The 72,089-nt window shown below is 42.1% G+C and overlaps 2 protein-coding genes, 1 long non-coding RNA gene and 1 other non-coding gene across 4 annotated transcripts; 2 read left to right on the forward strand and 2 right to left on the reverse strand.

Moving 5' to 3' along the window:
* The first annotated feature begins 4,186 nt into the window (after window positions 1-4,186).
* On the forward strand, window positions 4,187-7,391 carry LOC104612105 (transcription factor TCP4). The gene is made up of 2 exons (XM_010279422.3): window positions 4,187-6,822; window positions 6,937-7,391. The coding sequence occupies exon 1, from the start codon at window positions 5,588-5,590 to the stop codon at window positions 6,788-6,790; it is 1,203 nt and encodes a 400-aa protein (XP_010277724.1). The 5' UTR covers window positions 4,187-5,587; the 3' UTR covers window positions 6,791-6,822; window positions 6,937-7,391.
* Window positions 7,392-8,553: 1,162 nt separating this feature from the next.
* On the reverse strand, window positions 8,554-33,894 carry LOC148802980 (uncharacterized). The gene is made up of 2 exons (XR_016080586.1): window positions 33,326-33,894; window positions 8,554-12,664 (listed from the first exon to the last, which is right to left on the reverse strand). It is a non-coding gene; the product is annotated as an uncharacterized LOC148802980 (long non-coding RNA).
* On the reverse strand, window positions 33,876-33,949 carry TRNAI-UAU (transfer RNA isoleucine (anticodon UAU)). Its single transcript has one exon. It is a non-coding gene; the product is annotated as a tRNA-Ile (tRNA).
* Window positions 33,950-46,074: 12,125 nt separating this feature from the next.
* LOC104612104 (E3 ubiquitin-protein ligase ATL41-like) lies at window positions 46,075-47,135 on the forward strand. The gene has a single exon (XM_010279420.3). The coding sequence runs from the start codon at window positions 46,209-46,211 to the stop codon at window positions 46,950-46,952; it is 744 nt and encodes a 247-aa protein (XP_010277722.1). The 5' UTR covers window positions 46,075-46,208; the 3' UTR covers window positions 46,953-47,135.
* Window positions 47,136-72,089: the final 24,954 nt, after the last annotated feature.

Here is a 72,089-nt window from a genome sequence, read left to right on the forward strand (position 1 = left end):
ATGGGAGAATGCCATTCCAACAGGAATGAGAATAGAATTCTGATTCCACCCAATCAAACAGTTGGAATTGGGATAGTCCATTTCAATTCCAATTCTAGACCCCTATTCCTACAAACCAAACAGCACCTTAAATGAATCCCTCTTTAGAAATTCTAAAATCCCTCGTAATTTTAGAATTGAAGTTCTCAATTCCACAAACTACTAAATTCCTCTCTATCATGGAATTTTACATAAACAATGTAATCCTGAAACTTGCAGAAATGTGTCCAAGTTTCATTATGCCATGTACTTATCACATCCTCGAGGATTTATGAGTTGAATTTGCACATCGATTTGGTGAAACCATCAAAACAATGCATTTATGCATGTGGGCACCTATAGGTGTAACAATAGGCAAGAAGATAGGTTTATTGGGATTAATTATATTGTAATGTGCTTTCATAGAAAACCAACTTCTGCACCAAGAATAGTGACTTGGTGCAATTAATTAACTCTGAAGGATTGAGTGAAAGATTAAAAATAATTAATCAGTATAAATAATAAGAGAAGACTTAAAGTCAAATAACTTGATAGAAAAAATAAATCTAAGCTCCCCATAAAACCCAATGAACTACAAAATCAAATTTAATTTAATTTAACCATCACATCTTCACAAGAATTCCTAAGCAATTCTTTATCTAGCTACCTTCCTAAGGACTTCTTTTGACTACCAAAAGTAAATACAGTCAAAAAGGATAGAGGTTTAATGATTAATGATTTGAGAGTAAAACTATTAGACTAGGCTGGTTCAGTTTTAGGTTCAAAACATGGCAATTAATAAACACTAGCATCTACTTTAATCCCCCAAAAGTCACAATTAGTCATTTTGAAGAGGGATTTGCTTTCAAGTATGAGGACATGATAAAACCTTATAAAGCGAAATGTGTCTTCTGGGATTTTCTCATCTCAACCATGATTTGAGGTATGGAGGCGCCCAAGATTGCAGCACAAGTGGTTTCAACAGCATTTGGATTGAAGGTGACTCGAAGATTGTAATTGACTTTATCCACAACAGTAACCCCCCACCTTGGAGATGTTCCTGATCAGGATTGCAGAAGCATCAGAGAAAGCAGATCATTACACGTGGCTTATTCTCATACGTGGAGAGAAGGCAACCAAGCAGTGGATTAGCTAGAAAATCTGGGTCATTTAGTTTCTTTCTTTTTTTTTTGAATTTGTTTCTGGGATTCCTTGGGATTTAGGCTTCATCTGTGCTATAGGCTTCCGGGGTATAGAGCTTTGCTGCGCTAGGTTTCTCTTCCTTAAAATTGAACCATAGATAGCCTAAAGTATTAATGATTAATACCTCCTAGATCCTTGTATTTGACGTATCAATGGTTTAAAAATCGATTAATACCTCCATAATTTTATTTTTCTTCTTTTTTAATTTTGATTAGGACAATTTATATTAAAATTCCTTCACTCAATCTCTATAAGTTTTTTTATTTTCATCTCTTTCTCAATGGAGATTAAAAATGTCCATAAGGCAATTCTTTTGAGCAACTCATAACCAGTCACTACTCACTAGAATTCTAGCCACCCAAAACGTTTTTGAATCTATAGCTATGATATATCTCAAGCCATGTTTTGGGGGGCTAACAATTCTAGCACTACTCTTCGCCAACAATATCAAAATTAAGTAGTCAGAAAGCAACAGAAGAGATAATTCATTTATGTGTCAAATGCCCTTTCCAACAAATGTATTAGGGTTCTCATGCTCATGGGCTGGGCCAAGGTAAGCCAAAAGCCACCACTTTGAAGTTTGAATCGAGCTATAATAACCTTTACCTCTCTCTCTCTCTACTGTCTAGCTAGTAATCGAGTCAGCTATTCCCTTGAGTGTAGCCTTAAAAGATGGGAATATCAAACACAAGCTCGGCCCATTTATACATCAAATTTCAACCTTGTGCCCAAGCTTAAACCAAATGCAGTGGAGACAGCAAGCCAGTGTGCATCCCTAGATGCGCGTGACATCCTAAATCATTCACCAATAGATCCGAATCCAGAGGTGCGTGTGAGGCAGGTAAATAGTTAACTGCCAAAAGAAGAAGGAAAGATGAACAATCAATTTTTTTTTTCAACCATGAGCTCAAGGGACTGTGCGATTTAAAATGATTAATTTACCAAAAGAAGAAAGAAAAGATAAGTAATCAGTTTTTAAACTATGAGCTAAAGGGGGATTCTGTTACTTGATTTAAAAAAAAAAAGAACAAAAATCCTTGTAGTTTGGGTCCCAAACAATGAAAGAAAGCAATTAAAAGCAATTTGGATTCAACCAACATCAACAGCCATGGCCTCTCGTAGGCTGCCTAGTAGGCTAGAATCCAACTCCCAAACACCTGTGAATCAAGATTCATTTCATCAGAAAATAATGGAATGAGTCAATGGCGCCCATAAACAAATGGGTATAAATATTTAGATTTTGGAGCCACTGAAAACATTAGAATAAACTAATCAGAATTAGTCCAAACAAAAGCCACAGACATAGCAAGACATGATAATATTTAAAGAGGAACGTCCAAAAAACTAACCAGGAAATGTTCTAAAGCTAATGCCCACTGCCCAACAACACGGCAACGGCAAGGCAACATCCCCCAACAAAAGCTCTCCCACCTTTTCTTCTTTTTAATCTTTCTCCCCCCCCCCCCCCCCCGTTCAGAGCCCAGACAGTCCAGACTGACTGAGGGGGTGAGGCAGACCAGTCCAACAAACGTGATGCCAATCATATCCGGGTGGGCTTCACTCCCCACACCCACATGCCCCGACCCATCTTTTCCCTAGAATGGTGGGACCCATGTTGCCACGTGTAATAATTTCTTACGTGTCAATTATACTGCCGTATGTACCGGGCAATGTGATATCTATCTAGGGTCTTTGACTCTTTATAGGGGTTTTTTAGTCCGTCGAGGTAAATAAAAATGGTAGGAAGAGATTGAGGAGAGATGGGTATGTAAAAAATGTATGTAATTAACAAATCCGTAATAAACCAAACCAACTGTAAAAGAGGAGGGGGGTGAGACAATAGAATGGCGCAGTATCCAAATACTGAACTTGTGGTAGAGCCTCTCTGCAGCTGCTATTTCCTCTCTCTCTCTCTCTCTCTGAGGAGAAGAAAAAAGATGGATGGGCGGCGAATAATGGAAAGCGACGGTACGCACATTCACACAAAAGACTCTCCTTTTTGTCAGAAGCCCACAAGGGATAATCAAACAAAAGAAAAACAAGGGGAAAAAAAATCAGAAAAGCAAAATCTGTTCTTGTGAGATTGTTTATGTATTCATTACCAAGTCAAATTAATAAATGAAAAATCAGCAGATTATTAAGCGATGCAAAAAAGGCTAAAAGGTACTTAGATCAACTAGTAAAAGCTAATCAAATAAACCCACTCTTTTGTTCCAAACAACTAGAAGTTGTTTTCTACGACTAACAATAGTCAATAACTAATCAATCAACCAGCAAATGAATTAAACAAGGAAGAGGAAGCGGGGAAGACCATGAAGATAGGACGGCATGGAGGGTAGTCTGGTCATTTGGGTTGTACTCTAGAGAGGGCGTTGTGTCGCTTTCCTATACAATAACTAATCAACTAGTGGGATACCACATAGTGACACCTTTATCGCAGAACAGGGAAATGCCCTTGTGGGTGAAAAAAATTGAGAAATTTACGAAAATGACATAACAGACATGATCACAGGTGTTCACAACTCATCTGGTTTGATTAACCAGAATCTCTATTTCCCCCTCTCTCTCTCATCAAGAAACCACACCAGAGAAAAGAGACTGTAGAAGGGAGTAATAAAAAAGAAATTGTACAGTGTGCAGGTGCAGTAATCTAAGAAAAACAGGTTGGGTTGTGAAAGACTGTAGCGGTAGGAGGGTAAATGGGAAAGAGAGATGATGTCGTTGGCTACTTGGCTCGTTTGCTTTATAGCAAAGCAAATAAAAGAAAGGAGGGAAAACCCAAAAAGCTGAAATGAGGTCACTTTCAATTGGGGCTACTGGGTGGCTGGCGAATTGAGGTATCTAGCGGGCAGGCATAATGGTTAAGTCACAGCCAACGGTTCTAACTTCTAAGCTGTTGTAATAATTCATTAAAAAAATTATAAAGAGAGAGAGAGAAAAAAAGTTGGCTTATTAGCTACACCCACAGAGGGAGAGAGAGAGGTATTTATGGGGGAAGAAGCAGGCCGAGTTGGGATGAGTTGGGTTTGGAGTTTGGTGTTTGGAGAAGGGGTGGATCATGGTCAAGGTCATGGTCATGGAGGAGGGTGGGGCGAGAGGAGAGGCTGAGAGGGCTGAGGAGTGATTAGTGACTGTGTGTCTGTGTGTGTGGGCAGCAACAGCAGCAGCAGCAGCTGACATCAGTGCTATCACAAAGATCTTTAATCTACTTTCTGACCCAAGACTGCCACCCTCATCAGTGGAATCAACGGCTCCCATAGGCCCAGAAAAGAATTCCCCTTTATTTACGGTTCAGCGCTTCTCTTCAACCTCTTCTTACAACGTTCAACCCCTTTCCCCACTTCGCTCTTATCCCCTCTCTTCCCAGGATATGGAGGAGGAGAAGACGACCCATTGCAGGGGTCTTCCTGAATCCCCTTGGGAGTGTCGGATGATTTAGTGCTTCTGTTTTTAGCTTGTTCAAGTGACTAAGTACTAGAGGTTCTGCAGGTTTTTGCTTCTCTTCTTTTCTTTTTTCTCTCTGTCTCTCTTTTTTCTTTGTTTTTCCTTTTGCAGAGTTTGGTGGGTACACAAACCTTCTACAGAGTGGGAGGAGAGAGATAGACCCATCAAGGATTTGTCTGTTCTACCATTCTTTCCAGAGGAAGAAAGAAAGAGATGGGTTAGAGAGATAAATAGACAGACAGAGAGAGAGAGAGAGAGTGTGTGTGAGAGACAGAGAGGGACAGTGAGAAAAGGTAATAGTGTTGTTTACCTTTCTGGGTTTGTTTGGGTTTTGCGTTTGGTGGGGATTTTTGTGGTGTTGGGTTATGGAATTTGGAGGGTTGAATGGCAAGGCCTTTTGGGAGAGGCAGCGGTATCAAGTTTCAGAGTGGTGGCAGCTGCAGAAGAAGCAGAACAACAAGCAACACGAACAACAAGAGAGCTGGGAGAGGATGCAAAGCAAGTGCAAAACCCAGTAATAAAAAGTGCAAGAAATCAAAAGCTGGAAGACGAGAACAAAAAGAGTCTGAGTCTGGATCCTCAGAGGAATCAGCAGCTTCACATTCGGAGACATCTCCACCAAGCTCTAAAAACAAGGCTGGAAGAAGACGACGACGACGACGTCGAAGAGGAAGAGGAGGAAGACCAAGATCAGTCAGAAGAAGAGCACCAACGACCACAACCCCCGCCGCCACTACCGCCACAACAGCAAGGGTTTCATGGCTATCATCATCATCAACAGCTCTTCGGAATATTGGATGGGGAGGCAATAGATACCCAAATCGACCACCAATCACAACCTCCCAAGAAGCGATCTTTCTTCCCTTCCTCTTCTCCTCCTTCTTCTGCTAGGGGCATCGAATATGCCGGATTCGGAGAGAGAATGGGAGAGAATCACCACAATCAACAATCATCCAGATTGGGTCTGAGGAGTGCCGGAGGAGGGGAGATCGTAGAAGTCCAAGGAGGCCACATTGTCCGTTCCACTGGAAGGAAAGACCGCCACAGCAAGGTCTGTACTGCCAAGGGTCCTCGGGACCGCAGGGTTCGATTGTCTGCTCATACTGCAATCCAGTTTTACGATGTTCAGGACCGCCTGGGCTACGACCGACCCAGCAAAGCTGTCGATTGGCTCATCAAGAAGGCCAAAGCTGCCATCGACGAACTCGCCGAACTCCCGCCCTGGCACCCCACCGCTACTAATACCAATACTACTACCACCAAACCGGTTGAACAGACCAACGAAGACGATGAAAACAGACTTCGTCTCCGTCATCAGGCCGACAATCTCGGTCTTGGTTCGAGTAAAAGGCCAATGGCGAACGAGCAGGCACCTTCTGGATTTGCCTTTCAGCAGCAGCTTAGCAGCAATCCCAGTCAGAGCTCAAGCTTCCTTCCACCGTCTATGGACTCGGATGCCATTGCCGATACCATCAAGTCCTTCTTCCCCATGGCTGCTGCGGCCGCGGCTGCTCCATCGTCGTCTTCCATCCATTTCCAGAACTACCCACCCGACCTGCTGTCCCGAACCAGTAATCAGACCCAAGACCTTCGTCTCTCGCTTCAGTCCTTCCAAGATCCGATGCTTCTCCACCATCAACAGACACATCAACATCCTGCTCCTTCTCCTTCACCTGAGCAAGCCCTTTTCTCTGTATCGGCTCCCCTGGCGTTTGATGCCACCTCCACCAATTGGTCGGAGCAGCAGCCACCGCCAGAGATGGGCCGGTTTCAGAGAATGATAGCATGGAATGCCGATAATGAAACGAGCAGTGGAGGAGGAAGTGGTGTTGGAGGATTTGTCTTCCACTCGCCAGCGCCGCTGCAATCGTTGTTCGGCCAAAATCCATTATTTTCTCAGAGGGGACCCCTTCAGTCCAGTAACTCACCTTCAGTTCGTGCTTGGACAGATCCACAGGTTGCCGCCGCGGATCACCATAATACAGCTGCAATCCATTCATCATCCATCTCTGGTATCGGATTTGCCTCGGGAGGATTCTCTGGGTTCCGCATTCCAGCACGAATTCAAGGTGAAGAGGAGCAAGACGGCATTTCCAACAAGCCGTCCTCTGCTTCACGCCATTGAGTGAACAACACCCAAAACTCTCCCTCCACTAGGTAACACTCCCACTACTCATTTTTTTTTTTTAATTCTTGCTTATTTGTCTACTTGTCCATTATTCTCATTCCCCCATGAATTCTCTGCTCCTTCAATTGTTGTTTTTTTATCAGGACTTAATATCTTCTATAGAGGAGTGAAGAAGATGCAGAATGAATACGAAACAAGGAAGGAGTAGAATTTGGGTTCACTTAAACCAATGGCAATGCCGTGGGAAGAAGAATTCTGTTGTGCGGATTCAGGTTTTTCTGTCCCCGGTTCGCTTGCATGATGTTTATTTTATATTTCCGTTTTCCTGTTTGGGTGGGCTCTTCGAGCTCTACTTTGTTAGTCTTTTGTTGGTTCGCTTTGTCCTGCCACTGTTAAGACCTGTTATCTTTTCTTTGTCCTGCTACTGTTAAGACTTTGATGGTTACGAGCTTTATCTTTTTGGTTATCAGTAGACTCTGAGGAGAGGATACTAAGGAGAGAAATGGTTGTTCTGATAAGAGCTCCCATCTAATTCCCATTTGAGTAACAGTATCAGAGATTCCAATCTCAACTTGATTTTCTCCGGATACAGCAGAAACAGAGTGTCGTGATTTTTTGTTTCTCTTTTTTTCCTTGTTACTGTTTGATTTAAACTGGCTGTTGCTTTCACATCCGAAAGATAAGAAAACTTGGGTCATTTCCTCTCGCTAGAAATAGAAAAGAATGGTCTTTTTCTGGTGGGAATTGAGAGCTCTCGTAGTTGTACTTTGTTTCTGAAAATACTGTTCTTGCTTCAACAACTTGAACCTCTAAAAGAATTGAAAGATCTTTTACATATCTATCGCGTTCAAACTCCAAACTAACTTGTGAAAAGTAAGCGTGGATTTCTTTCTTTTTTATTTTTTGGGAGGTGGGGTGGGGCGCAGGCCGCAGAGGAGTCCTTGTCTATGAATAGTAGTACTGTAGCAGAAGCAACTGGGTGCATGTTTGTGGGTTACCGGGTAGAGAGGGTGGTGATAATTTCAAAACCCAGTTGCTCTCTTCTCTGCTCTCTAGGAAGCAGAAGAGGTAAGAAAAGTTCTGACTTCAGTACAGGACCATTTTGCTTTGTTGCGTCATTATACTCCTTTTGCTTCGTTTCTTCCCCTTACCTGAAAGAGTTGGGTGGATATGGTAATCCCAATTTCAAATAAGAGGCTGAGAAATCTAAAACCATGCAGGAGCCTCTCTATGCTTTTGCAAGGTTCGATTTTGATCTTGGGTTCCTCAGCGTTGCTTGAACTAGATAGCTGACATCGAAAAGTGAGGCATATTTCTTGAATCGGTGATTGAGCTCATTTGGGCAACGAAATGAAGTTGGCAAGGAATTTAAAGTGGACAGACCGAGTGGTGCTAAGAGGACAAATTCAGTTGCAGGACGATGGAAAAGACAGGGAGAAGCAAATTCAGACACGGATGATGATGATAATCGACAACGAAGGGAACGACCAAATATGGTCTGCAGCAGATGGTCCCACACAGTGATCCAGTGTTCTTTTGAGTTTACCCAACATTAACTACAGCAATTAATTGGCCTCCTCGAGCCAAGGCAAATGGAAGGGAATGAGAGCTTCTGTAAATGGGTGGTTGGTGACCGGACATTGTCTTGGATGGCAACCGATCACATTGTTATCGATGGGTCTGGAATAGAGTTGATCAATGAGCTTCTGCCGAGGAAGGACAAGGTAGAGAAATTGGTGGATCTGGGTCTGTTGGGGAGGGGGGGTGCTCACCATAATCCATGTAAAGGAGGTCTCCTTCCATTGGCATTTAGCAGAAGTTGCATGGTACCCTGTTGGAATTTGACAGTAGTTCTGTTCTGTGTCAGACGAAACAATCATGAAAATCCATTAATGTCGCACTATTGGCACTGGTTCAAAATCGGGCAATTCCTTTGATTCGCCTTTCAGCGGTAGCCATCCGCCAGCAGCCGACGGTCGGCTAACCTAGTAAAAGCATACCTGCCGCCTGCCGCTTCGAAATTCTCCTATTGGACTAATGCTTGAGCAATTTAGTATTCAATTGGACTAAGCTATTGTTCCTTGAACTCAAGGAGTAGCAAATCCATCTTTCAGACTCGGATTGGGTGTTGCTTTAAGGCTTTAACAAAAAGGGTAGATGTAGATCTAATTCAATGGAGGATATCATCAGCCACATCTAAGCTATTGAATTAAGAAGGAATTAGGATCCAAATGCACAGAAAATTGCCATGGCCTCTGCATTTTTTGTTACAGCCACAACTAACATTATACATTCATTGTACATTGCCTAAATTTAATTCAATCTTAACTATAGATTAAAGAAATAATACACTGAAATAATAAAATATTGTAAAGGATAGACCGATAGAGGGTGATTGTTTTGTTTTCTTGAGGTCAGAAAGGCGGATCCCAACATGCAAACCTAGCATTATAAATTTATGTAGGTTTACAAGTCATTTGCCTACCATCTACTTGTAGCATAATATGATGTGCCCACTTGGTAACAGGTGCCATTTCCTCCGGATGGAGCCCGAGACTGCTGCTTGTTTAGCTGTGTATCACTTGCCACTAACCAATTACAAATGAACACGCCAGTATTCTGTATGCTGGCATGTGAGCTCCATGGGTATAGACCACTGACGTGTTTATTCACGATTGGTTACATAGCAAGTGATACACAGCCAAGCGAGGATAAACGGATCCCGAGTGCTCCAGGTGACCCTAGACCAACCAAACAAAACAAAACGAATGTGCTCTCTAACTGGTTCCCAAGCCTAGTTTGTTTTAATTTGCCAAATTGCTCTTCTGTCTGAACTAAGCTCAAATTTGGGTTGATTTGTCCAGCTATAACAATTGTTCTCATTTTATAACAAGTTTAGGGTTGAGACCTAGGTAGCCTAATAGGTCCAATATTTAAAATAAACGAGAGGACATTTTAAAAGCTGGATGAAGCCAAACTCGAGCCTGGCAAAAGTTGGTAAAAACCCCAATCCAAACCGAGTTGGGAAAAGCTTGGAGCGCTCAATACCCATATTATTTATATGTTAGCCAATGGGGTTTTGAAGGAAAGAGTGTCGGGAGTTAAGCAGGAATGGCATGGGTTTTGGGAGCAGATGGGATTGAAATTTGAAACGATCAATGCTTGTTTATCCTATCTCGCTAATTTTAAATTGCTGTTAAGCATGCGATACATGTGGTTGACGGTTTGCCACATCTTTGGTGCTGTCAAAGAGAAAGAACAAGCCCAAGATGAACGAACCAATTGATGACTTGGGGGGGGTGGTAGTCCACTTGAGGGCTCACTTTTAACCGTCCGATTTGTATCACAAGGGGGAGCAACCATGTTATGTGAGATTCCTCCTCAATAATAAAGCCCATTTGTTCTCTCTCCCCCAACTTGGTCCTGACATCGTCTGCTTTATTTATATTATATATATTACTGTTGTTCTGTAAAGACTAAAAGATATGCTCCCTTTATCCATGGCGTGAGTAGTTTTATTTGATTGGAGCTGGGGAAGAGCCATGTGCCTCAAAGCCTAGCCTAGGCAGGCGTCTGGTCAACTGTCTTAATCAATGAAATGATCAACCTTCAACCATGGTTATACAACATTCGAGCAGCTCCAGCTCTAACGTACTATATGTCTCGCCCAGTCGTCTCCTGGTTGGTTGCGTCAGCCGAGGGAGTATTAAGGGGGGATTGACTGTTCTGCACGGCTGGGGCTCCAGCCTCCGACAAACGAGCCCCAGTCAGTCCACCTCCACCATCACCACCACCACCACCACCGGTGGCTGTGCGTTGTCGAATGTCAATTGGTGGCCCTTTCACATGCCCTTGCGCCTTCACTTCCAGACAGGTTGGCCGTTGGCGAGTCGGGTCGTCTATTGTTGTCACTCAAAATCCAAGCAACCAAGGACGCGCCTTGGCTCCCACCCACCAACAATCTACATCATCTCCACTGTAGTAGTCTCTGCTCTCTAGCTCTATTGTATTCATTGGCAACTGGAAACCGGCTGTTGCAATTCAGGCAGTTCATGAACTGGCTTGTACTGATCCAACGTATTGGGGCCGCCACTTACTCGAGATGAGAAAAGAAATCATCAATTCAAAATGTGTAGGTGTGAAAATACAGTCTGTAAATATTAGGCAATTCATGAACTGCTAATTTTGTTGCTCTCTTCTGCAAACCATGATAAAAAAAATGTTGGGGATATCTTCTAATCAGTTTTACATCTTAATTGAGAAAACCAAGCCTGACTTCATGATCATCATAATTGGAATTCAGAGTGCAGACCCAAAGCAGCCCCTATTAATAATGATGGCTCAAAATACAGAGTCAGACCTTGTGTGATAATACAAGTTCAGCTTGGGACCTTTGATACGGACCATTGATGGCAGCCCTAGGTCCAACATATCAGAAGGGTGACCAAGGAAACATGATGTGGCAGAGGGTCCGATTCGCTAATTGACCAGGACCAGGGCCAACTCAATTCCAGCAGTAACCTGGGTCATGGTCAACTCAGGCAACACGATATACGGTATACCACATTGCTAATGACACCCTTGTAACAGAACATAAGAAACCGTGAATGAAATTTTTGAAAGATTAGAGAGAAGAGATATTGCTCCCTCCAGGGCTCCACTTAGAGGAATCCTTGTTGATTCCTGTAAGCAGGAATCAATAGTATATTCTTTACTCCCAAACATCTTTTCCATGCTAAATGTATTTTTATCCAACATAATAAAATCTCCAAGGAAAAATGACGTTGGTAGAAATAATAACTGTTAACTCAATAACCACCCCAATAGCCTTGAATGTAATCAAGGTAATAACCCAAGGCAAATAACCACACTCTTTCTATATATAGTTGTGCAGATGCTACAAATAATCCAAAGAAAATTTTCCTTTGAAACCCTAAGGCTCAGTTTGGAAACAGTGCAAATACATACAAAATAATACAAAATATAAGGTTTTGCACTCTACAAATTTGTATTTGTACTCTTTTCAAACTGAGCCTAAAAATCAATCTTCCATAACTCAGTTTTAGGGAGAAAACCCAATCCTAGAGGAACTAACCACCATCCCTAAGCTGTCCAGCATATTGGAACCTAGAGACAGGAATCTTTTTTTTTTTTTTTTGATAAATAGACAGGAATCTTATTGATCAAGATTGAATGGTTGATGGTTCGGTGGGTGCGGGTTTTAAGGGCGTTTGAAGATATACACCTACAGAAGCTTTTCTCAACAGTTGGAGTTCTTTAACTTTTGATACAGCATCACAAAATGTTGAAGAGCCAATGAGAGATTTTTAAAAATCAATAGTAGGCTCATGCGGACAAATGATCAATTCTTGAAACCAAATAAGTCTAAGAGATCACACTAAGGTGGGCTACAAGGAACTATACTGTGTTTACTGAACATCCTTGAAACAGAAAATCCTTATTCTTGAACAAATTATTCTTAGGAGTTTATATTTAACTTTCTTTTCCTTCATTTTGTACTTCTCTCCACAAATATCTACTGAACAACAAAGGAAATATAATGGTTGACAAAATAAAATGAAATTTGACTTCAATCATCAAGCGATAACCTTCCAGCCATCACAAAGTCAATCATGGATGAGTGAAGACATATTAAGCTTTCTATTATAAAAAACAAATGAATATTGGTTGTCAGCATGATATTATTGATATTTTTAATCATGTCAGTGGTTGCATATGAGAGCAAGATTCACTCGTACCTCTAGCTCATGAAGCTTTGTGTCCAGTTTTAACTGATTCTCTAGTTTACTTTGTCTAATACGGCCTTCCATTACCATGAGGAGCTGACGGGCTCTAATATGGATCTGAATTCTGCTCCATGAATGAAGATAACTCCAAAGTGGTCAATGCTTGTTTTCTAACAGTATGGCCTTAGGTTAGGACTTGTAATCTTGTTAACCCTTGCAAAAATTGTAAAGCTTTCCTTGCATGCAACAAAGTCAAAAGAAGTGTTTGTACAAAAGATGTTTAACCAATACTATTTACAAGTTTAACATAATAATAATCAAACAGTAAGATGGTAACAAAGTGAGAACCAGATGTATACTAAGAATGTCTTCACTAAACACTCAATTTGATGATTGAAACAAAAATGAAAGGCACTGATCAAGATTGGAATTATTAAATTCATGCCCCAAACCAGGAGGTGAAAGAATATTGGATACAGTTAACTGAGGACGCAATTGTGTTTTCTTTGTTTTGCATTTTATATCATTTTTCACAGGGAAATATTAATATGGTGTATAAGACCATAGTATCAACTTCTAAATTCTTGAAACAAATGCCATTTCAAATTAAGAGTTAAGTGGGAAAGAGCTGGGGTTACCAACTAAGCATATTTTTACTTCTGCACTAATCACATAGTGACAAGCTAATTCTCCCCTTCCACTTTTTCATAGCTTCTCTTATAGTCCTGCTTGAGTAGAAGAAAGGATGAGATAGATTCAAGTCTGAGAAGTGTGAGACATGGATTCAAGTCTAAGAAGCCACTTTGTGGAAGAAAAAAAAAATGTCAAAGGTTAGGTCCATATACCAGTCCACCCTTCCCAAGACCCTAGTTGGGACCAACATTAGGTAATGGCCTTTTTAAAGGATGAGATGCCTCAAGAGGGAGGGGAGGGGGAGGGGAAGGAAGAAAGCTGCCCAGAAAAGAAAATAATAAGGCTCTGGAGAACCAGATACAAGTGAAAACAGCAGCCATGCAACTACTTTTGAATTCCTTATCCTCTTTACTGATACATGTTTACAACTTTACATATGTAAAAAAAAAAAAAAAAAAAAGTCTTGTTGCTACTAACCAAAAGAAAAAATAAAAAAAAAGAAATGAAAGAAAAAGAGAGAATAGGTAACCCTAATATTCATACCTCATACATTATACTTACATGTATGGATATACCATGTATGCCTGAAATGCAGTTTAAATTCGAGTTGCTGCTATATCCTCAACTGGTGAACAAAGTAAGCCAGACAGATAACAATATAACATATGATGTTTCTAGATTAAAAACATGTTGCATGAACTAATAGAGGAATGACATAACCATCCTAGCAGAAGCCAATTAAATACTACCAGGGAATGGATCACGTTGTTGACTTTACGGGCTAAGGGAGTCTTAAAAAAATCTGAGTGATAACTAAAGTCTACTGTCCACCAGAAAATATTAAAAAAAAATCATAACCTTTAAGTCTTGTGTTGGGAGAATTCATACATCATTTTCTCCAATCTGATCGGACATACTAGAGCTTTGGGCATGTTTGACTTCCTTAAAAATCCACCATTAAGGGTAAATCATAAGCACACCTACATATACTTGTCCCTCTATAATGAGCCCTATAAAAGGGCTAACAAGAAAGCAAGTAAAAAGATAGAAAGCTGATGTGTAGTGAAATAGAAGTTACACCTTGAGATCTAACCATATCAATGGAATAAGCCCAAACATTAGAAAATGAGAAACGAGATTGAGAAGTAAAAGACAGAAAACTTGGATTAAAGAAGTGATGCATAAAGTCAGGCTACTATTAGTAGATATCTAACTATTAAGTTTATGCTTACAAAATTATTATAGTAGATATCCAACTAATTGCATGATTAAAGTGTAGTCAAGTGATAATTTATCAAAGAGGTAGACTCTTCAATAAATTAAAGATTTTAAGAAGAGCAATTGTTTCAGTCTAGCTAGATTCCCCTTCATCTCTGGGTCCTGAAACAGCAAATAAAACTCTTCCTTCCTCATCCCTAAAGGCTAAAGTGATTCTAATACCAGGACCTGTGTTAGCAAGGGAAAAACAACAAAACTGAAATTTTAGTCCCCTGTGATGTAAGGGGATCAAATCCACCTCTAAAGATTAAGTCAATAAAAAGATCTCACAACCCAGTTCTAGTTTGTCAGGATGCCCTCAGATGCATCTCCTTAACAGAATTGAATTTACTTTTATTCATAAATTGTCAATAACATGCAACACTGTAGGATCTTTTTCCTTTTTACCATGGAATTACATATTACATGGTGAAAAGTTGAACAAGTGTTTGGCATACCCCCCCCCCTCCAAGTGCACATCATAAACATGCGAAATGAAATAGTACTAGATTCTCATCTTCTATTTTAAAGTTTGCCATGAACATCATTTACTTCAGATAGTTTCCAAAAAGAATCCTTGAACTTGGGACCAGAACCCCACCCCAACCCTCTCCCATATAAACCTTTTGGGGAAAGCCAAACTTAGAAAGGAAAGAAATCAATGCCTTGAAGAAATATTTGTAAAAATAAATACTCCTTAAGTAACAAAATGAAATGACTATAAATTCTCATTAATGTTTTAAAACGTGGAGGCGTGACGTAAGGCGTTCCACTACCTAGAGGCGTGAGGCGTAAGCCTCCTGAACACAAGGAGGCATAAGCCTCCTTAAGAGGAGGGGGTTTAGGAGGAGGATGAAGAAGAAGGGGAGATCTCATTTTTTCTTTATTTTTAATAAAAATCTTTTATATTAAGAATAAAGATGCATAACATTAGTTGAAAGGGGCAGGGCAATAACCACTTTCTTTCCCTTTATCTTTTCTTCCCTTCCCTTTCCTTTCCTTTTCTTTCCTTTTCTCTTTTTTTCCTCTTTATTTTTCTTTCCATTCCCTTTCTTTTCCTTTCCTTTCCTTTTTTTATTCTTTTTTCTTTTTTTTCTGTCCTTTTATATTAGATGTGCATGAAGCGCATGAGGCGTACGCCTCTAGCATGCCTCATTAAAAAAGCGCCTACACCTCTAGCACGCCTCATGAAAGAAGCGCAAGAGGCGTAGGTGTATGCCTCTTGCACCTGAGGAGTACGCCTCAGAGGTGTCAACACCTCAGGGCGTTTTGGGAGTGCCTCGCCGCGCCTTCAGGCATAGGCCTCCCACGCCTTTTAAAACACTGATTAGGATGGTAGAAGAAAAACATTGTAAAGCTTCTAAACCTGGACTAATATTAAACCACCAAATTTGGTGGTTCACATTCAAAAATACACAAACCTAATGCCTCTTGGAAAAACATTTCCAATCATTTCAATATCTAAAATAAGAAGTTTCGGGCCAAGCTAATGCCTCACTGAATAAGGTAGAGGTGATATGGTTCAGGGAATAAGTGACCACCCTAGTGGTTCAAGTTTTCAACCATCGCCTCAGTTCAGGGTGAAGTAAAACTTCGATGGAAGCTCCTTGGGTAGTCCAGGTCAGTTTGGGGTGTTTTCATAAATGAGGAAGGAAAAGTCTTGGCCCTTTACTCGGGCCTGATTGGGATAGGAGGCTCCTTAAGGGCAGAATTCATGGCCTTGGTCCAAGGCCTGAGATTGGTGAAACAATGGGGAATGCAACACTTAGAAGTGGAAGGAGACTCCGAGCTGGTAATAGGGTGGATGCAATCTGGAAACTTGGGAGTATGGTCACTTAGACAGCCTCTAAGAGAGATTATTAGCTTAGCAAGGGAGATTGGGGTGCATTTTAAATGGGTAAGAAGGTCAGCAAATGGAATGGCTGACACTTTAGCTAAGCAAGGAGTTACTACAGAGGCTTTGTTTTGGGCTTGTTTGTAAGGTTCTTGTTCTGATGTTCCACCCATCTTGTGGGTGGTATAATTGTAATTGTAATTTTATTTAAAATTATCACTGAAAGCTACCATTCCCTATTAAAAAAAAGGATTTACAATTAGATTACATTAGATTGCAGCGTTAATTTATGAACTAGAAGGGAAAAATAACAAAGTATATTGTAGTTCACATATTAAACACAGGATAAAGTTTAAAAGCATTAGACTATAAAGGTAAAAGGACTTCTTGTATAGTGCACATACTTTGCTAAATTATTAGTGGGCTTTGTTTTTGGTTTTTTTTTTTTTTTTTTTTTTTTTGCTGACAAGACCATGTACATCCCCTCATGTACAACCCTCCCTTGATTAATGATATCAGTTATCTTTTCAAAAAAAAACAAAAAAAAAGGAAAAGGTATACAATTATAGCCACAAGCAATTGGACTTCAAAAAAAAAATCCCAAGAGTCAATTATATGGTAAAAAAATCATGAAAAGAGGAATTTTCAAATAGATAACCATGAGCCAATGCTGCCAATCATAACGATTACTTTCCTTAGGACTGCTTTCTGTGTAGAGGACTTGTCAAATACTAGCACATTCCCTTCAACCTAAACCTGTGAAAGGAAAGGGAAAGCACCTCCATAGAATTTTCTCTCTTATTAAGCCTTCCAAGTTCCAACCAGAAAAAGGCCTCAAGAACATAACGTGGAAAACACCATCTAAGTCCAAAAGTCTCCAAGAGCAAGAAGTTTGTCCAAGAAAAGGCGCTGAATTTGCAATGCAGAAAACAGATGAATCCCATTTTCCTTGAAACATACAGAACAAAAAGGCTGATCTTCTCTGAGGCATTTACCTAAGGAGGATGTCCAAACCACAAAGGCAATCTTTGACAGTGATGGAGGAATCCAAATCTGCTTATGGGAAATTAACCACCTGCCATTGGGGCCCGCATATATCAAAAAAATAAATGGACATTAAAGCCCCTGTAGGATTCCACAACCAAGTCTTGGCCATTCTGAAGGAAATACAAAAAAGCAAGAAGTCTGAATATTAAAAGGCTGATTGTCTAAGGTAATTCGAAGTTGATATTGGGATGACTACAAAGCAGGGAGGCTTAGATGAGGAGTTATAGTAATGAGATAAAAAATTTAGGTGGTTGACTAAGGATATGGAAATGAAATTTTAATGGATCAAGACTGCCAATAATTTGGCTGATACTCTTGCTAAACATGGGGTAGGAAGACAGCAATTATTTTGGGCACAGTTGTAAGAAAAATGGGAGAGAGAAGAACTTTTATTGACTACAAACCAATTGTAACTGAATATATTTTCTTTCATTAATAAATTTTAAGGTTAACAATAAAAAAAAAATCCACAACCAAGTCCTTGCATCCACAAGATTTCATACAGAGGGACCAGGAAGTAACTAATGTAATGAGGTAGGAGATTCTATTTTCCCAAATGATAAGGTTACATGAGAACCTTGGATTCCAGGTAAAACTTTGACACTTTTCTTCATACCAATTGTGGATAAGGGTACCTTTTTCAACAATAGAGACAAAGAAATAACATCATTGGAGGTTTGTCATCCAACCATCATACCAGAAAAAGCTCTGTGAATACAATCTTATGTAATTTTATACTCCATACCCATTTTAAGGATTAATTTATTCATTAGGTAAAAAATATTTACATCCATTTGCAGCTAAAAAAATGTCCAGAGAGAATGTCCATGTCATATCAAAACATAATCTTCTCATTAACTTAATAGAGTAGGGTAGCCAAAAAATGAATCTTTTATTTTTTATTTTGGAAAAGGCAAAGTAATATTTATTGAGAAAGAGATACACACAGGAGGCTGAGATCAGTCCCTGAAATGACTGACTGATCAAAAACAGCAAATACATGAACCATCAAGAAACAGAAAATAAAACATCTGATACATTACAATTTCTAAACTCAGCAGTCACAGACAGCCACGAAACCAGCTTGCCCACTAACTTCTGAGATAGATCCTCCGGACTAAGAGACTTGTTATTAAAAACCCTTCTGTTCCTCTCGGTCCAGATGCACCAAATAACCACAATTGGAATCAGCTTCCAGAGAACCTTCCTTTTCTTGCTCAAACCCTTAATCTGCCAACAGTTTAACAACTCTTTAACCGATCTCGGCATCACCCAGATAACCTTCACAATGTTGAGGAGATGATTCCACAAATGAGCAGAAAACGGGCAGTGGATGTACAAATGATCAGTGGATTCAACATTGCAACCACATAAACTACAAGACAAGTCTGAAACCTAGATGCCCCTTCTCACTAGGTTTTCCTTAGAAAGGCATTTATTTAGAGCCATAGTCCAAACTAGGAAGCATGCTTTTGTCGGGCTGGTTGGATTCCATATTTGCCGAGCTGGGAAATCAGGCCCACCCCTCCTTCCTATCAAAGCAGCCAGGGATTTAACAGAAAACAGACCATCAGAATTCCACCTCCAAAACCACTTGTCCTCCAAATTATAATCCAGAGCTTGATTTTGGAGACATGACAAGAGATTCACAGATTCTTCCATCTCCCAATCAAAAAGATTCCTGCGAAAAGAGGGAGTCCAAAGAACTGAACCACTCGAAATGGTATAATACTCAGAAACTGAGACCTCTTGATCTGAAGCACACTGAAATAGGAGCGGGAAGGACTCAGCAAGAGGAACATCAGAACACCAAGGGTCCTTCCAGAATTTGGTCCTATTACCATTACCCATCCTAATTGAGACTCCCCTGGCCAAATCTGAGTAGATCTTCATTATCCCTTTCCATAGGGAGTTACCCCAAATAGGAGGAGGATCCCTAGTTCTCCAGTTTCCCCAACTCACACCATATTTACTAGCAATGAGAGATCTCCACCATGCATCAGGCTCTACAGAAAATCTCCAAATCCATTTACCAAACAGAGCAGAGTTAAAATTTTTCAGCTTCCTTATACCTAACCCCCCATCTGATTTGGGGAGGCAAACTTGCTCCCAACTCACCAAGTGCACTTTCTTCTCCTCCTCCCAGCCTCTCCAAAGGAAGTTCCTTTGAAGCTTTTCGATCTGATTTGCAACCTTCTTAGGATTATAGAAAAGAGACAAGAAGTAGGTAGGCAAATTGGAGAGAGTACTCTTAATCAGTCGCCCTCCCCCCAAAAGAAAGATATTTTGCCTTCCAAGAAGCCAGCTTCCTTTCCAATCTCTCAATAACTGGGTCCCAAATGACAGAGGAACCACCACTCACCCCTAACGGGAGGCCCAAATAATTAATTGGGAGGGATCCAATCTAACAAGCCAAAATATCAGAACATTCAGCTAAATTAGAAACTTGGCCAACTGGGATGATTTGGCTCTTGTTCCAATTTACTTTAACCCTGTAATCACTTCAAACCAAGATAGAATTCCAAGGACAAGTTCCACCAGAGCGGGAGAGGCATCCACAAAACATAGAGTATTATCTGCAAATTGAAGAATATTCACCTTCTCTCCCCCCGACACAATAGCAAAACCATCCCACTCTCACGAGCTTGCAACCTTCTTACAGAACAGAGTCAGGATCTCCATTACACATATAAAAAGAAGAGGAGATAAGGGGTCTCCCTACCTAAGGCCCCTGGAACTGTCAAAGAAACCTGCAGCCTGCCCATTTACCAGGACTGAGAACTTTGGAGAAGTGATAGACTTTAATCCAATTTCTCCATTTCTGCCCAAAATTCATCTAATGTAGCACAAGGTCCACACATCTCCAGTTAACATGGTCATAGGCCTCCTCAATGTCAAGTTTACAAATCAAACCTGGGGAACCTTCTTTTTTCCTTGAACGAATGAGCTCATTAGCAATAAGCACCGAATCCGGCATCTGCCTACCCAGAATGAAAGCACTTTGGTTGTTTGAGATGACACTACCAAGTACTCCTTTTAATCTTTCAGCAAGCACTTTAGCTGGGATTTTATAAAAACTATGCAGAAGGATAATCGGCCTGAAATCCCTTATATTGACTGCACCTTCAATCTTTGGAATAAGGGTGATGAAAGTAGAGTTCAGGCTTCTCTGCAAAGAACCCCTCTCAAAAAAGTCCTAGAAAACATTCATGATGTCCTATCTCACCACATCCCAACATTTAATGTAAAAGAGATTTGTAAGGCCATCGGGGCCAGAAGACTTCTCATCGGCCAACAACTTGATTGCTCCTTTAATTTCCTCCTCAGAGAAGGGACCCTCAATAAGGGAAGATTGCTCCTCACTCAACTGGTTAAAAGGAAGGGATCTAGGGAAAGGTATGAAAGACCAAGATTCCTTGTACAGTTTCTTATAAAAATCTGATGCCACAAACTTCAAGTCAGTCTTTGTGATACCTACCCTGCCCTCCCCCTCTAGTCTGGTAATTACAGAAGCTCTAGCTCTAGCATTTGCCATTTTGTGAAAAAAATGTGTATTCCTATCCCCCTCTTTCAGCCAAGCAACTTTAGCTCTTTGCCTCCATTTAATTTCTTCCACCACTGCCATTTATAAAACTTCAACTTGGCCTCCTGTCTTTTTAATTTGAGCTCCTCAGCTATGGGACCAAGTTCTTCAGCTGTATCCTTCTCCTTTATTAAACTCATGAGAGCCTTCTTCTCTGTGTCTGAATTCAAATTCTTTTCCATCTTCCAAATCTTTAATCTTGCTTTGATGGCCCCCAATTTCTTTGCCAAAATGAAAGAACTAGTACCCTCTACCTGCAGCTCCTCCCAAACTGACTTCAACAAAGGAACAAGATTAGCATCCTCAAACCAAGCATTCTCTAGTTTAAAGGGAACTTCCCTTTGGCTCTCGTTCTAGCACCACAAACCAGCTGAATTGGACTGTGATCTGACACTAGCCTAGGAAGAGCAATCTGCTTAATCTCCGGTAAGACATCTTTCCAATTAGATGTAACCAGAAATCTGTCCAGCCTCACTAGGGTAGGAAGATCTTGATTGTTGGTCCAAGTAAACCTGTTACCATGGAGAGGAAGGTCTTGAAGCTCAAATCTGTTGATAAATTCAGCAAACTGCACCATATCCCTTGATCTTCTCCCACCCGAACTTCTCTCATCCACCGACAATGTGACATTAAAATCCCTGCCTATAATCCACGGACAATAAAGATTACCCCTAGCCACAGCCAGTTCCTCCCAAAACTCCTCCCTCCAACTTCAGTCATTAGGGCCATACACATTAGTTACTTGACAAACATTATCATCAGCAAGCTTCAAAACAAGAGAAATTGAAAAATTCCCAATCTGAAATGAAATCAGACTACAAACAGTCAGGTCCCACATGCTCAGTAACCCCCTGCACTTCCAATAGCAGACTTTGACCTCCACCTAACCTCCCCCTCCCCCTAGATACTCCTAATCACTGCTGCCTCCACACTTTCCAATTTAGTTTCTTGTATCAGAACCACCTTTGAACCTGAAGTTTTCAGAGAATCACAAACAACCAACCTTCTTCTCCCCGACCCCAAACCCCTAACGTTCCAAGAAAGAACCTTGAACTCCATAACAAAACCACCAAGTATGACAAAAGGCATTTAAGCCTTTTTAAGCCTTTCTCCCCCCCCCCTCACTGCTACCCCTCTTTCATTAAGGCTCCAGGTCAACCGAAACAGTTCTCTACTTTGTTTAGACTTATTACCCCCTTTCTTTACTGCGGCTTTTCCCCTAGCCGAGCGCATTCTTTGCTCAACCCCTTCCAAGTACTTGATTGTCTCCTCTTCCAAACCTTCTAGTGAGATCCCCAGCCCCAATAACTTAGAAGAGACCCAAGAGGAATCAGAACCACTTACCGGTTGCTCCCCAACCAGCTTCGGCTGAGCCAATAATTCGTTACTACTTTCCTTCAGCTGCCCATCCGATGAAACTCCCCTAGCTGAATTCTAGAGATTATTCCCTTCCCCCTGTAACCCCACGTCCTCTTGTCCACCTCCATCAGCCATAGCTTGAGACTCCACAGCCACCATCACAATTGGGTCCACCTCCAACAGATCCTCTTCCTCACTCTGCACCACTAACTGATTTGGCTTTTGCTGAACCTCACCTTCCAATGTACCCATTTGGGAGGGCAAAGACTTCACAACCACTGAGCCAAGGTCCACAGCTCCCTCCCCACCGTTCTTCTCTCTACAGGAAACAAGCGCCCAACACTCCTGAGAATTCCGAATGGCCCCTACCTCCACACCCTGATGACATCCCCCAGCCGAAGAACTAAAAATAGGACTCAAAAGGGCCCCTCCATCCAATGGGGGATTAAGTTCTTTTGGAACATTAGGCCCAAGCCCAACTTCCGTATTAGAGCAAATTAAACTTGACTGGGTTGGGTGCTGTACACCTGGCCCAAGAATACCATTTGGGCTATCATGGGCCAACTGAGGCACCAAGAAGGGGGGGCTGGATCACTCCATGTTGATTCGCCGACATGCGGCCCACATTAGATTCCATCTAGATCTCAACGAGACACTCCCTGATTAAACATTTAATGGTTTCGACTCCCAAAACCTGCCCACTATCCCCCAAATTCAAATTTCGAACCTCCTTCACACCTGATTCCTGGGACTGCCCATCTGGACCCTTTGATGACACCCTAATCAGACTGTTCATAGGAGACCCCATCTCTGCATCGTCTTCTCCAACACCGGCCGCCGGAGACGAGATCCACAATCTGGACTTTTTGCTTCGCACTACTTCAGAAGAAAAGGGAAGGACACTCTCACCAGAGTCTTCCAGAACCAACGTTTTGGAATAGCTCGAAGCCCCCTTTTCTTCTATCTGAACATCACACGACCTCTCTTCACCACCTCTCCATCTTCGAACCGATGGCAACATCTCTTGCCAGATCTCAACTGTAAAAGCCACTTTCCCCACCACCACTTCCACCTTGTGCGGAATATCCTTCCCCCTACAAATTCTCATCCTAACCCACTCGTAGGTCGAAATCTCCATCGGGGAATCATCTGTTTCTATGAAGCCCCCACATGCATCCCCAATAGCCCTAATGACGCTAGGGCACCAGAGGAGAAGAGGAAGACCAAAAACCCTAATCCAGCTCGACTCCAAGTCCTCCCCAACTGCAAAAGGATCAGGGTAATAGCAACCGGCGCTCGCCCCCAACCAGTCCAGCAACAGGGGGTTCCTTCCCATCTTCCAAGGGCCTTGTCTTAACACCCATTCCGCACCTACACGCTGTTGGAGAAAATGGGGTCACTATAACTTTTGGAGGAGAAGCTCTGAGGCGCGTCTGAAGACACTGTCTTTAGAACATTATTTGCCCCCACTCAGTTTCACTGAGTTTGCTATTGGGTTACAGGAAAATCCGTTCCCAGGATACAACAGAGCCTTGGGCGAGAATCTGCAACCAGCAAAGTTGAAGAGTCTCCAAAGAAACCTTCTGTGAGACTGTAGCAGACTGGACTGAGAGAGAGAGAGAAAGTGAAGTTCGAAAATGTGTGTTTTGGAGTCTGATTCATGCTCCTTAAATAATTTGTGAAGAGGTATGAAGAAAAGGTAGGTGCTGGTTTAGAGAAGGCACCTTGAACAGTCACAATTTCAAACATTGTGACTGTTTAAAAAGTAGTTAACAGTAACTGTTAACTTTGAATTGTGCCTCTTGTTCACACCCGATCGAATCGTGACCGTTGATCTCATCAACGGTGATCAACGGTTAGCAACGCACCAAAACCAAAGCCACCCATCGCGAGCCACGCGGGTGCGCGCAAAGTGCGCCTCTAAGGCGCACACACGCGCGCACCCGCGTGCGCAGTATCGAATCCCCATACTCTCCTCTACTAATTCTAAGGAGTGTAAATCAGCTCCTAATGAAATACTGAAAACAAAACTTATAACTTTCCAATGTGGGACAAGTTCAAAACTGGGTTTTGTAAGAGAAAAACTGATTTTTCAATCAAGTGTGTAGGTGCAATTTCTCATGTAATTGACCAATCAAACCCATTGGATTTAATCTCTTGTGAGGTTAAAATCCAACAATCCCACACATTGATTGATCAATTACATAGTTCTCTCTCAATCCAAACTACTATGACACAGTTATGCATACAAAAGGTGTTTATCAACTTAAACCTCTTGTTAGTATAGTTATCTCAGAGCCTTGTCAAAGTTATTGGTGATAAGACCTTAAACCAATTACTCTCAAGACAGACCGGAGACACCTATACACACAAAAATGTCCAGTCTCTGCAAGAGTTTCAAGTTTTGCTCAACACTGTTATGGCCATGTGCTTCTTTCCTGGTTTCATGAACAATCCCGAGAGCAAACCCAAACCCTCATGAGAAGCGGCACCACTTCTATGTTCACATAGGTGAAGTTCCACTATGTGCTCCGTTATTTGACACATTTCAGAACTTCATTAAGAGTTTATCTCAACCTCTCATCATAACGGACAGCACTATTTATGTTGTGATGGAAAATTTCTCAATGTTAGCGTTAACAGTCACATTGCTGTAACTTGTTGTTACCCATTAAACCCAATACTGATGGTTTTTCAGTTCAGGTTGGGTTACCATTACAGGTGACTAAGTAAACGATTTTAATCCCATCTCTTTGGTTGTCATTCTTACTAATTCTCTAGCCAAACCCTTGGTAAGAGGATCAGCCAAGTTTTTACTTGACCTCACATAGGTTATAGTGATGACTCCATCTTGAATCAGTTGCCTAACAAATTCATGTCTCAGACTTATATGTCTGGACTTACCATTGTAGGTACCACTGTAGGCCCTTGACAGAGTTGCCTCACTATCACAGTAAATGGAAATTGGAGGCATAGGGCTAGGCCAAAGTTTTATATCCAATAATGAATTCCTAATCCATTTAGCCTCTTTTCCAGCAGCCGCTAAGGCTATGAATTCGGATTCCATGGTCGAGTGAGATGTACAAATTTGTCTTTTGGATGCGCAAGAGATTGCACCCCCACCAAGGACGAAAATCCATCCAGATGTGGACTTGTTATCTCCATTACCGGTAATCCAACTTGCATCAGTGTACCCTTCTAGTACAACTGGATAATCACAATAAAACAAGCCAAGTTCCAAGGTTCTCTTGAGATACCCAAGAACTCTCCCAATTGCCTTCCAGTGCTCTGCACCGGGGTTACTTGTAAACCGACTGAGTTTACTTACTGCAAATGCAATATCAGGTCTGGTACAAAGCATAGCATACAATTCCTATTGCACTAGCATACTCAAGTTGTGCAATTGCTCTACCAGTATTTTCTACTAGCTTTATACTAGAATCATATGGCGTGCTATATTCTTTAAACCCTAAATGCTTAAATTTCTCAAGTACTTTCTCAATATAATGTGATTGGCTTAATGCATAGCCCCTACTATGCTTTTTAACTTTTATTTCCAAGATGGTATCTACTTCTCCTAAATCTTTCATCTTGAAGACAGAGGATAAGTAGTTTTTAGTTTCCTTTATGCCAACCATATTTGTACCCACAATAAGCATATCATCAACATTAAGACATACAATTACTCCATAATTTTCAGTGAATTTTGAGTAGATGCATCTATCAGCACTATTATGTTTAAAACCAAAAGATAGGATGCAAGAATCAAATTTCTCATGCCACTGTTTAGGTGTTTGTTTTAATCCATATAGTGATTTAACCAGTTTACAGACTTTCTTCTCGTTTCCAGAAAGAACAAATCCTTCTGGTTGTTCCATATAAACCTCTTCATTTAAATCACCATTTAAGAAAGCGGTTTTAACATCCATTTGGTGAACAAATAAATGATAAATGGATGCTAATGCTATGAGTGTTCTAATAGAAGTTGTTCTAGCCACTGGTGCATAGGTGTCAAAGTAATCAATCCCTTCCTTTTGACTAAATCCTTTGGCTACCAATCTAGCCTTAAAAGTTTGTACAGTTCCATCAGTGTTGTATTTTCTTCTAAACACCCATTTACATTTTATTGGTTTTGATCCTGGAGGCAGATCTACTAGTACCCATGTGTTATTTGACATTATTGTATCCATTTCATCATTTATAGCTTCCTTCCAAAAGGCAGCATCTCTAGAGGTCATGGCCTCACTATAGATTTTTGGATCATTTTCAATGTTTAGGACAATAGGTATCTTATTTAAAATCTTCTCTTTATCAGCCTCAACCAAAAATACAATTGACTGAGTAGAGATAAAATCTGAACCTAAGTGTTTCTCTGTTCTTTGTCTTTGACTTCTTCTAAATCCTATTGTAGGTGTTACAGTTGTGTCATTTCTTCTTTCAGTCTCATTATTATCAATAGGTATTGAGATCTGAGTTTCTCTGTCTTTTCTTGTAGATTCATTTTCTGTAGATTCAGAGCACAGCTTATTTTCAAAGAATTCAACATCTCTAATTTCAATTATTATGTTGGACTCTAAGTCTAGAAGCCTATAGGCCTTGCTATGTTCTACATATCCAACAAACATACTTTTTTTAGCTCTGAATCCTAATTTGGTTCTTTTAGGATCTGGAACTCTATAATATGCTAAGCACCCCCACACTTTTAGATATGTTAAATTAGGCTTTCTTCCTGTCCATAATTCATATGGGCATTTGTTATTAACTCTAAAAACAATTCTTTTATGTAAATGGCAGGCTGTTAGGAGTGCTTCCCCCCACAGGTTTAAGGGTGCATTAGCTTTTAACAACATGCAGTTTATCATTTCTGTAAGTGTTCTATTTTTCCTTTCAGTCAGGCCATTCTGTTGAGGGGTATAGGGAGCAGAACACTGATGTATTATTCTGAATTCTTCATAGAAAGAATTAAACTCATTTTTAAAATATTCAGCACCCCTATCACTTTTAAGGATTTTAATTTTCTTTTCTAGTTGATTTTCAACTTCAATCCTATACAATTTAAACATGTCAAAGTTTCCATCCTTAGTTCTCATAAGGTAGACATAGGTGTACCTAGAAAAGTCATCTATAAATGTTATGAAGTATCTCTTACCTCCTCTAATTAATACGCCATTGAGTTCACAGATGTCAGAATGGATTAGTTCTAGAAGTTGAGAATTTCTCTCAACATTAGGGAAAGGTTTCTTAACCATTTTAGATTTTACACATATTTCACATTTTTCAGTTGGTTCATTACTGTAAGCAATTATACCAAGTTTGCTCATGTTCTTTATGGATTTAAAATTCAAGTGTGCTATCTATCATGCCATAAAGAGAAAGAATCAACAATATAAGCAGAAACTTTTCCTTCATTAATACTTAATTTAAACATACCATTACAACCATATCCTTTTCCAACAAACATCCCATTCTTGGATAGGATTAGTTTGTCGGATTCAAAGACAACTTTGAATCCCCTCTTACAAACAAGATTTACTGAGACCAAGTTCTTTCTAATGTCAAGAACATGGAGAACATTCAAGAGAGTCAGTGTCTTTCCGAAGGTGAAGTTCAACTCTACGCTGCCTCTTCCAGCAACTTTGGCACATGTTTGGTTTCCCATCTGTACCTCCTGGCCATCAGTCACTTCTTCATATGTCTTGAACAAGGACTTGTCCTTACAAACATGGACTGTGGCGCCTGAATCAAACCACCATCCAGAAGACGATTCTACCATGTTGACTTCAGTAATCATGGCAACGAGATTGTCTTCTACCATGTCTGCAGACTTGGTTCCGCCTTTCCGATGTCGGCAGACTCGGGCATAATGCCCCTTCTTTCTACAAACATAGCAGGATCCTTTCTTTTTGTTGCTCTTCTTGAAATTCCCATCCTTCTTCTTTACTTGTAATGCAGGGTTAGTCTTCTTCGATCCGTTTTCCACAAAATTGACCTTAGAGTTCAGCATACCGGTCAGGGTCTTATCCCTACTATCTCTAATTCGACTCTTCTTCAATACGAAGGTGTTGCTGAATTTGCTCCAAGGTAAGTTCTTTAGCCTTATGCAGAAGCTTCTTCCTGTAATCCTTCCAAGAGGGTGGAAGTTTGGCAATAATTGCTTCCACTTGGAAAGATTCAGGAATGATGATGTTAAGGGATCGAATTTTGTTGACTATCACCTGTAGTTCATGAACTTGCTCCAGTATGGGTTTATGGTCGTTCATGGTGAAGTCAAAGTATTCTGCAATAAGATACTTATTCGTACCTGCTTCTTGCACCTTGTATTTGAATTCCAGGGCCTTCCAAATTTCTTTTGGAGATGTAAGTTCCTTGTAGAAGTTGTAGAGTCGATCTGATAAAGCATTCAGTATGTGTCATCGGCACAGAAGTGAGTCATCTTCTCGTTTTGCTCTTTCCTTCTTTAGTTTCTCCGAGTCTTTGTCAGTGGGTTCAGGAAGTGATTGTAGAATCGGGTCCAGCAGATAGTATAGTTTCAGTGTGGTCAGAAAGAAGATCATCTTGTCTTGCCATCGGTTGAAATTTTCTCCATCGAACTGGTCTAGTCGAACAAGATCTTGGTTCATCATCTTGATCGAAGCCATGCTTGCTTCCACCTCCATTGCAGAATAACGTTCTAAAATTGTTGGAGAAAATGGGGTCACTGTAACTTTGGAGGAGAACATTATTTGCCCCCACTCAGTTTCACTGATTTTGCTATTGGGTTACAGGCAAATCCGTTCCCAGGATACAACAGAGCCTTGGGTGAGAATCTGCAACCAGCAAAGTTGAAGAGTCTCCAAAGAAACCTTCTGTGAGACTGTAGCAGACTGGACTGAGAGAGAGAGAGAACTATGTAATTGATCAATCAATGTGGGGGATTGTTGGATTTTAACCTCATAAGAGATTAAATCCAATGGGTTTGATTGGTCAATTACATGAGAAATTGCACCTACACACTTGATTGAAAAATCAGTTTTTTCTCTTACAAAACCCAGTTTTGAACTTGTCCCACATTGGAAAATTATAAGTTTTGTTTTCAGTATTTCATTAGGAGCTGATTTACACTCCTTAGAATTAATAGAGGAGAGTATGGGGATTCGATACCGCGTGTGTGCGCGCGTGTGTGCGGCGCAATGAGGCGCTTTAGAGGCGCACTTTTCTCGCACTTCACGCGCACCCGCGTGGCTCGCGATGGGTGGCTTTGGTTTTGGTGCGTTGCTGACCGTTGATCACGGTTGATGAGATCAACGGTCACGATTCTATCGGGTGTGATCAAGAGGCACAATTCAAAGTTAATAGTCACTAATTGTTAACTACTTTTTAAACAGTCACAATGTTTGAAATTGTGACTGTTCAAGGTGCCTTCTCTAAACCAGCACCTACCTTTTCTTCATACCTCTTCACAAATTATTTAAGGAGCATGAATCAGACTCCAAAACACACATTTTTGAACTTCACTTTCTCTCTCTCTCTCAGTCCAGTTTGCTACAGTCTCATTGAAGGTTTCTTTGGAGACTCTTCAACTTTGCTGGTTGCAGATTCTCACCCAAGGCTCTGTTGTATCCTGGGAACGGATTTGTCTGTAACCCAATAGCAAACTCAGTGAAACTGAGTGGGGGCAAATAACGTTCTAAAGACAGTGTCTTCAGACGCGCCTCAAAGCTTCTCCTCCAAAGTTACAGTGACCCCATTTTCTCCAACACACGCAACTGACAAATGAAGAGGAAGAGCCCATCCGCCATTTTCTTCACTTTCACCCCCCTGCCCCCCACTTCCCTCTAGAGATTGTTCCCACATCTCTACCTCCCTAGTCTCCTCCCCCCGACAAAACCTCCCCACCAGACAATTCCTCAAGAAATCCCTTCTCGCATTCACCCCCTGAGGATCCGTAACTACCACCCTCTTGCCGTCAACCCACTTCACCTCCAGAAACCCAAACACCTGCCAAGCCCCCGCAGCTGCCACTTCACTGTAAGAAAGGTTGAGCCTTGCCCTCCCTTCCTTCCCCATTCTGCGATACCAGTTGAGAGCTTCCCACCTTCGATTACCTCCACCTGGCCTCCTGAAAGACACATTCCGCTCCATCTTGACTTCAGACAAAGAAACTTCACCTTCGATTACCGCCACTTCACTATTCTTTTTTTTTTATCAGAAGAAAATATATTTCATTTTATTAGATTTGATTAAATAAGTGGGTAGTACACAACTTGATGACAGAAATGTCATTCCCTACTTTCAAACCCAAATTACATAACAGCCCAAAATAATCACTGCCTCATAACCCCTTGTTTAGCGAGGGAATCAGCTAACCCATTTGCACTCCTGACCCACTTAAATTCAGCCTCTATGTCCTTTGAAATCATTTCCACTTCCCTTATCACCTGTTTAAAAGTCCAAGGAGTATGCCTACTGAAATTTGCCCATGATATGACTACTTTTGAACCCCCTTCCACCTCATCATTCTAAAACCCAGGTGTTTTGCTAACCGGAGACCTTGCAACAGTACCAACAGTTCAGCCTTCAAAGAGTTTCCCAAATCAATTGCCCTGAAAACAGAGACAAGATCCTCGTCTCAGAATTTCTAATTATCCCTCCTATTCCTGCCATACCCAAGTTTCCAAGGGAGATCTATCATGGACCCACTAATAGGCCCATGGGCCAAAGTAATTTAAGAAATTTAGGGGAGTCATTGGGGTGGATAAGGTTTGGTTGTTGAGATTTTTGTGGATAAATATCTATTGGGTCTGTTAAAAGTCATAGGTTGAGTCTAGGATTTTGGGTCATGTTGGGATGTTATGTGGAGAGTGGTCAAATTGAGGTTGGGATAAGTGATCAAGTTGTTGCCTAATTTTAGGAGCCAAGTTTTTAGGAGTCAGTTATTATCAAGTGTCTATTTAAGTTGTAATTTTCCTCTTAATGAGCATATTATGAGAATTGCCTTTTGTTAATTGAGAGTTATCTCCTTGGAGGTGTTCGTCTCCCTCAAAGTAGATGAAGTTACGTTATGTCCCTATTTGGGTCTGTAACAAGATCCCATCAAAATTCAACTTGACTTTGTTACCTAAAAATGAAGTTTTCTTTATGAAAGGAATTCTATGGCCAAATAATAGACTAAATAAACTGAGAAACATATTAGCATTCCAAGGACCATTTTACATTCACTTGTTTCAACCTATCTTCTTTATGCTTTCTCAGGCCAATTATTGCCTTAAACCAATAGCCAAAGCACATTCCTATTTATCCCTTGTTGAATTAGTGCATACAATCTAACATGAACCTGGCACAGGTTTTCCTACTCCTGTACAATCAGAAATAACTGCAAGCCAGCATGTTAATCACACTACAATATATAGAGTCATCCTAGGGGGAGAAGTAAACATTGAAGGTTGATGACTAAAATGGATGAACCTACATCAGCCTACACCTTAAAGTGGCAAATAGGTTTTCCTGCTCCTGTACATAAAGTTGTCATTCATGTGTAATTAATCCACAATATATGCATGTCCCTTCACTAAAAGCACAAAAAATTAATCAATGGTTATGAATTATGATAAGAAACTGGAATATTGAAAAGAGATGACATAAAAATCTATAAGCTAATGGTAGTTTTATAGTTGCAACACTAAAATTATAGTTATAGGCCTGTAATTTAACTTTTGGTCCTTTGAAACAATGGAATGAGAAGACTTTATGGGGTCATAATAATGAACATGTGACCAGCTTCCCAAACAAGTTACAAGCATATCAGCAAGGAAACAAGAAGTCTACAAACAAAAATAGTTTCAATGGTTGGACCTCACAAGAAGAGATGAGCACATTGAAGCCAACTTGGCAATACTTTTTCTCTTATTCTGCCAAGCTTTACAAATTTGAGAGGAAAAACAAAATTAAAAATGCTATTGCATTTTATATGTTTGTAGGCATTACCCAATTCCTAAAGTTTTAACAACTAGTATTCAAGCACCTAGTCCTATTCAGCAACAAGGACTGACTACCTAAACAATATGACACATGTTGAACTCTTTCCTTCTGAGAAAAAGTAAGAGAATTGATTATATTAGATCTATATGGCAAAAAGTCAGTAAATAAGAGGATGTACACAAATTAATAATATTACATAGGTAAGAAGATATGCACCTCTTAATAATATTACGTGTACTACAGAATCTTGTAGTCATTTATGACCATCCTTACAAGATCAATACAGTTAATAGACTTTCCTTCTTTAATGGAACCAAAAATTACGAGACTTCACTCATCATCATAGGTCCTGACTGATATCCAGAAAAATATTAGATGCATCTTGAAATAAGCTAACAACAAAATCCTGCTTGGCACTTGCCCTATTAATTAGGCCTACCAATTTAAGTAGATCTCCTACATCCTAGCATGACAATTGTTGTCATGTTAAGAAAACCCCTCCATAGCATTCAATCCTATGCACAGGTTGTGACTGTTTAAAGAGTCATGCCACAACCTTTTCTTGCTTCATTTGCTATTGCAACTGGAGTATTTGATATCTAATCAATACAATCTCTTCAATAGTCATTGTCCCTTGGAATAAGCGAATTGGTGTTACTACAGAATGAAATGCCAAATCCCATAAAATAGAGTCCTTAGTCTAGTTCTAGCTAACTTTCCCAAATTAGTTTTGCAAAGATGAAAATAAACTCAACCTTGTGACTTTAAATTAAACAAAACAGGTATCCTTCGTTCAGTCCTAGTTAATAATTTTTTCCTAATAAACTTTGCAACATGTAAAAATAGCTCAGCTCAATATCACAACAAAGGCTTTTAATTCCAATGGAACAGAATGCCATAATAATCAAAGCAGTATTGTTTAAGACTTTAAGTTACTTATGATATTTCAGAGTCAACAAGATAATTATATTCTATTCTAAAATGTATTAGATGTGATTTTTACATTATTTTAAAATATAAGCTTTCAAACTGGAAGCTTTCATGCTGCAAATTTAAAGAAAAAAAAAGGAAAACACACATAATCTAACCAATACCCTCACCAGATTTGCCTGTACCTGTAACACAAACAACACCTATGTATATGGCGCAAATCAAAATTTCATCTTTGTTAATCCTTTTTTTTCTTTACTTCTCTTGATTTATGCTTGGGGTTTTGGTAGTAGCACCCATTTCAAACAATTGAAATAAGAAACAACCAAGGCAAGTCTCTGAAGCTCCCGCTTGTTTTTCTCATTGCTGCTGCCAATACTTCTACCTTCCGCCTTCCATCCCAATTCTAAGAGAAGAGCTTGGGCACATTTGTTGCACGGAGAAACAAAACTCAGCGGCCCAAAACAAGAACAACATGATAACAATAAGGATATCATACCAGAGAAGATATTGCACACGCCCCGAAGAGCTGTTCCGACAAGGTGGGCAATGGAGATTTCATAGACCAAAAAAAAATGCTGCAGAAGTAGCAGCGAACGAAAAAGAAATGGTCGGCGTGGATTGCCATGGCCCGCCCATCACCATCGTTATGGGGGGTTGATCTTTCTGAGGTCCAACCTCCAAACCCCAACCAGAGTGAATAGAAAAATGAGATTTTGATTCTGTTAGAAAGAATGGTCCCGGCGGGGCTCGAACCCGCGACCTTCGGCTCATAAGACCAACGCTCTAACCAACTGAGCTACGGGACCAGATATATAAGAAATTTCTGTTTATATAATTTATCAAATCTTAAAAAATGTAACACATGTACCGGGAGCTTGTAGGGTTTTTGCTTTGAATCGTCACGATCATAAAGTTGAAGGCATCACTCTCAACTGTTATTCTGATAAAATAGAAAAAGGATGAATCAGTAAAACCTCCCCTAAAGATTTTGGAACTTTTCTTGAAGTTTGGTAATTGCAATCACCTCTCTTGAACTTTCTGATATAGTTGTATATAGATCCCTTATGTAATTACTTTTGATCAAAATGTATATTTTGATTGCACTCATCAAACTTAAGGGGAGGTTTCAACAATTTACCCAAAAATACATCAGTATGGATCTATCATCGATATTTGCCAATACCGGATTTTTGGTATCAGTGCATTTTGATAATTTGATCCTAACCATTTATCATTTCAATATTTTGATCCTTGTATTTATATAGTCGCATTATTCATGACCATGAATACAGATACGAACCATATCGATATTTTGATCCTTGTTAACATGAACACATCTTGACAAGGGATGCCCATTAAGTAATAATACACTAATACTTGAGTCTTGAATCATGCCGCCAGGAGATTAGCGAAACCAAATTGTGTGTGAAGTGACCAGAGCAATCTTGTTTGGTTTCTGGCTGGAACTTCGTATTGGATGATCTTCACTTCAAACGCCAATAAGTTGGGTAGCAGAGTGGGAGCAGATGGACGATGCATTTGATCAGTTTAATTTTTCGGATAGATCCTTTGATTATACATAGAAGAACAGGAATTCTACAGTCAGCAATGGGAATTGTGATTCGTGACTCAACAGGGGAAGGTTCAATGTACTGATACACCTCTTCCTTCCTATTGGGGCTCTGTTAGAAAGCTTGAAATTTGCAGTAGAGTTGGGTCTTGATTCAGTCATGTTTGAGGGAGATGATAAGTGTGTTATTACAGCTTGTTGGTAATACATTCCTTCATCTACCAATATGGCAGCGGGTTACGTTGTTAGGTATTATCTTTTAAACCTCAAATTTTACTCCAAATGAAGGGCAACCACCTTAAAATTTTATTAGCCATTGTAGAAAAGGAAAACATATATTAAAAAGGGGAAGGATGTAACCCGCCTTGCCCCATTCCTAAATCAAAGATCTCTCAATTTAATCATCTCAAAACCACATCAAAACATTGAACAAAATATCAAAACATTTACATCACATTGCTAGATGTAGGTTAATTGCGTCGAGGGTGCATACCTGGTCCTTTTGCCTACTTTTTTTGGTGAGTTTGGATCTATTGACCACGACACATTATTGGCTATGTTACAATTGCACATTGGGAATTTTTCTTGTACTTTATATTATCCATATTTCTAATGTGCGGCTAAGTGAACGTGGCTAGCAATGTATTGTGGTCAGCAGATCCAAACTCTTTATTGGCAGCTTATATCCAAAGTGATTTTTCACATCTAAAAACCAATGAATTTCTTAATCAGGCTTCGGAAAAAATTAAATTATGAATGTGATAAGACAAGATTTCCATTAGCTAGTTGGTAAAGTCTCTTGACGATTGTAATAGAGACTTGGGGTCGAATCCCACCTACACCAAGGTTGGGGATTTTGGATTTGGGGGATAGGCTACCCTTGTTGTATAGCCCCAAGGAACCAAAAAAATTATGGATGTGATATGATGGATATTGATGGGTTAGGGCCTTAACTATTTATGCATCCAAGTGCAATTGGTTAAGAATATTTAGAAAAAAACATTAATCCATGATCCATGGTGAACCACCCACAAGCTTGTATAGTACAAAATAACAATTTAATAAATTAAACGTTTTGATCTAGAAAAAGCTTATGATAGAGTTCCTAGAAAGATAATATAGTGAGTTTGGAAAAGAAAGGGATTCAAAGTAGGTATATAGATCTAGTTAAAAATATGTATGAAGAGGCAACAACCAATGATAGAATACTAGTAGAAGAGACTTCAAATTTTACAGTTACGATGGGTCTTTATCAACGTTCAACACTTAGCCCTTATCTATTTGCGTTAATCATAGATGAATTGACTAAACATTCTGAAGAAGTTCCATGGTGCATATTGTTTGTAGATAACATTGTTTTAATTGATGAAACTCATGAAGGATAAAATACAAAGTTAAGCTTATGGATAAATGCCCTTGAAACAAAAGGTTTTAAAATAAGTATAACTAAAACAAAGTATATGACATGTAAATTTAGTAATGCTAGAAATGTAAATCAAGATACACTAGGGATTGGAGACCAAGAGATAACTTGATGTGACCATTTCTAGTACCTTGGTTTAATAATTCATTACAAAGGAGAGATTGAAGAGGATATCATCCAGAGAATTAGAGCAAGTTGAGAAAAACGAAGGGGTGCATTTGGACTTTTGTGCGATAGGAAAATACCACTTAGATTAAAAGAAAATTCCTATAAAACAGTTGTAAGATTAGCTATATTGTATGAAATAAAGTGTTGGGTCATCAAGAAACAACATGTTAAAAAAATGAGTGCGGAAAAAAATGCAAATGCAAAGATGGATGAATAGAAAACTAAAAAGGATAGAACCATGAATGAAGCCATCCATAAAAAACTTAGGAGTGACTCTAATTTAAGTAATAAAATGAGAGATTAGATTATGATGATTTGGTCACGTGCATAGAAGACCATCAATAATTCCAGTTAGAAGAAATGATTTATTATAAGTAGAAAGAGCTAGAAGAACTATGGATAGAAAAAAAATGACATGGGTAGAAGTAGTAAGAAATGATTTAATATGACTTTAAACAAATTGGTAAAATAGAATTCGTATAGTTGACCCCATATGGTTGGGATAAGGTATGGATGTGATGCATTAATTAGTCCATCAGAAAAATTAATACATTAAACGGCATAGTAGCATCCTTAAATTCTATTTGCTATCAAAATTCTCTACTACTAACTTTATAGTACATGTCATTTACTCGTTTCCTTGGTAGCCAAAAGGAGAATTAAATAAAAGCCTCCAACATCAAATTTCTCTACTCACTATTAAGTAGAGACTTCTAGCTTTGTAAGGTGAGCTTTATTCAAATAGCTAGCTTACAAACAATATTTGGTGAAAACCTAAGAAAGCCATAAATAGCTCCTTACAAGTTACAACTAGAAATATGACTTTGTATTGAAACTTCTTTTAATAGTTTCTCCAAAGCAGTTAAATCAAATTAAAGTATATAGAAAGAAGCATTTAGGCTATGTTTGATTTGAAAGAAAAGGTGGGAAAGGAAGTTTTCTGTCAAATCGAAGGTGTGACTCAAGGCAATTAATCAAAATAACTGACAAAGAAAAATGAAAAAAAAAAATACCGTTTGATGTTTGAGAGAATAACAAATGTGCATGATTATTGTTGGCGAATACTTGAGCAGCTTCACTTGCTTGTGCAGTAGCTTAAAGTGAGGAATTTATATATAAGAAAGTAACATTAATTTTATATGGAATTTCCACCCACGATTTTAAGTCTCTTTTTTTTTAATGTTTTTGTTTCTGAAATTGTCATGTTAGTAAAAAATAAAAAAATTGAAAGATGTTCTTGAACTTTATTTTTGTTTTGAAAAGAAAAAACAAATTGATTTTGTTTTAGAAAACAATTCATGTTTCTAGAACCATCAAAATGATAGTTTTAAAACGAAGAAAAATTTTTAAAATACAGAAATAATATGATTCATGAAACGTGATAATAGGTTATCTGATGAAATGTGTTTTTCAATCAGAAATTCTAGAAATTTTAGGTTTAGTTTTGAAAAAAAAAAAACATATACAAACAAGAACATATTTTCTGTGTTTTTATTTTAAGAACCTATTTGTTTTCAAACTAGATGGTTTTGGTTTGTTTTTGATAGAATTCATGACAAGAAAAAACAATTCACATTGGTGAGCACCCCTAAATTATAACTATATATTCAATATTATATTTTGCAAATTAATAGATCACTTAGGGGGTGTTGTATAAGTACAATGTGATTTGTTTTTCTTGTTGTTGGTTCTGAAAACAAATCAAAACCTTCTGGTTAGAAAACAAATTCTTTCTCAAAATAAAAACACAAAAAAACATGTTTTTAGTTGTGTATTTTTCTTTTGGTTTTCAAAATTGAAACAAAAAATACGTTCTTGAATTCCTACTTCCAAAAACATATTTTCATCTAGTTATTTAATTTCATGTTCCATAAATCATATAATTTCTATTCAAATTTTTTTTTGTTTTAAAAACCATTATTTTCCAACAAATTGATTTTCTTGCAATAAAACCAACTTGTTTTTCCCTTTCAGAACAAAAACAGAGTTCAAGAACTTTTTTGTGGCCATTTCAAAAGCAAATGAAAGCAAAAACAATCACTTAGGCTTAGTTTGGAAAGAGTACAAATACAAATATATGAAAATATAAGGTTTAGAAGTACATTATATACAAGATTTTGCACTATACATATTTGTATTTATACTCTTTCCAAACTGAACCTTACTTTCCAAAGCTAATACAAGGTTTCCAACATTAGTTTCTGCTTGGATTTTAACAACCATAGCAGCAATATGTGAAGCATGGCTATTTATTGATGGGAGATATTCATCTATGAAAGCTTTGGAAGCATAGAAACAGTTTCATCTTTGAGCACTTGAACCCAAATCGGAAATTTGGGATTCACAATCCACTACCAATAGGGGTATAACTCGGGTTGGCCCGAGTTAACATTCTACACTGCTTTGGATTTTGGGTCAGGCCAATTTAAATTTTAACAAAATCCCAAACCTAATCCGCCCAAGTTGTATCCCTAACTACCAACCTTATAGCCCTTTTTGTAGGGATAATCATATATTATATATAATATTTTGTATTTTATATAAGATATTACATATATTAAATATAATATAATTAGTGGCATAGTTCCAAACCCCGGCCCAGATTGGCCCATGATCACCCCTACCCTTTTGTGAAAAACAATGGCAATGGTGCTTATTCAAAGGCAAACGGTGGGTATCAGCATTATTATTCAAGATTCAAATGGTTCATTGGTGTTCCATCACATGGTTGGTTTTATATTATACATATTTGTATTTGTACTATTTTTAAATGGGCCCTAAGTGAAATCAATTTAAACTAGTAATGCAAATTGAATACCCAATTTGAAGAATTTACACTACATCTCGTCCAGGCTTTTGGGCGGGGCTCATTGAAGTTTTAACAATTTTCCAACCGATCCCACCCAAGTGGCAACCCTAGTTTAAACCCATACATTTTGAAGTCCATATACAAAATTCTACCATTCACTGACATGTACATTTGAAGCCATAGTTGCAATTAAAAAATTTTGGTGCACAAAATGTGGGTGCATCTTGCTTTCTTGGGCAGATTACTAGCAACAGACACAAGGTCTGGTTGTTACTAAGACATAGGGGTGCAAATCAGATTAGTCCGAGTCAATAATTTACACTGTTTTGGGCCTCAAGCTTTGAATTGATTCCATTAAAATTTTGACAAAAGTCCAACCCTAACCCACAAAAGTTGCATCCTACTAAGACAGGCCGAGCACTAAACATTAACTATGGGTGAATGTATGTGCAAGCTATGTAAGAAAAACATAATTACATGATTACCAGCCAGGAATCTGATTTGAATATAAACCGGACTATATAAGTTGGGTTGTGTTGATTTGACACTGAGAAGTGGTAATAGTTAAAGAGGTGTATATGCCGTGATGTCGTATTTTTCTAAATGACCATCAGCTGTATATTTTGGCTTGCACGTAATACACTGAGATTGACATCACTTCATGAATGAATGAGAAAATGGAATTATCACCTACTTTGTCTTATCTTCTTGTTAAATTGCTGATATTCTCAATAAGTTTTTTTATATCATGGGAGATTTGCATGTCAAAATGGACCTTCGGATGGCTCCCTTACCTAATTTGAGGGGAAAATGTAAACCAAAGAGGAACAAACAATAGGGATGACAGTCCTAATCACACTATAGGAAGACCATATCTCCGCCCCACAATGCCCTACAACACATCCCCGCTATATATTGAGAACATCTCTCGATGATGATATCAGAATCGGTGATATCATTATCAGGAGATGCTCTAAATACACGGCGGAGATATGCTATGGGGCGGAGATGTAAACTCTACTATAGGTGGTCCACTTAAAAAACTGTCTTAATGCAAATTTCAAAAGATATGTTGAAAATCTAGAGAAATACCTTATTACCAACTCGACATATCCTAATTGGTCGACCAACCTTTTACGTAACAGGGGATCCATAGCCCTCCTCCAAACCGGGTTCACTTTTTTTATGGCAATGACAGTTTTAGCATCAAGCTAAAACCATGAATCATAGCCTCGCGATTTCATTTAATTCTAGGTGGAATCACACAATGCATCCAAGGCCTTGATTTTTGGAAAAATGACAGTTCAGTTCAGGATCAGAATTTTTAAGTCCAAAGTACAGTTGGGGTGGGTGCTACCTTAGAATTATTATTATTAATTTACGGACAGATATTGATATGTAAAATGAAAATTTTTGACATTTTAAATGTTTATAGCTCTACAGTGGAATTTAGAAATCTGTGTTAAGCCTGTTCATACTTCTTAATTGATTTTAGTTTTAACATGGTATATAAGACAACAGGGGATGGCCCTCTTCAAATTGAGTTTACTTTTGCTACAACATAACTTTAGACATTTAAACCGTGAATCATGGCCTTAGATGTATTGGAGTGGCCCCATTCATCTAATTCAAGGTGGGGCCACAGATGCCTCCAAACTTCTGCACCTCCCCCCCCCCGCCCCCAATTCTAGTAAAGGCGGGATTCAATCCCATGTTTCCAACTTTTCACTACAACCAGACAAGCTAGCTGGTACCTTCAACGATAGTCAATATTTCAATATTGACTTAAATCCCATGTTTACAACTCAATTCCGTGTCAGCTCTCCATTATAAAGCCAAAATAAGCAATATAAAAGTCTTGTCGGTAACCTATCACGAGTGAATACATCAGTTTTCTGTAACCAAACTCTTATACAATAGGGAAGAAAAAATCTTGACATAAACTTTCAAAGTTTTAATCCAAATATGTTCACATGAGAGATTCCAAAACCATGAATATCTCAATCCATGGTTTTGACATAGAATCAAGAGGTGCACTTAGAATCTCTCCAAAACATCATAGATCAATGTACATTTTTGATAAAAGGAGTTTTGGTCTGTTTGGCATTAATGTCGTTACTCCAGAAAATGGTGATACATCAGCATTTTATTGGAAAACTCGGTGCTCCAGGAAATGTTAATACATTTGGAACTATTTTTTCATAAAAATAGTGCTCTAAGCTATGCCTTGAAAATCGAGAAGGTGTGGTTTGTATTTAGAGAAGTATTTTCAATGATTTCGTTTGGGCTTAATTCACTTTTCGGTAAGCTAGTTATCAATGTTCTTTTATTTTCTAGGTAAATAACATAATAACATTTAAGTCATAAAAATTCATTACTAAAAGAGGAAATTTTATCTTATCAAAGTATTGACAGCTTTCCCCCTATATGAAAGTTATTTATGAGTTCGATTATGATATAGAAAATATATGATATATAAAAAACTTATGACCAGTTAACTGGAATCATAAACGTGGTAGTCAATCAGGTGTTATTCATCAAAATTCATGAGTGAGTTTTGATTGGTTAAAACTCTTTTCATACCATATTAGAGATTTTCCCGTTCTTTATTCATCTGAGAGATAGGTATCAGTTACCCAAGTAAATAATGTCTAGGGAAAATAAAGTTTTTATGAACCCTACATAAATCTGAAAAACAAATATAAGTTTCTTGATCAATGAAAACCCAAATCATATTAACCAACTTTCTCTCCTCTCAAAATCCAAAACAAAGGGACCCTTGATGATTTTTCCCATTTTCACTACTAAAAAGAAAACTCACTAAAAATAGGATAAAAAAATTCCTCCCCCCATCCCAACAATCTGTAATAGGTTGGTAATAGATTGGTTTGTGAATTGTGATTCCCAAATCAGACCTTCCCAGATTGATCCACAGTCCCCACCCCAATTGTTCCCTATTACTGCTGTTATTAGGCAAATTAAACAGATAAAGATGGTTCTTGTATATTTGATTGATAAAAGATGGTTCTTGTATATTTATTTAGTAATATTTATACACGCCTTTAAACCAAACCAAGTCTTTGATTTCTTTACTCTGCAAGTGGCTCATGCAAAATGTGGGCCGTTTCGGGCCATGCCATCCTCCATTGGGAGAACTTGGGGGGTCAGCCTGGCATGGCCCACGGCCCAAGCCTATGTGGGCCTGTGTCATGCCATGTCGTGGGCCGGGCTAAAGCTATTTATTTAAAAATTAAAAAAAAACTTAAATTTTTAATTTTATATGAATTTTGATGTATACAATTGCTTATTCTATTAATATATTATATAATATATATTATTATATAATTATAATTTGTATAATATATTATATTATATATAAATAATATATATGGATTGTGCCAGCATGTGGGCCGTGGGTAGCCTGGCCCGCTCGATTGTGTCGTGATGGCCTGGCTCGCGGACCTAAAACCCCAGGCCCAACACGGCCCACACAATCGTACCAAGCCTAGCACGGACCAATTTACACCTCTAATCACAGAGTACCATCTAAATTCTAAGCGTTAGAGAAACCTTTTCACGAGGACAGGCGTGAAGAAAGGGTTTGGGAGTCCACTACTAACTGGTTCACCCTTCCTTGAATAAACGATGTTTATTCAAATGGGATCCTGCATAATATTGATTAAAGATGTGAGTGGTTTGGCTTCGGCACGGGTTTGGCTCAACCTGAACCTAACCGAAGATGTGCGTATCGAGATTTGGCTTGAATCTTTTCATGGATTTGTCCCACGTTTGGCACAGGTTTAGCTAGTCCAATTAAGCTGACATAATCCTAGATCAATAAGATTGAGTCAGTGCTGATCTGATTTCCTACTTAATCTGTTTAGGGGTGTTTATGGGTCAATTCGATTCGGTTGCAAGTTGTTTGGTCAACTAAATCGACTTGATTGGATTCAAAAATTGGTCACCTAAAACCAATCGACCATTATGAAAATCGGCCAATTCAGGTTATATGGTCTAGATCAGTTTTTTTATTTAATCAATTGCTATTAGGAAACATGGTTTGATTAGATAATATATATATATATATATATATATATATATATATATATATATATATATATATTTAAAACAACAAAGGGCCAAACCAAGACTAACCCAACCTCTCTGATTAATATAATGCATGAATTGAAGCGGACCGAAAATAATTGAATACCAACCAATTTGGATCAAATTGGGTAAAGTTCATAGATTTGATCAATCTTATAAACAACCCTAACCTGACACATCTATTTCGAGTTCAATTTGCTAAAAGCTCGAACTCAACTCGAATAAAATCAAGGGATTATGGTTGATAAAGGCAACTTTTGGGTCTTATTATCAATAAAAATAATCTTTTTAAAATAATTTCTAAAATAGGGCAACTTTTTAAAAAATATATATATATAAAAAGGGTAGAAACACTGCTCATCTTCTTCCTCCTTCAAACCACCGAATAAATCTCCCCACCTCTGGTCTCTATCTTTCTCTTTCCTCCTCCTCCTCCTTCTTCTTCCTCTTCTTTCATCTTCTACTTCTTCTTCTTCTCTGCATCTGAGTTTGTAGTAGAGCTGCTATGCTTCTTAGAAGAACACATGAATCTTGTGAGTAGCTAGGGATGCCGGCTCGAGTAGCCATACCAATAAATGTGAACGGAGACGAACGAGTCCATTTGTCCACCTTCCAGAGCTCAACAAACTAGATTTGGATGAACGAATCCATTCTCAAACCAGTGTTGCAAGCTCTAGAAAGTCACGTTCCCCTTTATCAACGCGAGCAGAGACGCCGACTCGAGTCCCTGGCTCCTCACCAAATCGAGATCATTGCCATTCTCATTCTCTGCGAAGATGACATAGAGGTTGTCGAGACTCGTGGAACTATGCCTATTGCCGATCTCAGTTCTTCTAACAGTGTTTTGACTCATAACAGGAGCTCTTTCATGGCCAAGGGTCTGAAGTAGAGGGTTCCGGTGATGAAGCTTCCAAGGATCTGAAGCAAAGGGTTCCAACGATCTTGGACATAGAGGTGGATCCAAAAGGAGGGCAAAGGGTTCAGGAAGCGACAATGAAACTCTTTCGTGGCCATTGAAAGGAGGAGGAGGAAAAAGAAAGATAAAGATCGAATGTGAGGAGATTTATTCGATGGTTTGAAGGAGTAAGAAGATGAACAATATTTCTACCCTTTTTTGATAATTTTTTAAAAAAATTTACCCTATTCTAAAAATTATTTTTATTAATAATAAAATCCAAAAATTACACTTATCAGTTATAATAGAATCGAAAGTAAACATAGAAAATTTGAAATTCGATCATTTTTAAATCGAATCGACGTTGAATAACCCAATACTAGTCGATTCGAGTCAGCTTACACCCCTAATTAAGTAATTATAATCACAACCCAGCTACATCACTAACGAGAGGGCCCCACTAGTCTTAATCCATCACCACAAATCCAATGGTTAAATAGAGTAGAGGGCCCCATTCCAATAACAACGGGTCTCTCTTTCGGTCCACGGTCTAAAACCAACATTTACGCAATTAACCAAGAGGGGAAGTGACGTCTTCATGCCAGTATTAGAAATTATAAAGATAATTTTGCTTTCTCTAACCCAATTTAATACGGCGCTTTGTGATTAGCTATGATTTCGTACTTCATCCTTCCTCCTCTAAAGTTTAGAAATAGTCTCCATTGTTGACTTCACCATTTCGTGCTCTCAGTCCTCCCATTTCCATTTCAGTTCACATTCCTGGGGTCATCCATCATAGACTTTTTCTAACAACCTGCTTACGTGTTTGTAGGACAAAACCATAAATTAATATCCTCCACAACACACCCTCTCTCTCTAAGTCTTATGTGCCTTACGTGACGGTGACAACTTACAAGTGGGAGCAGGGGGAGGTCCCCTTAACTATAACTCGGATTTGCGGTAAGTTTAAAGAGAGATCAGATCTGCGCTATTAGGAATATCTCTAAAAGTTATCAGTGGGAGATGTTCTTAATATACGGTTGGGATATGTTGTAAGGCGCAAATGTGAATTCACTTATACAGGGTTTAAGCCTGGTTTTCATGTATAACAGTATAAGGTATATACTGTCAAACGAATTCCCGTGGATTATATTTGAAATCTGGTTATCCTGAATTTAGATATTAGAATTTGCATTCAATTAATTAATAATTAGATGGGATGTGGATTTAATCTTATTTGATCCAATTAAAATCCGAGTTTGATAAAAAAATATGATTATATATATATAATTTTATAAAGTTTATGAATATTAAATTTAATAATTTATATTTATATACATTTATAACAAATATATAAATTAAAAATAACTAATTTTTTAATTATTTTAAAATATTAAATATAAATTAAAGCTAAAATCCGATATAATAATTGGATGTAAATACAAATCTAAAGATTTCATAATCGAATTACGATGCCGGATGCAACTGATCCGATCTGTTCAATTCTAAAAGACAATACATTGTTGTCAGCACATCGGAGCTCATCAGCACCCATGCCTAACAAGTGACAAGTCGTTCTACTTTTCTTTGGGCACTAATCCTCATACACATGTTGAATTATATCCATCTTCTTGGGCCCACCCAACCTTTTAAATTTTCTACTATACATTAACCCGAATGACCTCAATGCCCACGCTAGTAGTTTTTTTTTTAATTATTGTCATTAATTATTTAGGCATGTTTAAGATGGTAATTTGGTACTGGGAGTTCATTATTTCTTATGGTCAACGGAAACAAGAGAAGGGACATAGAAGATGCAAAATATTCAAACCCAAACGGGGCCCAAAAGGAATTTCAGGCCCTGTTTGGTCAACTGGGAAAGGAGAAGGTGGTTTCAGACTGTAATAGTCTCCCTTCTTGGAACCTCTTCAAGCCTTCATAACACGCATAGACACAGTGAGGAAAGAGGAGCGAAACCCAGACCACATGAATTAAAAGTGAGGCATTGAGGGGGCTAACTAATTGAACAATCCATCCTCTTTCACTCCGCCCTCTCTCCCTCTCTCCCTCTCTCCCTCCCCATCAGAGCCACCATGTCTGCCACCACCTCTCAGAATGATGTCGGCCATCAAAACTACTATCCTTACAACTACCAGATGGGCATGAATGGAAAGATCATGCTCACGGCCATAATCTCCTTACTGGTTGTTGTCGCCCTTGTTGTCCTACTCCACATCTACGCCAGGTGCATACTTAGACGCCAAGCAAGGCGTCAGGCCATCCTCCGTCGTGTCAACATGTCCGTGGCCGCGCAACCTTACACACGCGAGCCACCTAAGAGGGGGCTCGGCCAGTCCGTCATCGACTCCCTACCGACATTCGCCTACAAGCAAATAGACCCGCTCAATGACTCTACCACCACAGAGTGCGCAGTCTGTCTGAGCATCTTGGAAGGAGGAGAGAAGGTCAGGCTCCTACCCAACTGTAAGCACTTGTTCCATGTTGATTGCATTGATATGTGGTTGGACTCTCACTCGACCTGCCCAATTTGCCGCACCGACGCGGAACCCCAACCTAAGCCTGATCAGTCGGGTGAATCAAGTAGTGTTGCTGCTTCTGCTGTTGCAGTACCGCCATCAGCTCCAGCCATGGACACTTTGAATTCGATAACAACATGCTCAGACGGAACACCTGACAGCTCTGCTCAAGCTTCGAAGGTGGGTGCATCAACCTCGCGATTGAGTTCATTCCGCCGGATGCTTAGTAGGGAGAGATCAGATAGGAGAATTCAACCTTGTGAGCAAGCAGATGGCGTGGAAGATCTAGAGAGACAATAGTAGTAGTAGTACTGGGTAGAAAATTTTCTTTACTATATCTTCTCTTTTCGAACTTTGATATCTTAATTCTTATATTTGTTTATAGAACTCTTGAAATGTATAGAAGAGGGGTGAGCTAGCTACCTCATCATGGAAGTCTGAAGGATCAAATGGTACAGGACATGAACAAATTGAGATTTTTATTTACAGTCTTGTTTCATGGATACAAGGTTCTTTTATTCCGGCCTTGATTCTCTCCAGGCAGAGGCTCAGGTTTCAGAAGTGCGGTAGGTAGAGAAACCGTAGATTCATTGCAATTGGGTGGGTTCTTCATCTGTGGTACCCGCCATCTACAGGAAAGTAAAATACAATCTGGCATCCAATTAAGTTAAAAGTCAACACTGTACAGTGTACAATGTACAGGACCGGAAGTAGGCGTCAAGTGGGTCGCTAAGTCGACGTTTCTGATCATGTTTGGACAGATCCCTGGAAGAGCTAGCTAGCGTGACTCCGACGTTGTCTGCCTCTTCACTTGGCCACTCTTCCTAGTTTCCGAGACTTTACCCAAAGAGGTATGGTACTCAACAATCTGATAACCAATCAATGGGTATTCTATCTACTATACCTGGCAATTGGGTTGGGTGTGTCGGGTTCGGGTTAGGTCAATGTATTTCAGGTTGATTTCGGGTTGGGTTGAATTTCGGATTGGGTTGTCGAATGTTAGACCCTAACCCTAAATTTTCGGGTTAGGATTGACCCATAGGTCAATTCGGGTCATCTCAAAAAATAATTGAAATTTAAAAAAACAAAGAAAAAATACATAAAAAATGTCAAAATTAAAAGAATTAACCTTAAAATTCCAAATATAAAATAAAACACTTGAACATTTAGCAATTTAAAGAGTAAACAATAAAAAGTAAAGACTAAATAGAAAAAAATTAAAGAATAGAAGCTTCTATTAATGCATAAATAATTCCAATTAGACTTGACAATCAGGCCGGTGGATTGACCCATGACCCAACCCAACTCAACCCAGTTTTTTCGGTTCGGGTCGGGTTGGGTCGTTTTCACATTCGAGTAACTAAATATGAAACTCTAACCCTATTTTTTCGAATTGGGTTGGGTCGATTTGGCAGGCTGGGTCAATTTTTTGCCAAGTCTACTATCTACTGTTTTCATTAATCTATTCATCTATTGTGGAAAATATCAGATTTGGGTAAAGTCCTGGACGACTCTCTTACTCTCCCCACCCAACAAATCAACCATCTAGCCCTTCTCTGTCCGATATTGGCGCTTTGAGGACAGCCCATCTCATTATACCTGCACCTTCACACAATAAGAAACCTATTCCTGCATTCGACGCCCAAGTTCAATTCAAATTCACTCGACCAGGCGGAGAGGTCCTAATGGAAACTAGAAACTAGAAAGAAAACCCATTTACAATTAGTGGCCAGTCCAATAAAATATCAATCTGTACCATTATCCATAATAGATTTTTAATATATATGCTAGTAATCGGGTAGTGTAATAGGATTCAGTTTTTTAATCCGGCTTTATTCTGTAATCTGCAACTTGACGGTTGGATCTTTAGTACTACCGAAAAAAGGAAGTGATATGGCGCATATGGCAAGGCCCAGATTTTGGCCATTTATTTTTAACAACCCTTGACCACTTCATTGTAAGGTCAAGTATAAAAGGGGGTGCCCAGCTTAAAAGGTAAATGCATCTTGTTCATTACAATTTTTTAGTTCTCTCTTTTTAGAGTGATCTTGTCTAAGCCCTTATCTCAAGCCTGGTCTGACCCCCCTCTCATACGCCTGACTAATTTGACCGTCGGAGTCTCTGCCCTTGGGATATCACCCAAGGCCTTTGACGTGCTCTATCTTGTTCTAAAGTTGGATACATCGGCCTCAGCCAAAGAAGCGAAGTTACTTTGTTACTCTCGGCCCCATCTTTGACAGCAATATGAAGGATGAAAATTCTTTTGATCTTGAGTAGTGAACTTTGGCAAAGAAAAAATTAGTGAAATCCTGCAGAATTATAACTTTGAATTCTAATTTGGTCCAAACATCTCTCTCTCACACAAACACACCTATGAGTAACAGTATAACAGGAAAAGGACACAATGAGAAAATTATCTAGTCAAATGGAATACAAAAAGAGTAAAAAATGTATTTTCATATGATATAAAGGGATTAGACATTAGTCGGGGTGTTGCTATAAAACATCAAATACAGAAATACAACTTGGAAGAGTCTGAATCTGCTACTCACAAAGCACTCCTTATACAAAACTCACAGCATGTCTTGTATTTATATATTGTTATTCATGGGAGATGTTTCGAATACACAGTGTGATGTGAATCCCAATTGCATAAGGATGCACGGAGGTGTAGAATAAAGAAGTGGAAGTTCAATCTATTGACATAAATCCCAAGAACAATGAGGGATCAAAAAACAGTGAAGTAGAAAATGCCCTTTCATAATTGTTAAAAAGGAAGTAAGGGTTTCATAATTGTTAAACAGTCAAGTAGAAAATGCCCTATTGTTTGCATTGAGAGGTAAGCTTATGTCCCCCATAGTTTTCCTTAATAAATGTCTCTTTTTTATTTTATCTAAAATACCATTTCTTAATAGTGAAATAAGGTTTGTGGCTGCTTAGGTATTATACACCAAACAAAGTACAAATGAATATAAATTGAAGTAAAGCCTGGGAATACGGAAGTGTGTGTGACCCATTATGAAGTTTGGTAGTACCATAATTGTCTAAAACATGATCATAGCCAAGGATATGATTATGTAGCCAAGTGTGGTGTAACTATGTCAAAAATAAACAAGGGAGACTGATTTAGGCACATCCCATTTTCAATAAATCGAATTCACAATGGAAAGACAAATTAAAACAACCTTTGTTTGTAAATAATGAGAAAAGTTATCATTGAGGCCCTATTTCATTTAAACTTGGCAAAGTACAATAATCTTACAATTCTTCTCAAAGTTAAAGTGGTGGGAGCCGATAGTAGGGCTCGAAACCGCATCACTTCTGGGACTATTCAGACTAAGTACCAACTTAGCCACCACTTAGTTTGCAGTTATAAATTCTTTTGGTATCATACTCAAACCCTAATAAATAAGAGGGGATTCAAATCCCTTCCCTCGTGCATGTCCCATTATAGGTGTCCTTCACCACTAGCTTACCATACCATTTTTGTTCAAGATCAATATTACATTTCACTTATTTGATGACAGATTTAAGATGGGATGGGTTTAATGGGTTTGGGAGGACTTGCTTGGAAAATTAAATGGGTTATGCTTAGGTAGGTATGAGAATGAGAAGAGCAATTTTACCCGTTACCATCAATAGTCCTATTCTGATGCTAGGGTTACTTTTAAAGCAAATTTAAAGCTTAGATAAAGCCAATAGGCCCAATACGCATCAGTGATCGATGGTCAGTGATCGATGGCTTGTAAAGGCTTTCTAGCGCTTATCTTTACTATGAAGAAGAGTTCAAAACTGATCTCAATTAAATTGTGACAAAAAATCTCAATCAAATAAAGGGCGAAAGCCCCTTGAAGTTGCGGAAAAATAAATACTTACACCTCCCTTGCAAGAATAATACTCAGTTATGTTTGATAGAATTAATACAAAGACTATTTCACCATTCAACACCTTCAAATTTTCAAAGAGAACCACCGATATTGAATCAAATTTATAAACATTTTGCGGTTACTACCACTTGGGAAAACCAAACGTACATTTCAACCCTTCACACAATCTTTTGGTAGTAGCACAAAAACCATTGACAAAAACAAAGTCAGTTTGAGAGTAAGCATTAAATCTTCGATCCATAGAAGAAAAAGAAAACCCAGTTAATGGTAGTCAAGTGTTTGCTTCAGATTGCACAGTCCATAATATATGCTTTTACATAAGAAGACAAAAATAAATGTAAGAAAACCATCATGAAAACCCCAAGAAAAAAGAAGTTAAGTGCTTGAGTATTAGGTCGTAAATCCAACATTGGTTTTTCAGGCAACTCCACTTTAATTACCATATTCTCCATGGAAACTCCCCAAACCCCAATTCATATTGTTCAAATAAGGACACATTAGGTAATCTCAACTACAAAAAATGCGAATAAAAAATTCTCTTATATTATATTTATTTGGGTCATTGTTGAGCTGGCCTTAAATGCCATGTGGATGCTCAGTCATCACTCAGTTACTTCGGCCACGTTGGTATCACCCGGCCAGTTCCGTGGCATACACCGACTCCGCAGCCATGACCACGCTACGCTATCTCCATAGCCCCCCACTTTATCCTCTTAGCCATGTCAGCCCCACGTCACATAGATAAGCACGACCAAGAACAAGAGAAGGGATGAGGACAACTCTGCTAGGGATTAGGACTCTATCCCAAAGGCCTCGGCGGTTAACCTTATCCTGGCAACCCCGGAAGCCTAATCCAACCAGGACACGAACCTTTGACTATAAAAAGGTATCTCCCGCTCAAGGTAAGGGATTCTAACTTCTAGCACCCATACTGTTATCTTGCTCGAACTAGCACCCTCATTGCTCGGCCTGACCATCCACCACCTTCTACGGACTTGAGCGTCGGAGTGCCTACCCAGGGATAACTCCCCGGGCCTCTAACTTCCTTTCTTGATCACAGGTCTTGAAGCGTAGCCCCATCCTTCCACCTCGGCTCCGCCTTGTTGGCAAGGACTATCTGACTGCAACCTTGGTTCATGCACCACCTCGGATCGAGCAACATCAGATTGGCGCTGTCTGTAGAAAACACACAAAAAGCCTTCCCTAAAATCTCTTTCTCACTGCGCATTCAAGAATCAATCAAGATGCCGAGAAACCACTCCGAAAGATCCGCAGACTGATCCCCATCTTGGGGATCCGGTTCCCATCGCAGCCTTCCGCACCATGAAACCCAGCAACTGCAGCCACAAGCCACAGTCGACCCCGTTCAATTACTAGCGATGCAAGAAAAGGTCGATCAGATCTTGGCAATGATGTAGTCGTGGATGCCCATGGCGCCGCCCACACAGATCGTCCCCCCTGTTGATTTGACGCGTACAAAGAATGATCCTCGCCCCGAGGACCCCAAAACGTGTCGGTCAAACAAGGGAGCACGGTCTGGTAATGAAAAGAATGACACCTCAAGAAAATCAACGTCCTCCATCCAATCTCGTGAGCAGGACAACTGTAGCCGAACACACCATACTACTTAGATTCTGGCCAAAGAAAGGCTCAGCAAGCAAACGCTGGCCCATGTGGTCTCCGTCACCAAGTCCAGTTCTATTAAGGACCGCCCAACACGGCCAAAGAAGGAAAGAGCCACGCATGCCGCCATACCAGATGACAGGGACGTGGAAATTCGGGAACTCCGATGATGACTGACCGAGCTAGAGCATAGCCAAGCGCAAAGAAGCATGGATCCACCCATAGCCTAGCCCACACAACCAGGAAATCAGCCCATAAGGGATCCGCCCTTCGTCCAAAAGATCGTGGACAAGCTCCCCCCTACAGGTTGGCTGGCTCCTCAGTTCGATAGATACGATGAAAGTACAGACCCTAGCAACCACATCGATGCCTTTCAAAGCCCAAATGATGCTTCAGGGGCGTCCAAAGGCCTGATGTGCAAGGCGTTCGTGGTGACCCTCAAGGGATCGGCCCTGACATTATTCTCGTCCCTACCTTCGCGCTCCATCACGCCATGGGAACACTTGGAGGCCCGATTCCTGGCGTAGTTCATAGCCAGCCAAAAGCATTGGAAAACTTCGGCCAACCTCATGCAGTTGCGACAGAGGAAGGGAGAATCTCTTAGAGACTACATGGCAAGATTCAACGCCGAGGCATTGCAGGTTCGTAACCTGAATCAGTTCGTGGCTATCACAGCTATCCAGCACGGACTCCGCCCCTTGCCCTTCAACTTCTCCATCTCGAAGAACCCTCCACAGACTATAGCAGCGTTGATGAAACACGCCTAGAAGTACATCACCGCAGAGGAAGCACAAGCACAACTAAGGGAACAGGATGAAAAGCCTAACAAAAAGAGCAGAGACACAAAGAGGCGGAAGACGGATAGATCGGATTGGGATCACAAGAGGCAAGATCGCCGACCCAACCTATCAAAACTTCACGTCATTGAACACCTCGTAGTCTGAAGTCCTGATGTAGATCCGAGAGTGCAGCTTTGTCCGAGGGCCCGAAAAGATTAAGACATAGGGCATCAAGAGGAACCGCGATAAATACTGCGAGTTCCACAGGGATCACGACCACGACACGGACAACTCCTACGACCTCCACAACCAAATCGAGGACCTGATCAGGCACGATAACCTCAGTAGATTCGTCGATAAGAACGAGAAGCCAGCACAGGAAGAACCACGTGCGGAGAATGCTCGACCACCACCCCAAGCTCTCCCAGCTGGTGTCATCCATGTGATATCAAGAGGGATCACTGTCGGAGGAGAGAGCTGCTCAAGGCAAAAGATTTATGCGCGGTGGTGTGAGATTGACAACTAGAGATAGAAGAACATGTGAGATGAGCCAATCACCTTCACTGACGACGACCTCCGGGGGGTCCAAACCCCACACGACAACGCCCTGGTAATCACGGCCGAGGTTAACAACATCAAAGTGCGATGCATCCTAGTTGATAAGGGTAGCTTCACTGACGTCCTCTTCGAAGAAGCATTCAAGAAGGTCGACATCAACAAGGATTGCCTCACCCCCGTCAACACTCCCCTGATGGGCTTCTCTAGGGAGTCCCTCATGCCGACCGGGAGGATAACCCTCCCTTTTTGGTCGGGGACGACAACATTACTACAACGGCCTTAGTGGATTTCATCATGGTCTGTTGCCCCTCATTGTACAATGCAATCCTCGGCAGGCCGACGCTCAACGCTCTGTAGGCCACGGTTTTCACGTTCCACCTCTCTATCAACCGAATACGGTATAGGGGTAGAGTGTGGAGACCAAAGAACTACACAACAATGTTATCTACTTTCCTGTTGAGGACCACACCCGGTCACAGAGACATTGATGGTTGAAGCTTATGATCTGTGGAACGAGATGAAGACACAGCGTGGCCAACCAGTCGAAGACCTCATCCAAGTGTCGCTCAATGAAGAAGACCCCGAGAAAACGGTCCAGGTCGGCTCTCTCCTGGATGACCACCTTCAGGAAGAACTGATATAGCTGCTGAAGGATCATGCCGACGTGTTCGCTTGGTCAGCAATGAATATGCCAGTGATCGACCCCGAGGTCATCACCCACCGCTTGAATGCCGACCCACACTACCGACCCATCAAGTAAAAGAAAAGGAGCTTTACTATGAAGTAGTGGCAGGTGATCGCCGACGAGGTCCAGAAGTTGTTCGACGCCAACTTCATTCGTGAAGTGAAATACCCTGATTAGCTGGCCAACGTGGGGATGGTGAAAAAGGCTAATGGGAAGTGGAGATTATGCATCGACTTCACCGACCTAAATAAAGCCTGCCCCAAGGACAGCTTTCCCCTGCCGAGGATCGACCAGCTCATCGATGCAACGACAGGGCACGAACTCTTGAGTTTCATGGATGTCTTCTCAAGATAGAATCAAATCCAGATGCACCTAGATGACCAGGAGAAACAACCTTCATCACCGACTGTGCACTATACTGCAACAAGGTGATGCCTTTCGGCCTCAAGAACGACGGCGCCATATATCAGTGGCTAGTGAACGAGGTCTTTAAGGATCAACTCGGTCGAAACGTGGAAGCATACGTGGATGACATGCTCGTGAAAAGCAAGAAGGACAAGCATCACCTGGCCGACCTTAAGGAAGTCTTTGGCACCCTTAGGAAATACAGAATGAAGCTAAACCCAACTAAATGTGCCTTCAGAGTTGGCTCCAGCAGTTCCAGGGATTTATGGTGACACAGTGGGGAATTAAAGCCAATCTAGAAAAAATACAGGCCATCCTCGACATGTAGTCATCCCGGACTCACAAGGAAGTGCAACGCCTCACTGGCAAATTAGCCACCCTTAGCAAATTCATGTCCAAATCCATGGATTGATGCATGCCGTTCTTTAAAGCCCTCAATCGTCCGAAGGACTTCCAATGGACCGAGGAATGTGAATGGTCCCTTCAAGAATTGAAACGGTACCTGAGCTCATCGCCTCTCCTCACCAAACCGAGCCTAGGGGACAATTCATTGCTCTACCTCTCGGCCGGGGATGAGGTCGTCAGCTCGGTATTGGTCAAGGAGGAAGATCGGGTGCAGAGGCCGATCTATTACACCAGCAAGGTTCTTGGTGGCGCGGAAACCCGGTACTCCAACCTATAAAAAATGGCATTGGTGTTAGTCACCTCGGCAAGGAAGCTCAAACCATACTTCTAAGCTTACAGCATATGGGTGCTCACTAACTAGCCCCTCAAACAAGTACTCTAGAGACCGGAGGCATCTGGCTGCCTAATCAAATGGAGTGTGGAACTAAGCGAATTTGACATTGACTACACGCCTCAGCCCGCAATCAAAGCCCAATCCTTGGCCGACTACATCGTAGAGTGCACCTTTACGACCTAAGACCCGGCCCTAACGCCACAAGTATGGACCCTCCACGTGGATGGTTCATCAAACAAACAAGGCAGCGGGGCTGACCTCATCCTCCTCGGTCCGGACAATATGATACTGGACTACACTCTCAGGTTCGAGTTCAAAGCCTCCAACTGTTAGACAGTTTTGTATGCCCTTAGCTTCAATCAGAATGATGTACTTTATGAGTTTATTGTAAATAAATAAAGATACATATTTGATTCATGTTCCCTTAGTATGTTTCTGTGTAATACCCTTAAACTGGACACTTAATGAGACTCGTGTTAGTTTAGAAAGTTCACAGCTAGTGGGTCGGTCTGGGGAGACCTATCCTGACAAGGCTGACACTGTGGTGCCACCAAATCGGTTGGGGTGGCCTGTCTCAGCTGCCAAGGTGAGACCCTAGGCACATACAGTGTAGGATTAATTGAATCTTTGAACTGTACCAGATTTCCAGTATTGCCCTGGACCTTAGAGATTGATGGGCAAAACTGGAAAGTTACACCCGACCCCTAGACTCGATTATGATACTGCACTAGGTGTCGGATTGGGCTATCTTTGATGTACCAATCAGTGAGATCCTTAGCGGGGGTCAAAACCTGGGTATGTTGGGACAGTCCGAGAATTCATCTGAGTGGGTGATCATAGTGACAGGATCAGCCCCTTTGTCGGACAAAGGTAATGATCAGGGATGCACTCTCACTGATGGAAACCAAGACTGCCGGCAGCCGATTTCAACCGTTGAGATTTGTTTTGCAAATATATTTTATATAGGATATAAAAGTATATATATATTATGGTTTCCAAAATGTTTGCAAGAAGGTTTTAATTCCCGGGATCCATATAAGTGGAGAGTGCAACACTGTTCCTTGCAGCCGAGGGAGAGGTCCTCTCTTGTCGGGCAGTGTATGATCATTATGGGCTGAGAGGTTAAGTGTAAGACCATTGAGGATAACACCTGATGGGCTAATCTTGCATCTGCCCACAGTCCCTGGGTGTTACAAGGTGGCTTGGCCCAGGGACCACTTAGTGTAAGTGTTGGGCCCATAGAGCCCATTTGATGGGTTTCAGGGGGTACATTGTCTTCAGCAGTGCATTCGGCCAGGCCTTGTAACAAAGGCTGGGCTGAACCCATGTGGCTGATGTGTAGATCAATGCTTGGGTCCCACGCCATACAAGGAAGCCCAACTGGGTAGCAATTTGGAAGGCTTTTTGAGTACATAACCTTAAATGGGCCTTAAGCCCATTTCGAACTGGGCTGATTTGATCAGTCATTTAAAGGGGGCGAATTCTGAAGTGGGTCAGCTAAAAGGATTGGGCTTAGACCCTATCCACTCAGAGAGTCCAAGATCTAAATGAGATTTAGATCTGGAAACCTCCTAATTAGATTAGGAGATAGCTGATCTGATCTGCAGATAAGATAAGGATTATCCCTTATCACTAAGGGACTTCTAACCCAAATATGATTTGGATTAGCAACTCCTAATCTGATTAGGAGCTGATCCCTTTGAGATTATAAAAGGGGAAGGGGGCGGCAACCTTTTACATCATGATCAATAGCATTCTTCTCTTTGAAGAAAGAGAGATTGAGAGATTTCCTGCATACTGCGAATTCTCTCCTGCCGCCACCTTCCTGCCATTGCCATTCCTTCAGTTCGATCTCCAGTTCTTGGGAGCAATCAAGATTTGATCTTGATCTCAATCTTTTGGGAAAAGATTGGTTGGAGCTGTACTCACAAGCCGTCCAGTTGATTCTTGCGAAGGGTCAAGTTCTTTTGAAGAACATTGTTGATTCTGCTCCATCCTTCACTGCGCCATCTTCAGTGGGAGCAGATTTTGGATCCTTCCTTGGGCGTGAACACCTCCATTGGGAGATAGTATTTCTCCGTATCAGGTATAATCCTCTCCCACTCCTTTTGGTTCAGATCTGGTTCAGTTTATGGTTCAAGATTGATCCTTGAAAATATGATTTTCTAAATAGGGAATACGATTCCCAGTTGAAGGGAGAGATAAATTTTTGAAATTCGCCCCTTATTCAGCAATCTTTGGGCATCCATAGGATGGATTTCTCATCCCTTCACCAACAACGAAATTGAGTAGGAAGCCCTCATCGCTAGACTTCAGCTTGCTATAGACCTCAGAGCTCGGAGAGTCAAAGCAATCAGCGACTCTCAACTGGTAGTCAATTAGATCCACAACTAGTTTGAGACGTGGACACCCACTATAGTGAGCTACCTACTACCTCGAGTAGTTCAACATACAACAGATCCCTCGAGCCGAAAACATCCTATCTGACGCACTATCAAAGCTAGCTAGTTCGCCAAAGACCAACCTAGACTCCACAGTGTGGATGGACACTCTAGCCAGCCGAGCGTCGCACCCAGGGCTCTCCTCATCCTTCTAGTATAACATGGCCCATCCTGGATGGATCATCACTTAATACCTCTGGGATGGCACACTCCCAGAAGACTAGATAGAAGCCAAGAAACTCTAGCACAGATTAGCCCGGTACTGCCTTATCCAAGGACAGCTTTACCGCCGCTCACATACTCTCCCATACCTAAAGTGTCTTCCCCCATCCAAGGCCGACTATGTCCTTAGGAAAATATACGAAGGTATCTATGGAGACCACCTCGGCGCCCGTACCGTGGCACACAAGGCACTCCAGCAAGGATACTTCTAGCTGACCATGAAGCAGGATGCAGCCCAGCTCGTGCAGAGGTATGATAGTCGTAAGCGGCACTCCAACCTTCACCATCAGCCAATGGTTCCCTTGAAGCCGACCACAGCCCGTGGCCATTCGTGTTGTGGGGCATGGACATCTTCGGTTCTTTCTCCACTATGGTGGCTCAGAAGAAGTTCCTCTTGGTGGTAGTGGACTACGTCACCAAATGGGTGGAAGTCGAAGCGCTAGCATGCATTACCGCACACAATGCCTAGAATTTTTCTGGTAAGGTATTGATGAAGGAAGATTTGGCCCGACCTCTTAACCACCCAACACGTGGCAGAAGCAACAGCTCGGCACGACAGTGCGCTCAAGGCGCGAGCTCCGAGAGGAGGAACGAGCGGTCCGAGCTCCCCAAAAGGAGCACGAACTCCCCCTTTGACCCCGAGCCTTACGAGGAGCACAAAGGGCAACAACCTGAACTGGCCCACCCCAAGGCAGTTCGGGCCACACCTCTATCCGAACTAAAGACTTCACCTCGAACACCACTCCAACACTTCGTCTCCAGGCCACCGAACTGAATGACCGTACCTGACACCAAAGGAGTCCTATCCTGAGGCGGCGCACCTGAGTGGCTTAGGATCTGATGCTTGATAACCGCACTTCAACGGCCACCTGCCATCGCCACCTCCAATCACAGAGATGGCTCCAACAAAGAGAGCAGTGGTGGTTGCCTGCCCCAGCAGAGGTGATGACACCCGAACTGGCAGAAGTGCAGAGGTAATGATACCCGACTTGACAGGAGCTTGGGAGTGAATGCGCGAAGTGGTTATAAAAGGCCCTCTTCCCCCCAAGAAGGAGGTACGTGATAACTTTGCGCTATCTGGTTTTGATCTTGCCTTTGAGAAAATACTAACTTGAGCTTCGGAGCAATCTCACCGGGTTCCTCCCCGAAGATTCCTTGCCTTCTTCTCCGTTTTAGGCACCTGTTGCTCCAGTCAGAGGCAAGGTCGTTGACAGCTAGGACCGACCGGATTGTGCTACATCATTTGGCGTCGTCTGTGGGAAAACGCTTCTAAAAGCCTCCCTCTAAAACTTTTGTAGCATCTTCTCACCAAGAAACCCTAACACCTATGGCTTCTTCCAGCAATGCCGGACGTAGCACGGAGATGAACGCCACCGGGGAACAACTTCAAGTCCCCATGGTATGCATCGGACAGTGCACCATCCCCCTTTCGGTGGATGGGACCCCCAGCCTGAGTACGCCGCGAACAGTGGCGCCTATGAATCTTCCCTCCGTGAACGTCCCCCTTCCCCCTGTTGGAACCACCTTTGCTGAACTTACCATTGTTCCCCCAGCAACTAGCGAGAACCAATTCGATGACCTGATGCATGGCATGCGGGCCATCCAAGCCCAGGTGCAGCAGCTTCAACAATAGAAAATCCACCAGCAGCAGATGTTGCACCATGTCTCCCAGTACCACTACCAGTAGCAGTTCCCCCAACTACTTCAAAGTCAGCTTCAAAGTCAGCCGCAGCTCCCACCTCGTCACCTCACTGTTAGGCGAGTCAAGCCCTCCCCTCAAGGCGGGCGCCCCCACTAAGAGGCTTCCCAAGCTCGGGCCTCCCAGCCTCGGAGCCCCTCCAGGAGCCAGGCCTCATCCCTTGGCAGAAAAGAGCGAGTTGTGGCCCCCACCTCGCCACGCGCCGACAGGTCAGGAACCCGATCTGTTAAAACAGCATCACCTCGGCACCCTCAGGATGGGCTCCTTCACACCGAGAACCGGTTCAGCGCCTTAGCCGCGGACTACCCCCAATAGTCCAGGCCCATCGAGCTCGGGAACACCGAGGCAAGCTGTGCCAGCGCTGGACCTTCCAAGCAGCAGAGGTGCCGCCGGCGAAGTAGTCGAACTGCAACCCGCGTCCTACCCGGGCTCCGAGGCAAAGAAGAAGTGAGCTCGGACGAGGTAAAAGCTACCTCTGTCCTCTCAGTCCCTTCCCCCCTGTCATCAGGACTCCTTGTAGTCCCCATGCCCAGAGACTTCAAACTCCCCCCACTTGACAAGTATGACGAGTCCTTTGACCCTAGCGACCATGTTGATGCCTTCTAGTCCCAGATGCATCTAGCGAGAGCCAGCGAGTCCTGTATGTGCATAGTCTTCACCACCACTTTCAGAGGAGTAGCTCGCACCTGGTACAGGAACCTGGCCCCCGGGTCAATAAGGAGCTGGGCCCGGTTGGTACAAGTCTTCACCGCGCACTTCGTAACCAGCAAGTGGTGCCCCCGAACCGAGGAGAGCCTCCTCGGTGTGGTCCAGAAGGAAGGGGAGCCCACCCGCAGCTACATCAAGTGGTTTAATGATGCATGCCTATAGATCCCACGCCTGGGCCCCGCAGTTCAGCTCACGGCGGCCAAGATGGGAGTGACGCACAAGGGGTTCAAATGGCACATAGTGGCCAACTAGCCCAAGACCATCGCCGAATTCCTTGATCTCGCGGACAAGTTGATGCGAACGGAGGAGGAGATCCATCAAAGGACTGGGGGCGGGTTTGAAAAAGGAAAGAGAGAAGAACTCCCCAGCCAAGGAGACAGCCGCAAGTATCCAACTCGGGTGCCGAAACTGAGCCAGCCGTTCCGAGCTCCCGTGGCAGGTCGGACAGACTATACGCCCTTGAACACAAAGCGGGCTGAGGTCTTAATGACGATCAAGGACGCCCCATACGTAAAGTGGCCACCTCGCCTAAAAGGGAACCCAAACGAGAGGAACAAAAACCTATACTACAGTTTCCATAGAGATCACGATCATAGTACCGAAAATTGTAATAATCTCCGCGATGAGATAGAGGAACTCATCCGCCGCGGGTACTTAAGAAATTTTGTACAGCACAGTAGTAACAATAATAATAATAATAGTAAGACAGGTCGGCAAGGAGAGCGCGACAAGGATGCTCCTGAATCTAGCAGCAGGCCGGCCGAACAGCCATAAAAGCAGCCTCCGGAAGAGAGGCCAGTTCGGGGGACCATCCACGTGATAGTGGGAGGTTCGGTTGTAGTAGGGTGCAATTTGGCAGCGGCCCGAACGTCAGTTCACGAAGCTGCCCGAGAAGACCAAAATCCTTCAAAGAGGCTGAAGACGGAAGAGCCAATTCTTTTCACAGAAGACGATGCGCGAGGGGTCCACTACCCTCACGACGATGCACTTGTGATAAAGCTGAGGATCAACGACTTCGAAGTCAGGCGCGTGCTTGTTGACTCAGGCAGCTCGGCAGACATTCTATTCAAATCGGCGTTTGACCAGCTCCAGCTGCAGGAAGTGACTTGAAGCCCGCGAACACTCCTTTGGTGGGCTTTAGTGGGGAAGAAGTCAGGCCCCTTGGTAAAGTAACAGTACCCGTCGAGGTCGGCACGTGGCCCTGTGCGGTTAGACTCAACCACGACTTCCTGGTGGTCGCAACCCCCACCCCATACAACGCCATAGTAGGGCGACCAATCGCCCATGTCTTACGAGCGGTGGTCTCCACCTACTATTTGGCGATGAAGTTCCCCACAGACTTTGGTGTGGGAGTAGCGCGGGGCGACCAACTCGAGTCCCACAAATGCTATGTGGCCGCTTTAAAGGGAAACACTAAGGTGGCCGGCGAACTCGAATTGGAACGCCCTACGGAGCAAGGCGAAGAGCGAGTTGCACCCACGGAAGACCCAGCTCGGACGCTACAGATTGGTGCTTCCATCCAAAAACCTCTACAATCCAAACTGGTAAGTTTCTTACTTCAAAATTTAGATGTTTTTGTTTGGTCCATGGAAAAAATGCCCGGCATAGACCCTGTGCTCATAACTCACAAGCTCAATATTGACCCCGTAGTCAAACCCATTAGACAAAAGAAACGCAACCTAGCCCCAGAACACTGGAGGTCGAGAAGCTCCTCGAAGCAGACTTCATCAAGGAAGCTCATTACCCGAGCTGGGTAGCCAACCCAGTGTTGGTAAAAAGGCAAATGGCAAATGGCGCATGTGCGTCGATTACACCGACCTGATCCGAGCTTGCCCGAAAGATTGCTTCCCCCTCCCCAGGATTGACCGCCTAGTAGATGCGACCTCGGGACACGAGTTGCTAAGCTTCCTAGACGCCTACTCGGGCAACAACCAAATCAGGATGGACCCAACTGACGAGGAAAAAACAACCTTAATAACCGAGTTCGGCCTGTACTGTTACAAGGTCATGCCCTTCGGACTGAAAAATGTTGGGGGCAACCTTCCAAAGACTTGTGAATAAGCTATTTCAGCCCTTAATTGGCACAAAAATAGAGTGTTATGTAGACGACATGGTCGTCAAGACACAATTTTCGCATCAATTAGTACAAGACTTGCATTCTGTCTTCCAAATTCTTCGACAATTTAACATGAATCTAAACCCAAATAAGCATGTCTTCAGTGTCACCTCGGGTAAGTTCCTAGGGTACATCGTCAACCAGCGCGGTATTGAGGCCAACCCGGACAAAATAAAGGCCATCTTAGATATGAGACCACCACAAAAAGTAAAAGATGTTTAGAGGCTAAACGGCAGGATAGCTGCTCTGAGTCGTTTCATGTCTAAATTAGCAGACCGCTGCCTGCCCTTCTTCAAGGCAATAAAAGGAAAAGGGTTCGAGTGGAACCCGAACTACCAGCTCACATTTGAGGAGCTCAAAAGATACCTCGCCAGCATCCCAGTGTTGACCCGGCCCATAGAGGGCGACGTTTTGGAACTGTACCTCTCGGCAAGCGACGAAGTGGTCAGTTCGGTACTAATAAAGGAAGCAGATCGGGTCCAACGACCCATCTACTATGTTAGCAAGATATTGCAGGGAGCAGAAACAAGATACCCAGAGATAGAAAAGCTAGCCTATGCGTTGGTCATCGCGGCCCGCAAACTCCGCCCCTATTTCCAAGCCCATACCATCGTCGTCCTCATCGACAAACCCCTAAGGCAAGTATTACTTAGACCCGAGATCTCTGGACGATTGACGAAGTGGACCATTGAACTCAGTGAATACGACGTCCAGTACAAGCCCCGAACTGCCATCAAAGCCCAAGCCTTGGCAGACTTCGTTGCAGAATGCACGTTCCGCTTCGAGACCCCTGGCCCGGCCGAGCACGAGGCTCCCAGTTCAGGTGAGCTCGGTGCTTCCAGGAAATTCGAGCCCGAGCACTGTGAGGTCATACCCAGATTGGCATCTCTCCTGGTTAGGCGAAGTGCGAACTGGGATGAGGAGCCCTGAATCCTTCACGTGGATGGCTCAATGAATCAGCAGGGCAGCGGAGCCAGTGTAGTTCTTCGCGGCCCGAGTGGCATAAAATTGGAGTACACGCTATGCTTTGAGTTCGCGGCGTCCAACAATGAGGTGGAATATGAAGCACTGATAGCCGAGCTAGCCCTAGCACAAGAAGTAAGAGCAAAGCATATAGTCATTTGCAGTGATTCCCAGCTCGTGGTCAACCAGGTCACCGGCGAATATGAAGCTCGCGAGTCAACCATGATCGCCTACTTAGCAAAGGTAAAGGAGGCTCTCCTCAACTTCCAATCACACTTCATTAGATAAATCCTGAGGTCAGAGAACACTGAGGCCGATGCCCTGTCCCGATTAGCTAGCACTAGTGACAACACCATGAGAACGGTGTATATAGAGGACTTACCTCGGCCTAGTATTCTCAGGGGAGCAGAGGAGGTCGCTCCCGTCCTTGAGGTAGAGCCGAGCTGGATTGACCCACTCGCGAGCTTCCTGCTACATGGAACCCTCCCTCCCGATCGCAACGCAGCCGGAAGGGTGCAGCGCTAGGCAGCCAAGTATATCATAATAGACGGATGGCTGTACCGACGATCCTACACGCTCCTCTATCTGCGTTGCTTGCGACCTACCGAGGCCGAGCTCGTACTACGTGACACCCATGAGGGTCTGTGCGGCGGACACTTGGGGGGCAGGGCTCTCGCCCAGAAGGCACTTCGACAAGGGTACTACTGACCAACAATGAAGGCCGAGGCCACCGAGCTCGTCAGAAAATGTGACAAGTGTCAGAGGCATGCCAACATCCACTATCAGCCTACCGCCGACCTCAAGTACCTCACTAGTCTGTGGCCCTTTGCACAGTGGGGCACGACCTACTAGGACCATTCCCGCCAGCAACAGGTGGGAGGAAATTCCTAGTAGTGGTGGTGGATTACTTCATGAAGTGGGTAGAAGCCAAACCTCTCGTAACAATCACAACCCGAAATGTCCAGAATTTCTTTTGGAAGAGCATAGTATGTCGCTTCGGGTTACCTCAGGTACTGATCTCCGACAATGACAAGCAGTTCAAGGACATAAAATTTCAAGAATGGTGCCAAGATATGGGGATTCAGCAGAACATCTCATCGGTCGCACACCCGCAGGCAAATGGTCGAACAGAAGTTATGAACAGAGTTATCCTCCACGGAATGAAAGCGCGACTAGACCGAGCTAAAGGGTTGTGGGCTCAGCGAACTACTGAAAAAACTGTCACGGGAAAAATCCCCTTTAACATCACCTACGGCATCGAAGCAGTAATACTAGCGGAGATCGAAGTACCTACACTACGACTAGAAGCATGCGACAAGCAGACAAACGGAGAAGAACTACATACCAACCTCGATCTACTCGACGAGGTAAGAGATCTCGTGTACATCCGGACTGCAGCTTACCAGCAAAGAGTAGCTCGGTACTACAATGCCAGAGTAAAAAAGCAGAACTTCCGCGTTGGTGACTTAGTTCTCTGTAAGATCATTGCACCCGAGCCCGGTGTCGGCAAACTTGGACCAAACTGGGAAGGGCCCTACCGAGTAAAGAGAGCACTCGGAGGAGCATACGAGCTCAAAACATTAGAAGACAAACAAGTACCCTGAGCATGGAATGTCGTTAACTTGAGATGATACTACCTATAGATCACCAAGCGAAGTAGACTAAATCGCTACCAGAGCCTAAGGGCCAGAATACCGAGCTAACAAGGACCTCGACATGAGCAAACAAAGTACTAACAGCGAACTAGTAAGGACATCGGCATCTCAGAGGCCAAGTGTTGACACCAAAACAGGCCGCACGAGTGCAGTAACTTGGCTAAAAAATGGATTGGGCATATGGTCAGTTCGGAAGAAAGAGTGAACAACACTTAACCGAAAGAACATTCCATTGCAAGATACTTTGTTTACATTCCATTGCAGTAACTCGGTCCTCTCCCGAATATCCTCTTGAAGGTATTCGACCTGATGCTGCAAGTCCAGCCTCAGGTCCGCCATGTGCTTCACCACCACTCCCATGGCCTCGATGTCTCTCTGAGACCTCGCTAGCCTGGCTTGTGCAGCGAGAGAAGCCGCTTCGGCAGCGCGGGAAGCCTCTTCGACAGCTCGTGTACGTTTCAAGCTCCTTTCCGCTTGGGCCGCTAAGGCATGGATGGAGGAGTTCACCTACCAAAAGGAAAAATAACGGGAATGTTCAAAGAGCAATAGCAAGAAAGGTAATGACAAGGAGCCCGACAAGAAGTCGCTGACTTACCACCATGGCATAAGAGGCAGCATGCCCAGCTACATGGTTCAAAGGAAGATCGGTCCACACCGCGACCTTCTCAGGGTAAACGGCCTCCCTACTTTTTTGAAGAGTGTGGTTCGACGACAACATGCTCCTGAACTCACCTTGGCCTCCCGAGCCTGAAGGCCCAGCTCACGTATAAGCAGTCTCAGTGTAAGGAGGAGCCCCCGTATAAGCAGCCTCGGCGTAAGGGGCCCCTGCCGCTTCTCGTACTGGAGGGGCCATCTCGGGCGGATCCACTGGCGGGTAGCCCGGTACCTCGGGCTCCGCATCTCGGGGCAGTTCGGCACGAGTTCGTTTGGCAACTCGCTTCCTCCTCTTCATGGCATGAAACAGGTTCCCACCACAAGTCTTCTCTGTGTCCATTACACCTGCAAAAAGAGCTCGACGTCAGGAAAACGAAAGAACGGAAAGCAAAACAAAAGGCAAGCCGCTAAGCAAGGAACCTACCCGAACTCAGGCCGGCCTGGTGGCATTTTAGCCCAAGCCGGGCCCATTCCCGGAGGCCCTTCGCCGTCTCCCTATCTAGCGTAACACCGGGATCGGGGGCAGCCATCCCCCACCTGGTTTGGAACAACCACCCCATTGCACTTTGCACCCTGAAGTAGTCCCGTTTCCACGCCGGGACCTTGTTGGGAAGATCGTGTAAAAGCGTGAAACCCGGGCGAGGAGACAGGTAGTACGCCCGCCTATGCCCGGGAAGGGAACCCACTTGCTTCTTAAGCATTAGAATGGAGGAAAAGATCTCTAGGTCTGAAAGCAAAATCTGTTCGCAGAAGAGGGAAATAGTCCCAACCAAATTACGGATAGAATTCGGGTGGAGCTGACCGACGATGACGCCGAAGTGGTTCATAACCTCGACGATGAGGGGGTGGAAAGGTAGGCGCAACCCAGCGACGAGCTGCTCCCGGAATATCACGATCTCGTCAGGACCGTGTTCCCATGGGAAGTCGCCCGAGGGTATAAAGTAAGTATACTCCCCGGGCAGGTTAAACTGGGTGATTAGGGAGTAAAGTCCCTCAGGCGTCATGATTGAGGGCCCGAATGTGTCTAACGTCCGACCTCGGCGGGAGGAGGACGCCAAACTACCCGAGGCAACTCGGCCTACGGGTTCGAAATCTTCCTCAAGCTCTACCTCGGGTTCACTAAGGTTGTCGGGGGTTGCAGCTCGGTTCCTCGAGCTCTACCTCGAGCTCTACCTCGGGTTCACTCTGAGCAGTCCGAGCCAGACATCGGGGGGAAAGGAATACTAGGAAGAAAGTGCCGACTCACCCGGAAAAAAGCAATCGGACTACGGAAGGTTGACGCGAGCTAAAAAACTTGGACGCGAGCTCAAGAAGCAAATGCAGAAAAATGGCAACGGAAAACGACTGGGGGTCCCCCACTATTTATACCCACAGTGACCCGAAACCGACGGTTCTGATCGAGGCAAATCCAACGGCCCATGATCAAGCTGACCGCACACCTCCTAAGACCGAGACGTGACCGACAGCACGTCTTTTGAAACTGAAACAGTGCCAGTGCACGTCACCCCACATTGAAGGCAGCAGCGGTGCATTTTTTCAAATTTGAAATAACACCCGCTGTCACGTCTCCCAGCGGCGCATTTTTTAAATTTTGAAATAACGCGCACTATCTTGTCTCCCAGCATTTAAAGACGAATTGGCGTGCTTCCTGACCTTTTGGCGCTCAGAGAAAGCTGAAAATCTCCTGACGAACGCACACTTCGCGCTATCAGTCAATCGGTTCGAAGTACGGGTCAAATCCACCCGCCACCTCGCGAACTCCCCGTGCCAGGGCAAGCCCCTTAGCGCGAGGAGTGGGCAGAAATTGATGAAGGAAGATTTGACCCAACCTCTTAACCACCCAACACATGGTAGAAGCAACAGCTCGGCACAGCAGTACGCTCAAGGCGTGAGCTCCGAGAGGAGGAACCAGCGGTCTGAGCTCCCCAAAAGGAGCCCGAACTCCCCCTTTGACCCCGAGCCTTACGAGGAGCGCAAAGGGTAACAACCCAAACTAGCCCACCCCAGGGCAGTTCGGGCCACACCTCTATTCGAACTCAAGACTTCACCTTGCACACCACTCCAGCACTTCGTCTCCAGGCCGCCGAACTAAACGACCGTACCTGACACCAAAGGAGTCCGTATCCTGAGGCGGCGCACCTGACTGACTTAGGATCTGATGCTTGACAGCCGCACTTCAACGGCCACCTGCCACCGCCACCTCCAGTCACAGAGATGGCTCCGATAAAGAGAGCAGTGGCGGTTGCCTGCCCCAGTAGAGGTGATGACACCCGAACTGGCAGAAGTACATAGGTAATGATACCCGACTTGACAAGAGCTCGGTGGGTTATCTATTCTATGACCCAAGTGAGCAGAAAGTGTTCTGCAGTCGAAATGCCCGATACTTAGAATCTGATTACATCCTGGACACTCATCGTCAGGAAATAGTTCTTGATGATGAGAGCTCAGGAGCAGTGGGAGATGTCCCACAAAATCCAGGTAATGATCAACCTAGAAGAACCACCCGGGTATCCAAACCACCAGTCCGATATGGCTATGACTAGGATAGTTACCTGGTGGAAGCCTTGACTAGTGAAGAGGATCCCGTGACTTACGCGGAAGCTATGTTAGACATAGACTCCCAGAAGTGGGTGGAGGCCATGAGAGCTGAGATGGACTCAATGGAGACCAACGGAGTCTGGACTATAGTGGATCCGCCCTCCGGGGTAAAAGCAATTGGTTGCAAATGGATCTACAAGAGGAAGAAGGGCCCCGATGGCAGGATTGAGACCTTTAAAGCTCGATTGGTGGCGAAAGGGTATACTCAGAAAGAAGGCATCGACTATGTGGAAACCTTTTCGCCCGTGGCCATGCTTAAATCCATTAGGATCCTGCTAGCTGTAGCTGCATACCATGACTACGAGATTTGGCAAATGGATGTCAAAACAGCGTTCCTGAATGGAGATCTTAGTGAAGATATCTACATGCAGCAGCCGCAAGGCTTCATTGCTGCTGGTCAGGAACACATGGTATGTAAACTTAATAAATTCATATATGGACTTAAGTAGGCTTCTAGGAGTTGGAACATCCATTGGAATTTTGTTTTGCAAAATTAATATATTTATATATATATATGTACGGTTTCAAAATGTTTGCAAATGGTTTTAATTCCCGGGATCCATGTGAGAGGGAAGTGCGGCACTGTTCCTTGCAGCCGAGGGAGAGGTCCTCTCTTGTCGGGCAGTGCTTGATCATTAAGGGATGAGAGGTTAAGTGTAAGACCATTTAGGATAATACCTAATGGGCTAATCTTGCACCTGCCCACAGTCCCTGGGTTTTTATAAGATGGCTTGGCCTAGGGACCACTTAATGTAAGTGTTGGGCCCATAGGGTCCATATGATGGACTCAAGGGGTTCATTGAGTTTTTCAGTGAATTCGGCTGGGCCTTGTATTAAAGGCTGGGCCGAACCCATGTGGCTGGTGTGTAGATCAATGCTTGGGTCCCACGCCATACAAAGAAGCCCAACTGGGCAGCAGATTGGAAAGTAATTAGACACTGAACACTTAATGGGCAAAAAGCCCATTTCGAGGTGGGCTGATATGATCACGCATCCATGGGGCGAATTTGAGATTGAAGTTAGTAAAAGGATTGGGCCTTTAGCCTTATCCACTCTTAGAGACCAAATTCAAATTAGATTTGAATCTAGTAACCTCCTGATAAGATCAGGAGTAAGCTAACTCTATATGTAGAAAGGATTAAGATTATCCCCTATCCAAATACTGATTTGGATTGGGATAACTCCTGATTGAGGAGGTTTCTTAATCAAGAAGAAAGGAGGAGAAAAAAATAGATTTTCGAACCAAGAAAATTCGAAAGAAAGGTTCCTGCGAATAGAGATCAGATTTCATACTCTCCAGAAAAAGAGAAAAATAGTTCAGCTTTTTCGTTTTTGGAGATCTCCTCCTGCCACCGCCATCTACCATTGCAAGATTATATCTTTGCAGAAAAAGAAAGTCAAGAAATCTGTTCTTGACATCAGTCTTGCAAGAAAGACTGAAAAGGATTCAGTGTTTAGAACTTCCTGAGGATTCTTGTGAAGGATCCTGTGTGTAGGACGCACCCTGTTGGTTCTGTTCCATCCACGGCTGTGTCATCTTCAGCAGGAACGGATCTTGGAGCGTTCTTTGGGCGTGAACACCAACTTTGGGAGATAGTGCTTCTCCGGATCAGGTATATTCCTCCCATTTGTCTTTTGGTACAGATCTGGTTTGATTAGGATTCAAGTAGGATCCTTGAATATTGTATTCTAAATTTAGGGAATATGATTCCCAGTTGGGAGAAGGTAGGAAATTTTTGAAATTCGCCCCACCCATTCTGCAACCTTTATGGCGTCCATTAGATGGATCCTACCATTCTTTCACCCCCACCTTATCCTCTCAGCCACATCAGCCCCACGTCACGCAGATAAGCACGACCAAGAACAAGAGAAGGGATGAGGACAACTCCACTGGGGATTAGAACTCTATTCCTAAGACCTCGGCGATTAACCTCATCTTGGCAACCCCATAAGCCTAATCCGACCAGGACACGGATCTTCAGTTATAAAAAGGTATCTCCCACTCAAGGTAAGGGATTCCAACTTCTAGCACCCATACTGTTATCTTGCTCGGACCAGCACCCTCATTGCTCGGCCCGACCATCCACCACCTTCTACTAACTTGAGCATCAGAATGCCTACCTGGGGATAACTCCTCGGGCCTCTGACTTCCTTCCTTGATCATAGGTCTTGAAGCACGGCTCCGTCCTTTCACCTCGGCTCCATCCTATTGGCAAGGACTATCTGATTACAACCTCAGTTCATGCACCAGCTCGGATCGAGCAGCATCAATATCTTTAATAGAGAAGGCAAATGAGAAACAAAATATGGAGATTGATATCTTAGAAAGAAGAAACTCGAGAGAGGAAAAAACAATATAACTTGAGGGGTCAAATTTGGGTTTTTAAAAAACAATTCACCCAACCATGATGTCATATGCAAATGGTTTTTCACAAATTTCTAAGAGAGGGGAGGTGTTTGTCTGATGACGTCGTCCTACAAGGGAAGTCCAAGTCTATGTTGAAAAAAGAGGGGAGATAAAGTATTTAGGGCTTGCGAGAAATTTGAAGGGAGGTTTAAGTCTTCTACCCTTAAATAAAAATAATAAAAATCTATTACCAATCAAGATTTCCTAGGGAAAAAAAAGTTTTGGGTGAATTATAAATTACTACCCTGTATTTTAGATATAGTGACACTAACCTCCTTGTGCTCATTAAACAAAGAACCTTTGAACTTTAGATTCCAACACATTAGCCCCTCCTTTAGCATTCCATTGTTAATTAACTTCTAAAAAGATTCTCATCTGACTGTCATGGTACTTGTTTAAACATTTCTAAATCTACCGTTTCTTAATCTGTGGGACCCATTTTGCTAATTCTTTGTATTATTTCTAAAACACTAGAAGAAGGGGGGATACATGAAAAAGTGAGAATGGTAGTTATCTAATGTGGTTTTCTAACGAAGAACCAAAGATATTGAGGGTCCGTTTGGTTCACAGGTATAGGGATTGGGAATCGGAATTGGAATGGACCAGGCGTTTGGTTGGACGGAATTGAAATCAGATTCCCATTTCAAGTGGAATGGCCATCCCCCATTTTGAGGGAATGGCCATTCCCAACCCAACCCCCAAGAATCGGAATCTCATTCCCATTTCTTAAAATAACAAAAAGCAAAATGACATTTAAAGCCCTCAAACCCTTTTCACTACCCGATTCCAAACCCCTCTCTCACTCATCTTTCATCTCTCTCTCCTTGCAGCTGAAGAAGAACGGATTTGGATGAAGCTCTGGCAACGGAAAGTAAGTCACTGGAAACGGATTTGGTCACAAGTTGCTATGGATAGGGGTGTCAATTTGACTGGATTTGGTCTAATCCGATCCAGTTCAATGTGAATCCATTATAAATGGACTAGGTCCAATCCAATCCAGTGAATGTTTTTGCCAACTTGGACCGGTCCAATTCAATGTTTGGACCGTCCAATCTGTTCAAATTCATTTTGATTTAGACTGGTTTCAACTCAAATCCAGTCCATTGACACATATATTCTTATCTTGTATCAATGGACCAAATATTGGCTTAATCCAACCTTATCCAATATAATTTTATTACGGATGGACCAGGTCCAATCCAATCTAATAAATATTTTGGACCAGATTGGTCCAATCCAATATATCTTTTTGGTCTGTCCAATCCATCCAAATTGATTTGGACTGGATGGGATCCAAT

The sequence above is a fragment of the Nelumbo nucifera genome, chromosome 1 (genome assembly GCF_055504915.1).
Source record: "Nelumbo nucifera cultivar China Antique chromosome 1, China Antique-T2T, whole genome shotgun sequence".
Taxonomy (NCBI): domain Eukaryota; kingdom Viridiplantae; phylum Streptophyta; class Magnoliopsida; order Proteales; family Nelumbonaceae; genus Nelumbo; species Nelumbo nucifera.

What these genes read in the sequence shown, in the direction of transcription:
- LOC104612105 (XM_010279422.3), top strand. Translation starts at nt 5,588, where the DNA reads ATGGGAGAGAATCACCACAATCAACAATCATCCAGATTGGGTCTGAGG.
- LOC104612104 (XM_010279420.3), top strand. Translation starts at nt 46,209, where the DNA reads ATGTCTGCCACCACCTCTCAGAATGATGTCGGCCATCAAAACTACTAT.